This window comes from Suncus etruscus, chromosome 14, assembly GCF_024139225.1.
Source record: "Suncus etruscus isolate mSunEtr1 chromosome 14, mSunEtr1.pri.cur, whole genome shotgun sequence".
In the NCBI taxonomy this organism is placed as follows: Eukaryota; Metazoa; Chordata; class Mammalia; order Eulipotyphla; family Soricidae; genus Suncus; species Suncus etruscus.
In genome coordinates, this window is record NC_064861.1 from 80,316,996 (window position 1) to 80,380,943 (window position 63,948).

The window sequence follows — 63,948 nt, forward strand, 5'->3', positions numbered from 1 at the left end:
TATCCAACCACCACAAGGAGTAATTCCTGAGTATAGAGCCAGGAGTAACCCCTAAGCATTGCCAGGTGTGTGCCTCTCTCCCCCCAAAAAATCCAGAACCAACGCAAGACAGAAAAAAAAGGCATTACAAATAAATACCAGTGTTTTTTTTTTTTTTTTTAACGCCAGAGTGCATAGCCAGGAGTAACCCCTAAGCGTCACCGGGTGTGGCCCAAAATCTAGGGGTTACTCCTGACTATGTGCTCAATAATCCTTCCTGGCTTGGGAGACCGTATGTGATGCCGGGGTATTGAACTGCAGTCCGTCCTAGGAGAGTGCAGGCAAGGCAGATGCCTTACCACTTGAGCCACTGCTCTGGCCCCAAGAATGATTTTTGTTTGTTTGTTTGTTTTTTGGGTCACACCCGGCTGTGGTCAGGGGTGTTACTCCTGGCCCTATGCTCAGAAATCGTTCCTGACAGCCTCGGGGAACCATATGGGATGCTGGGATTCAAACCACTGTCCTTCTGCATGCAAGGCAAATGCTATCTCTCTGGTCCCAACACAGGATGGGTTCGAATCCTGGCATCTCATATTGTCCCCCGAGCCTGCCAGGAGTGACTTCTGAGCTCAGAGCCAGGAGTAAACCCTGAGCAATGCCGGGTGTGGCCCAAAAACCAAAAAAAAAAAAAAAAAAAAAAAAAAGAAGTGGGCCGGAGAGATAGGAAGGAGGGAAGGAGTGTGTTAGCCTGTGTTGTCTGCATGCAAAGCAAACACCTTACCCCCATGCTATCCCTCTAGTCACCACTTCTACTTCTATAATAAATAAATAAATGATATTTTTGGTTTTTTTTTGGGGGGGGGACACACTCAGCAGTGTTCAGGGATTACTCCTGGCAGGCTCAGAGGACGATATGGTATACCGGGGATCGAACCTGGGTCCATCCCGGGTTTGCCGTGTGCAAGGCAAATGCTCTGCCGCTGTTCTATCCCTATGGCCCTGTGCAAGAATTGTTTTTACTGAAACTTATTTTTTTTTTTGGGGCCACACCCGTTTGACGCTCAGGGGTTACTCCTGGCAATGTGCTCAGAAATCACCCCTGGCTTGGGGGGACCATATGGGACGCCGGGGGATCGAACCACAGTCCGTTTCTTGGCTAGCACTTGTAAGGCAGACACCTTACCTCTAGCGCCACCTTCCCGGCCCCTCTAGCGCCACCTTCCCGGCCCCGCAAGAATTGTTTTTACTGAAACTTATTTAGAAAGATGTGAGGAGAGAGAAGGCGACAAGTATGTGTTTAAGAGACAAACATGTGCTTCTCTAGAATGAAAATAGGCAAGCAGAGAAACACAGAGATGAGCAAGATGGGACTGGAGTGAAGCAGAAGGTAGGGTGTTTGCTTAGCATGTGGCTGGTCCAGATTTGATCCCTGGCACCTCCTAAGGATCCATGAGCACTGCAAAGGGTGATTCTTGGATGCAGAGCCAGAGTCAGGAAGTATTCCTGAGCATCACCGAGTGAGGGAACAGAGGAACAGAGGGAGGGAAGGAGGGAGAGAGAGAGAGAGAGAGAGAGAGAGAGAGAGAGAGAGAGAGAGAGAGAGAGAGAGAGAGAGAGAGAGAGAGGCAGGCAGACAAGCAGGCAGGCAGGCAGGCAGAGACAGAGAGAGAGAGAGAGAGGCAGGCAGGCAGACAAGCAGGCAGGCAGAGACAGAGACAGAGAGAGAGACAGACAGACAGACAGACAAGAAGGCAGGCAGGGAGGCAGAGACAGAGAGAGAAAGAGAGAGAAGCAAGAAACAAGATATGTCTGCAAGGAAGAACACAGCTTGCAGAGCAAGTTGGTCCAGGTTTTTGTTTGTTTTTTGGGCCACACCCAATGGTGGTCAGGGCTTACTCCTGGATCTTACATCAGGGATCTCTCCATATGAGGTGCCTGGACCAAACTCAAATTAACTGCATGCAAGGCAAATGCCTTACATGCTGTACTGTCTCTCTGGCCCCTGACCCAGGTCTTTTTTTGGGGGTCAGGGGTTTGGGGTCACACCCAGTGGTGTTCAGGGGTTACTCCTGGCTCTGCACTCAGAAATAACTCCTGGCAGGCTCAGGGGACCATATGGAATGCAGGGAATCAAACTGTGGTCCATCCTGCGTTGGCTGCGTGCAAGGCAAATGCCCTACCGCTGTGCTATGGCACCAGCCCCTGACCCAGGTCTTAATTTAATTTTTATCCCTCCACCTTTTTTTTCCCTTTGCTGCTGCTATTGCTGCAGTTGTACTGACCAGTTGTAGTGTTGGCACTACTGCTGTTGGGTTAATCTGTCCAGACAGTGTGAAAGGATGAGGAAAAGCTTTTAATAGCAGCAAGCCCAAAGGCTGCAAGGTGGCGTCTTCATATCATCGTCTGTCCACAAGGCCAGGGAGCAGTGTTCATAAGGAAAGAACAGGGAAACTCATTTTTGGAAAAGGAGTATTACAGGTTGCTGGGTACCCCAGAGGCACTGGATTGCATCTGCAAATCTAAAAAAAGATCTGATGGAGTCATGCTCACATTATTATTTTTACCCCCATTTCTAGTTACAATGAAGGTACTCAGGGCTTACCCTTGGCTCTGTGCTTAGGGATCATTCCTGTTGGAAGTCTGGGGACCATATGTGGTATGAGGGAGTCAAACCAGGGTTTAGCAAGTGCCTTACCCTCCAGTTCTCTAAGAGTTAGAAATATTTGGTGGTTTTCTCTTGTGTTACTTTTATTCCTTGCTGAAGTGTCTTGTCTCTTGAGGAGGTCTAGTCTGAGTTGATGTTAGTTATTATGTTATCTGGTTGGGGCCAGAGCTATAGCACAGCGGTAAGGCGTTTGCCTTGCATATGGTTGACCAGGTACAGACCCGGGTTTGATCCCTGACATCCCATATGGTCCCCCAAGCCTGCGAGGAGCGATTTCTTTCTTTCTTTTTTTCTTTTTTTTTTTTTTGCTTTTGGGGCCACACCCGGCGATGCTCTGGGGTTACTCCTGGATGTCTGCTCAGAAATAGCTCCTGGCAGGCACGGGGGGGGGGGGGGCCATATGGGACACCGGGATTCGAACCAACCACCTTTGGTCCTGGATCAGCTGCTTGCAAGGCAAACGCCGCTGTGCTATCTCTCCAGGCCCCCGAGGAGCGATTTCTGAGTGCAGAACCATGAGTAACCCCTGATTGCCACTGGGTGTGGCCCCAAAACAAACAAACAATAAGAAGAATGTTATTTGATCTCATTTCTACATCTCAGTGGGTCTTTGGCTCTCACAATTTTGGGCTTCTTTTGGGTTGGAGATATTTCTTTAATATACATGCTGATTTCTGATTTTGTTACTTCCGAAAAACTCATTGCATGCTCCTCACCCCCCTGTACCTGCCTGCAATATTAAGAAATTTCACTCACTCACATGTAATTGAGTCTTTTCTTTTTTTTTTTTTTTTTTTTTTGTGATTTTTGGGTCACACCCGGCAGTGCTCAGGGGTTATTCCTGGCTCCAGGCTCAGAAATTGCTCCTGGCAGGCACGGGGGACCATATGGGACGCCGGGATTCGAACCGATGACCTCCTGCATGAAAGGCAAACGCTTTACCTCCATGCTATCTCTCCGGCCCCTAATTGAGTCTTTTCTAAACCTCTTTCTTTTGTCATACCCTGAGCTGCTCAGGGGGTTACATTGCTTGTTCCAGAATAACTGCTGGTACTCAAAGGACTAAGCAATTCTGGGATTGAAATCTTGTCCCCCTGCATATCAAGAATGTGTTCTAGGGCCCGGAGAGATAGCACAGCGGCGTTTGCCTTGCAAGCGATCCAGGACCAAAGGTGGTTGGTTCAAATCCCAGTGTCCCATATGGTCCCCCGTGCCTGCCAGGAGCTATTTCTGAGCAGACAGCCAGGAGAAACCTCTGAGCACCGCCGGGTGTGGCCCAAAAACCAAAAACCAAAAAAAAAAAAAAAAAGAATGTGCTCTAACCCACTGAATTATTTCTCTGGCTCCCTTTAGATTTGCTGTGTTTTGTTTTGTTTTGGGGCCAGGCCTTTTCTGGCATCAGTAATTACTTTCAGATCTGTACTCAGGAGACTATATGTGGTGCTGGAAATTTAACCCAAGTCTGAGTGGCTTTTTTGGGGGGGAGGGTGGCCACACCTGGTGAAAATCAGGGGTCATACCTGGCTATGCATTCAGAAACGCTCCTGGCTTGGGGGATCATCTGGGACGCCAGGGGATCGAACCTTGGTCCATCCTGGGTCAGCTGCGTGCAAGGCAAACGCCCTACCGTTGCATCAATGCTCTGTTCCCCCAAGTCTGTGAGTGCTTTACTTATTGTACTATTTCTTTTGTCCTGCTTTGGGATTTTTAAATAATATTAACAAAATATCCCATAGAAAAAACATTAGAATGCTTAACTTCAGTGTATAGGAGTGAGTGCTTTACAACAATGTTAATAAATTTTATTTTTGCTAGTTTAAAGAGCTGGATGAATAGAACAGCAGGTAGAGTGTTTGCCTTGCATGTGGCTGACCCAAGTTCAGTCCCCGGCATCCCATATTGACCTGGAGCTTGCCAGGAGTGATTTCTCAGCACAGAGCCTGAGTAAACCCTGAGCGCTTGCTGGGTGTGGCCCCACAAAAAACTAAAAAAACCAAAAATAAAATAAATAAATAAAGAGGGATAACTAATATACAAAAGTGTTTTTGATTGGGTTTGTTGGATTTAGTTACAAAATTAATTATTTTTCTTTTGGGCCACACCTGGGGATGCTCAGGAATCATCCCTAGTGAAGTTGAGGTACCATACATGCTGCCAAAGGCAAGTGCCTTATCTGCTGTATTTTTTTCTTTTGCCCTTTTGGTTTTTGTTCGGTTTTTGTTTTGAGGCCACACTTGGTGGCAATCAGGGGTTACATCTGGCTCTACACGCAGGAATCACTCCTAGCAGGCTCAGTGTACCATATAGGATGCCAGGGATAGAATCCATGTAGGCCAAGAGCAAGGCAAATGCCCTACCAGCTGTGCTATCACTCCAGCTCCTGTCGGGCTTTAACATGCATGTTATTGCTGTCCATATTTTTTGATGTGTCTGCTCACTGTATTTATCTTTTAGCCACCCCCAAACAAAAAAATTATCTTTTTATTTTCTGCCTTTTTTTTTTTTTTTTGGTTTTTGGGCCACACCCGGCGGTGCTCAGGGGTTACTCCTGACTGTCTGCTCAGAAATAGCTCCTGGCAGGCACGGGGGACCATATGGGACACCGGGATTCGAAATTTTCTGCCTTTTTTTAAAATTGCATTTGCCTTACTATCAGGCTCCCTAGATAATAACTTGTTTTGTTCTGAATTAGGACAAGCCCAGCGCAGGAGGGCCATCTGATTTCCAACTTAACTTGCAAGGCATTCTCAGATGAAATTGAAAGGCCAGGCTTCTATTATTTATATATTTATTATTATTTTTGTTTGTTTGTTTGTTTGTTTGTTTGTTTGTTTTTGGGTGACACCTGCCAGCACTCAGGGGCTACGCCTGGCTCTATGCTCAGAAATGGCTCCTGGCAGGCTCGGGGGACCATATGGGATGGTGGGAATTGAACCAATGACCTTCTGCATGCAAGGCAAGCGCTCTACCTCCATGCTATCTTTCCTTATTCATTCATTCATTCATTCGTTTGTTTGTTTGTTTTTGTTCTGGGGGCCACTTTCGGCAGATCTCAGGGGGTTCCTCCAGGCTCTGTGCTCAGAAATCACTTCTGGCAGACTCGGGGATGGGGGTTGGGGTTGGAGCCCTAAGGGCTGCCGGGGGAATCGAACCGGCGTCCCTCCCTGGTTGCCAGGCCAACGCCCTCCCACAGTGCTATAGCCCCGCTCCTCCCCTCTCCAGCCCCTCCCCTCTTCTCCCCCTAAGGCCTCCTTCTAAAAAGGGCGCGAGGATGCGCGCGGAGGTACCGGAAGCACCATCCTCGCTCCAGGAGCCCCGCCCTCCTGGGCCCGTGGCCCCGCCCACTCGGCGCCGCGCGCAGGACCGGAAGCCGCGCCGCCCTTCCCTTCCCTTCCCCTCCCCTCCCCCACCGCTTCCGGTCGCGCGCGCAGTTCTCCCGCCTCCGCCGCCGCGGCTCGACTCGTGGCCATGGCGCTGTCGCGGGGGCTGCCCCGGGAGCTGGCGGAGGCCGTGGCCGGAGGCCGGGTGCTGGTGGTGGGCGCGGGCGGCATCGGCTGCGAGCTGCTCAAGAACCTCGTCCTCACCGGCTTCTCCCACATCGACCTGGTGAGGGCGAGGCCCGGCGGGGCGGGGGCGGGGGCGGGCGCGCGCGGGCTGAATGGCGGCGGGCCGGGGTGCCGGGGGCGCGGGGAGAGAGAGCACCCCGGAAGTCTCGGGGACGAAACCCTCCGGGCCTCCTCGCCGCGGGGCCTTCCCGCACGCTTCCCAGGCCGCCAGCCCGGGTCTTCCGGCTTTGGCTTCTTTTGGGGGGCCCCCGGTGGGGGTGTGGGTGTGGTGGGGACCCCCCTAAGGAGCCAGATCTCGAATAACATCTGGATCAGTGGGGGAGGGCGGTATAAAGCACAGGAGACTTTCTTGGGGTGCACTCGATCCCCCCCATTGCAGCGTTGCAAGCAGCCAGGCCTGTTTGGCTCCACTTTTTTTGGGAGGGGTTTGGTTTTTGGGGCACACCCCGTGACGCTTTGGGGATATGCATTCAGAAATCATTGCTTCTGGTTTGGGGGACCCCTATGGCACGCCCTGGGATGGAGCCCAGGCGAGCGCGCGTCTTAAGGCAGACAGACGCCTTGCCCCTTGCAAGCCCCTGCTCCGGCCCTTTGGCTCCACTTTTTCTTTTTTAATTCGAACCCAGAAACCGGGAGCTTGAAGCTTGGGGGTTCAGTCACTTCGGAGGCCCCCAACACTGCTCGGGGGAGCGGTTATCAGCTGGAGTGCCGGTTACAGAGCGACGTGATAGTCATTGGAACCGTCGTTTTTTTGCATTGGAACTTAGCTGGGTTTTGATTTTCCCTTGGTGCACAATGGTGGGAAGTGGCTGTGATGGATTGATTTAAATATATTTATTTTTATTTTAAATTAGGAATCGCAGGTAATCTGGAATTTGGGTGTGAGTTTTTAAGGCAGCTTGGTTTAGTGGAAATGTGTGAGGAAGTTAGAAGTTGAGGGAGAGAGAGCCTTGACTCTTGGGGTTTTTTGGGAAGGGTAGGCCTTCCCATCACAATTCAGATATTAGTGTGAGTTTAGCTCAGAACTATTCAGATTGTTTAAAAGACCCATCTTTTTGTGTGAGTGTGTGTGTCTGGAGAGAGAGTTGCAGCCGTTAGTTATTGTACATTGCCTACCCGGCTTCAATCCCATATGCATCCCATATGGTTCCCAGACCTTTCCAGGAGTGATTCCAGAGCATCTGGTGTGTAATCCAACCCCTCACCCCCGCAAATAACCCAAAAAACAATCCCCCAAAAAAACGATTTTGGTAAAACCAAGCTGTGAATTTGCAGTACATTTCGTAAATGCAAATAAAAGGGATTCAGTAATTATAACCCAACAGGATGTTTGGATGTTTCACAATTAGAACCTTTTATTACTCTTCATAGGACTATTGAAATGGATTGGACATGGCTTTTATCACTTTTTGTCTTGTTTTTTTGGGGGCCATACTTGGATTACTCCTGGCTCTGCACGCAGAAATCAATTGCTCCTGGCAGACTCGAGGGACCATATGGGATGCTTATATTTATTTGTGTGAGTGTGAGTGTGTGTGTGTGTGTGTGTGTGTGTGTGTGTGTGTGTGTGGTTTTTGGGTCACACCTGGCAGTGCTCAGGGATACTCCTGGCTCCATGCTCAGAAATTGCTCCTGGCAGGCACAGGGGACCATATGGGACGTAGGGATTCGAACCGATGACCTGCATGAAAGGCAAACGCCTTACCTCCATGCTATTTCTCCAGCCCCCTTATATTTACTTTTAAGAAGCATTTAGACAACAAAGCTTATAATTATGTAGCAGTTTCTCTTCACAGCCCTTACATAATAGAAAATTATATGAAGACTTTTTTTTTTTTTTTTTTTTTTTTTTGTGGTTTTTGGGTCACACCCGGCAGTGCTCAGGGTTACTCCTGGCTCCATGCTCAGAAATTGCTCCTGGCAGGCACGGGGGACCATATGGGACGCTGGGATTCGAACCGATGACCTCTTGCATGAAAGGCAAACGCCTTACCTCCATGCTATCTCTCCAGCCCCAGAAGACCTTTTTTAATTTTTATTTATTTTTGGGTCACACTTGGCATTGCTCAGGGCTTATTCCTAACTGCACTCAAGAATTACTCTGGGAACCTTATAGGATGCCTAGCATTGAACACAGCATCTCCAAGTTCACTCACTGTACTGTTCTAGATTAGGCCTGAAGACTTTATTTTTTTTTGGTTTTCAGCTACACCTGACTGGTGTTACTCAGGGTCTTTACTCCTGGCTCTGTGCAGAAAATAGCTCTTGGCAGGCTCTAGGACCACATGGGATGGTGGTGGGTCGGCCACATGCAAGGTTAAAGGCCTACCTGCAGTGCTACTGACCTGAAGACCTTACATTTGATTTTGTTTGTTTGTTTTTTTGGGTCACACCCGGTAATGCTCAGGGGTTACTCCTGGCTATGCGCTCAGAAGTTGCTCCTGGCTTGGGGGACCATATGGGACGCCAGGGGATCTAACCACGGTCAGTCCAAGGCTAGCGCAGGCAAGGCAGGCACCTTACCTCTAGCGCCACCGCCCGGCCCCAAGACCTTACATTTGAAAAGAGCAACACAGATTCAATCTGTCTGAAAGAGTAGGCACAGTTGAGTATATATTTAATTTTTAAAATAATTAGATTGAAAATTCTATAAGAAGTTTTCAGTAAATATGCATCATTTATGCTACTTAAGGAATTTTTATTTTTTTCTTTTTGGTTTTTGGGCCACACCTGGCAGTGCTGAGAGGTTACTCCTGGCTCTGCACACAGAAGTCACTTCTTTTTTTTTTTTGGGTTTTTGGGTCATACCCAGTAGCGCTTAGCCTTCACTGGCTTTATGCTAGAAATCACTCCTGGCAAGCTCGGGGGACCTTATGGGATGCCGGGATTCGAACCACAGGCCTTCTGCATGCAAGGCAAACGCCCTACCTCCATGTTATCTCTCTTGCCCTCAAAAGTCACTCTTGGCAGGCTCCGGGGACCATATGGGATGGTGAAAATCAAACCCGGGGCCATCCCTGGTCGGTCGCATGCAAGGCAAATGCCCTATCTCTGTGCAATCATTCTAGCCACTACTTAAGGATTTTATTTTTTCTTTTTCCTTTTTTGTTTTTTTTTGTTTTTGGGCCACACACGGTGATGCTCAAGGATTACAAGGCTTACTCCTGGCTCTGTGCTCATAAATCACTCCTGGCTTTTGGGACCATATGGGACGCTGGGAGATCAAACCGTTGTCCATGCTATGTTAGCCGAGTGCAAAGCAAACACCCTACTGCTTGAGCCACCGCTCTAGCTCCACTTAAGGAATCTTTAATATTTGAGTCAACAATATTGTCTAAAAATTTTTTTGTCGGGGCCGGCGAGGTGGCGCTAGAGGTAAGGTGTCTGCCTTGCAAGCTAGCCAAGGAAGGACCACGGAGTGATTTCTGAGCACATAGCCAGGAGGAACCCCTGAGCGTCATCTGGTGTGGCCCCCCCCCCAAAAAATACTTTTCAAAACATTCATGCCCAAACTGCTAATTATCTAAAAAAAAAAACAAAACCTAAACAAGAGTCTTAAGGACTGAGAGCTAGCACAGAGACTGAGGCACTTGCCTTGCACATAGCCAAGTTGACTCAGCACTGTACGTGATCCAAAGCAGCACAAGCATGGTCCATACCAGGAGGCTTAAAACCTCAGGTTTTATTCCCTCAAAAATATTTTAGACGGGGCTGGAGTGATAGTACAGTGGCAGAGTGTGGTTCGAATTCTGGCATGACACGTGGTCCCCCGAGCCTGCCGGGGGCAATTTCTGAGCATAGAGCCAGGAGTAGCCCCTCAGCAATGCTGGTTGTGACCCAAAACCCAACAACAAAAATGTTTTCTTATTTTTTTTTTTTTTTATTTTTTTTTCCGGGCCACACCCGTTTGATGCTCAGGGGTTGTTCCTGGCTAAGCACTCAGAAATTGCCCCTGGCTTGGGAGGACCATATGGGATGGGGGGGGGGGGATCAAACCGCTTTTCTTCCTTGGCTAACGCTTGCAAGGCAGACACCTTACGTCTAGCCCCACCTTGCCGGCCCCAACAAAAAAAATTTTTAGACAGTATTGTTGAGTTAAATATTAAAGATTCCTTAAGTGGGGCTGGATGCTGGGATATCGAACCGTGATACCTCCTAGGTTAGCCTAGGCAAGGCAGACAACTTATGCCTAGCGCCACCACTCTGGCCCCTTGTTTTGTTTTGATTTTGGGCCACACCTGCCAGTGCTCAGGGTTTACTTCTGGCAGACTCGGGGTACCATATAGGATGCTGGGGAATAATCGCAGTTTGACTGTGTGCAAGGCAAATGCCCTACCCGTTGTGCTATTGCTCTGGCCTCTGAAAAGTTTTCTTCTTCAAGCGAAGAAAATATTAAAAAATTTTGGGTTTGAATACAGAGGATAGAGCTGTTACATGTGCCAGAAAGAATTGTAATTTATCTGGGCTTTATGCATTTATAGATTGATTTGGATACTATTGACGTCAGCAACCTGAACAGACAGTTTTTGTTTCAAAAGAAACATGTTGGAAGATCAAAGGCTCAGGTAACTTTCTCATACCATTTTTTATTAATTCATTTATATTTTTCCTTTGATGAATCTTCTATTTATGGCATCAGATGATCTCATTCTAAAGTAGGAGGGAGTATGGGGTGGAGCCGTCTCTTTTTAGCAAAGGAATTGTGAAGAATAAAAATAGGTCTTGAGTAAAGGACTATAGACATGTTGACTCCCTTTTTTTGGTCTGAAAAGTACTCAACCCAAATCATTAAATGGTGTTCCTTAGTATTTTCAATTCTCTGTATTTTCTTAGGACGAACCCTGTGCTCCTGCATTCTCAAAGCGGTGGCTGTTTCTATATCTGGGACATAAGAATTCAGTCTATTTTATTTCCTTTAGAACTCACTATCCCCTGAGGGTCTAGTGCCTTTCTTTAGCTCCTTAAAATTTCCCTATTGAATTGATGGAATGTTCTTCTTGGCCCTTTGGCAAACTTCTACTCTTTGCTCCTTGAAACTTTTCCATTATTGACTTTTATTTGCTGGAAATGCTTTTTATAATGAACGGGGACTTTTGGGGGACACACCTGCAGTGCTCAGGACCATGGATGCATTGCTGGGAATCATTTTATTTATGCAAACGTTTGCCTTACCTCCATGCTATCTATCCGACCTCAGTTTTTAACTTCTTTACTTAGGTAGAGACCACTTATAAAGTGTCTCATAACAATGTATTGTCGGGCCTGGAGAGATAGCACAGCGGCGGTGTTTGCCTTGCAAGCAGCCGATCCAGGGCCAAAGGTGGTTGGTTCGAATCCTAGTGTCCCATATGGTCCCCCGTGCCTGCCAGGAGCTGTTTCTGAGCAGACAGCCAGGAATAACCCCTGAGCAACGCCAGGTGTGGCCCAAAAACCAAAAAAACAAAACCAAAAAAAACATGTATTGTCATGAGAAATCTCAAAATATTTTTATTTTTATTTAATTTTTTTGCTTTTTTGGGCCACACCTGGTAAAGCTCAGGGGTTACTTCTGGTTATACGCTCAGAAATTGCTCCTGGCTTGGGGGACCAGATGGGATGCGGGGGATTGAACCATGATCAGCCCTAGGTTAGCCACATGCAAGGCAAATGTCCTACCACTTGCATCACCGGTCTGGCCCCTTAAAATATATTTTTTTTTGTTTGTTTTTGGGCCATACCCGGCGGTGCTCAGGGGTTACTCCTGGCTGTCTGCTCAGAAATAGCTCCTGGCAGGCACGGGAGACCATATGGGACACCGGGATTCGAACCAACCACCTTTGGTCCTGGATCGGCTGCTTGCAAGGCAAATGCCGCTGTGCTATCTCTCCGGCCCCCCCTTAAAATATTTTTAATGTTAGAACCAGAGAGATAGCATGGAGATGGGGCGTTTGCCTTGCATGCAGAAGGACGGTGGTTCGAATCCCGGCATCCCATATGGTCCCTCGAGCCTGCAAGGAGCGATTTCTGAGCGTAGAGCCAGGAGTAACCCCTGAGCACTGCTGCGTGTGACCCAAAAACAAACAAAAGATTTATACCTATTTCATATATACCCATGTCACATAAAAATTTGTGGGTTGGAAAGGAATGCAGATAGAAACCATTTAAGGGAGATAGCTTTAGATCAGCTATTTCTTTTTTTATTTGTTTGTTTTTTTGGCCAGCAGAGCTTGGATTGCTCCTGGCAGGCTCGGGAGACCATATGGGATGCCTAGGATTGAATCCAGGTCCATCCAGAGTCGGCCCCATGCAAATGTAAATGTAAATGCCCTACTGTTGTGCTATAGCTCCAGCCCCTAAATCAGAAATTTCTATTTTTTTGTTTGTTTTTTTGGGGGGGGGGTCACACCTGCCTGTGCTCAGGGTTACTCCTGGCTCTGTTCTCAGAAATTGCTTCTGCCAGGTTCGGGATCATATGGGATGCCTGAAATCGAATGGTGGTCCTTCCCAGGTCGGCATGCAAGGCAAACGCCCTACTGCTGGGCTATCTTTCTGGCTCTGAGATTTCTAAATTTTTTTTTTCTTGTTTTTTTGCGTCACACCTGGCAGTGCTCAGGGGTTACTCCTGACTCCACGCTCAGAGATTGCTCCTGGCAGGCTCAGGGACCATACGGGAATCCGGGATTCGAACCACTGTCCTTCTGCATGAAAGGCAAACGCCTTACCTCCATGCTATCTCTCCGGCCCAGAGATTTCTAAATTTAATTGAGCTTTTGCTCCCTTCTTAGAAAATTAATTACTCATTTCTTTGTCCCATTTCCCTAAAATCTACTTTGGGGGACATTGAGTCACATTTGGTGCTGCTCTGGAGTCTCCTGGTGGTGCTGGCAGGGTCTAACAGGTTATTTCATTTGCAAGACAAACTTCTTAACCCTTTACTGTCTCTGCATTTAATCTTTTTTTTTTTTTTTGGTTTTTGGTTTTTGGGTCACACCTGGCAGCGCTCGAGTTACTCCTGGCTCTACGCTCAGGAATCGCTCCTGGTATGCTTGGGGGACCATATGGGGTGCTGGAATTCGAACCACCGACCTTCTGCATGCAAGGCAAACACCTTACCTTCATGCTATCTCTCCGGCCCCCTCTGCATTTAATCTTTTAAGTGTGCAGGAAAGCAACCTCCTGTTATATCTGCAGCTGAGAACAACCCCAGAATTGTTCCAGTTCCCCTGGGGATATTGCCCACTGTGGAAAAGACTGATCTAGTTATCTGATTAATATCACTTATTCACCCAGTGCCTCATCCAAATCTTGGTATGGTCGTGTAAGTATTTGTTAAAGGAATGGGACTTGGCAATTCTTGGTGATGTTTACCAAGTTCATTGTTCAAGAATATTTTATTAACTTGCTTAAAGCTTAATACATTAAAAATTTTATTTTGGTTTTAGTTTCTAAAGTGTAAGGTGAAGCAACAGTGCTGTCTGCTTTACCTTACATAAATAGGTGCCAAATACAGAGGAACAATAATAGTAATTTAGTGTTGTTTGTCCTTCTAGGTTGCCAAAGAAAGTGTACTTCAGTTTTACCCGAAAGCTAATATCGTAGCTTACCATGACAGCATCATGAAGTATGAAATTATTATTCTTTCGCAAAATTATGCTCATGAAAATTGGGGGTGGAAGGGTGGGCCATGCCCAGTGGTCTTGGAGACTGTTCCTAACTCTGTGCTTGGGGTCCGACCAGAGTGGGTAGGTTGCATGCAAGGGAAGTACCATAGACCCTGTATTTTACCCCTCTAAGTTGGGTGGGGGAGCCAGAGGAGGCGCAGACCTTATGATACTCAGGGTTTTTGTTTTGTTTTTGTTTTTGGGCCACACCTGATGGTGCTTGGGTTACTCCTGACTGACTCAGGTCATTCCTGGTGGAGCTTGGGGACCATGTGGGATGCTGGGGATTGAACCTGGATTAATTGCATGCAAGGCAAACGCCTACCCACTGTGCTATCTTTTTGGCCCCTATAATCTAGGACCAGGGATCTGGATCAGTAGTAGAGCTTGTGCTTTGCATGTCTGAGAGCCTGAGTTTGATTTTTTTTTTTTTTTTTTTTTTTTTTTTTTTGGTTTTTGGGCCACACCCATTGACGCTCAGGGGTTACTCCTGGCTATGCGCTCAGAAGTTGCTCCTGGCTTGGGGGACCATATGGGACACCGGGGGATCGAACCGCGGTCCGTCCAAGGCTAGCGCAGGCAAGGCAGGCACCTTACCTCTTGCGCCACCGCCCGGCCCCTGAGTTTGATTTTAAGTACTATGAACTATGAAAAATTCTCATGTAAAAATCCATACTCTTCCTAAGTGCCCTTGACTTCCGATTGGTTTCAGCTATATTAAGCTAAATATCTCCTTCCCAGAATAGTTCACATTACAGACCTATGTAATACAACACTGGGAAATTGCACTGGGACCGTACATAAATATGTTCTGCTCTTAGTAATGACAACATTTTGGAGTTGTGGGGCCTATAATGAGGCTCAGTGATAGTGCATTTGACTTATGTGTGTGAGCCCCATGTTTCTTTTCTGTTAGTTTTTTTAAAAAAATAGATGACATGCACTTTGGACCTAAATTACTTTTTCTAGGATTTGGGGCCCACCTTGTACTCAGGAATCACTTTAGCAGTGCTTGGGCCACCATATGGGGTACTGGGATCAAACCCAGATCAGTGTGCAAAGCAAACACTTTACCCACTGTACTCTCCAGCCACTAACCTTAAAATTACTTTGGGGAGGAGGTTGGGCAAAAGTCAGTTATGCTGAGAGGTTACTCTTGGCTTTGCATTTAGGAATCACTGCTGTGATGCTGAGGCTCAAAACCCAGGCTAGCCATGTGCAAGGCAAGGGTCCTTCCTGTTGTGCTATTGCCCCTGCCCTGTAAATTAATAGTTGTTGCTTACTTACAAGCAAATGATTCTAAAAAGGAAGTTGTTTGAGGACAGGAATGAGAGCATCGTTTACTTTCTCAGGAAATTTTGATCTCTTAGCTTTTTTCTTTTCTGGATATTTGCTGTACAGGCCAGTCCTTAGCCTTATCTCCCCCTCCACCCCCCAAGTCCCGTAACCTCCCTGTTGTGTTGCTTTCCCAGTGCTTCTAAAAGTAGGCACTCTAGGGGACTGAACTCTGCCTATTCCTAACCATGTGAGGTGGAGTCAGAGGCCAGGCAGATCCTGGGAATGTATGCTTTGTATGTTCCCAGCACTTGTTGCCCATTGCGGGCCTGGTGGGGATTAGTCAAGTTATGCCATCTCTGCCAGTTTGAAGTCCTACTCTTAAGCAGCTATAACTGGCCAAAATGGACTGTAGCAGCCCTAGGAAATAACTTAAAAGTTGCATGTGGGTCTGGAAAAACTCCCTCTCCCTACCTCCCTTTCTCCTTCCTCTCTCTCTTTTCCCTCTCTTCCTCTCCCTCTTTCTCTCCCTCTCTCTCCCCCTCCCTCTCCCCCTCCCTATCCTTCTCTTCCTCTCTCTTTCTCCCTCCGTCCCTCTCTCCCCTTCTCCCTCTCTTCCTCTCCCTGTCATTCCTTTCTCTCTCTCTCTCCCTCTTTCTCCCTCCCTGTCCCTCTCCTCCTCCTCTCTCTCTCCTTCCCTTTCTCTCAAAAAAAAAAAGTTGCATGTGGTTGGGAAAAGTCAAAGCTATGTTTATGATAACATTCCTTATGTTAGTAATTCTTAATTTTTAGGCTTTTTTTTTTTGTTTTTTACTTAAGTATGCTTTTTAGGGTCCTCTATTATACATTGAAGAACATTTACAAGTCAAGTTTCTGTTGTGACTTTTGTATTTGTTTTGTTTTGTAGCCCTGACTATAATGTGGAATTTTTCCGACAGTTTATATTGGTTATGAATGCTTTAGATAACAGAGGTGAGATTATTTTAATCCTTTTATTTCTATATTTTATTTTCCCCATGTGTTAAAAAAAGCTTGTTTACTTAGTTTTAAATATTTCTTAGGCTAGGGATATAAAATATTACATACACAAAGTTTTTTTTTGTTTTTTTTTTTTTTTTGGTTTTTGGGCCACACCCAGTAACGCTCAGGGGTTACTCCTGGCTATGTGCTCAGAAGTTGCTCCTGGCTTGGGGGACCATATGGGACACCGGGGGATCGAACCGCGGTCCGTCCAAGGTTAGCGCAGGCAAGGCAGGCACCTTACCTTTAGCGCCACCGCCCGGCCCCACATACACAAAGTTTTGAGTTTAATCCACAGCACTAATAAAAAACCAAAAATGTTTACTTCTGGGGCCAGAGAGATAGCATAGCGGTAGGGTGTTTGCTGGTTCAAATCCCTGCATCCCATATAGTCCCCCGGGCCTGCCAGGAGCAATTTCTGAGTTAGATTTGAGCTTTTTTAAGGTTTTATGTTTGCTTTTGGGCCATACCCAGCTCAGGATTTCACTCCTGGCTTTCTGCTCAGAGGTCACTCTTAGTAGTCCTGAGGACTAAATAATGCTAGGGAATGAACCCACACCAGCTGCCCACAAGACAAGCACCTTCCCCACTACTACTCTGTTTCCTAGATTCATAAATCCTGCCAATAGTCTATAATTTTAATGAGAGCATGTTCCACAAAGGAATTTACTTTTCATATGCTCTGCTGTTTTAAAAGATAGAAAATGGAGGGTCAGAGAGAGAGAGCACAGTGGCAGGGCGTTTGCCTTGCATACAGCTGATTCAAACAGAGTTGGTTTGAATTCCGGCATCCCATATGGTTCCCTGGGCCTGCCAGGAGTAACCCCTCAGCCCCGCCAGGTATAACCCCCCCCAAAAAAAAGATAGAAAATGGGGGCCAGACAGCATGGAGGTAAGGCATTTGCCTTTCATGCAGAAGGTCATTGGTTCGAATCCCGGCATCTCATATGCCAGGAGCGATTTCTGAGCATGCAGCCAGGAGTAAAGTAAACAACCCCTGAGTGCTGCCAGATGTGACCAAAAAAAAACAAAAAAAAACAAAAAAAAAAGAAAATGGGAGGAAATGAAGTTGCTAAAAAGTTTATTACATTGGATTTGTTTCATGTGCTTACTTCAGATTATCCCTGCACTCATACAAACCTACAGGTTAAATAAAACATTAAAAAATGTTAATGTTGGGGCCAGAGAGATAGCACAGCGGTGTTTGCCTTGCAAGCAGCCGATCCAGGACCTAAGGTGGTTGGTTCGAATCCCGGTTTCCCATATGGTCCACGTGCCTGCCAAGAGCTATTTCTGAGCAGATAGCCAGGAGTAACCCCTGAGCACCGCTGGGTGTGGCCTAAAAACAAAAAAAAAAATGAAAACAAAGACGTTAATGTCTAGATTTCTTTAAGAAAAATTAAATTGGGGGCCCGAAAGATAGCATGGAGGTAGGGTATCTGCCTTGCAAGCAGTAGGATGTTGATTCCAGTCCCAGCATCCCATTTGGCCCCCGTGCCTGCCAGGAGCAATTTCTGAGCTTAGAGCCAGGAGTAACCCCTGAGCACTGCTGGTGGTGACCCAAAAACCAAAGAAAAGAGAAATTAGAGTGGGAGTAATTGTACAGCAGTTAGAGCGCTTGCCTTGCACAGGAACGAACTGGGTTCTTTCCCTGGCATTCCATATAGTCCCCTATGCACTGCCAGGAATTAGCCTGCCTGCAGAGCAAGGTGTAACAACTGAGCACTGCTGTTTTTGGGTGTGGCCCAAAAAGCAAAGAAAAACTAAAGCATAAGCAAGAGAAGAGTAAGATGACACTGGAATTTTTTTTTTTTTTTTTTTTTTTTTTTTTTGTGGTTTTTGGGTCACACCCGGCAGTGCTCAGGGGTTATTCCTGGCTCCAGGCTCAGAAATTGCTCCTGGCAGGCACGGGAGGACCATATATGGGACGCCGGGATTCGAACCGATGACCTCCTGCATGAGAGGCAAACGCCTTACCTCCATGCTATCTCTCCGGCCCGACACTGGAATTTTTAAATGCAGGTGGTTGTGGGGCTAGAGCAAAGGACTGCGCTTTGCATGAAGAAAATGGCTTTGATCTCTCAATGCGTAGTCCCCTTGCATATTGCTGAGAGTGACCCCTTTGTACAACTATAATGGAGTAGCTATCATATCCTTCTGGATATTGCCAGATCCCAGGTTTTTTGTGTGTGTGTGTGTGTGGTTTTTGGGTCACACCCGGCAGTGCTCAGGGGTTATTCCTGGCTCCAGGCTCAGAAATTGCTCCTGGCAGGCACGGGGGACCATATGGGGCGCCGGGATTCAAACCGATGACCTCCTGCATGAAAGGCAAACGCCTTACCTCCATGCTATCTCTCCGGCCCCCAGATCCCAGGTTTTTAATAAGATTTTTGCGAGGATGGAGTTTGGGCCACACCTGCCTATGCTCAGGACTTACGTTCAGGGGATATATGGGTTGCCATCGTTCGAACTTCCTGGGTTGGTTGCATGCAAGTCAGGTGTCCTACCCTGTGCTATTATATTACTCTGGTCCCGAGACTTTTTTTTTTTTTTTTTGGTTTTTGGGTCATACTGGGCAGCGCTCGGGTTACTCCCAGTTCTACGCTCAGAAATTGCTCCTGGGAAGCTTGGGGGACCGGGATTTGAACCACTGTCCTTCTGCATGAAAGGCAAACGCCCCTTACCTCCATGCTATCTCTCCAGTCCCCCGAGACTTTTTCTTAAGTATGTTTGTGCTATGTATTTATCTTGGACTGTAAAGATTTTTTTTTGTTTTGTTTGGGGGCCACAGTTGGTTGTTATCTGGGCTTACTCCTGACTGCTAAGATAGCACTCCTGGTGGGTTTGAGACCTTACGAGGTATTGGAGATGGGGCCCAGGACAAAATACAAGGCAAGCTACCTGCTGTACTCTCCAGTGTTTCTCCCCCCCCATTTTATTTTAAGTATTTGTATTTTACTTGTGAATTATAATGGTGTATTACTCCACTCTTACCTATAAGAAAATTACCAGTATCTTAAAAACAGTATATGTAGTTGGGTAAATGTCATCCTAATGTAATTGATTTTTTTTTGTGGTGGTGGTGTTTTCCTTCACGCTCTGGCTAACAAGTAGTTTTCTTTCAGCTGCTCGAAACCATGTTAATAGAATGTGCCTGGCAGCTGATGTTCCTCTAATTGAGAGTGGAACTGCTGGTTATCTTGGGCAAGTAACAACTATCAAAAAGGTAAAGTTTTTTTCCTTCCCACATATGTGTGGTCTTTTTAATTAAATTCTTTAGGTATGTGTAAGAAACTTGCTTTAAAAATCTTTTAGAGGGCCAGTCTGGGAGAAAATTCATGCTCAGAAATCGCTCCTGGCAGGCTCGGGGGACCATATATTATGCCGGGATTCGAACCTCTATCCTTCTGCATGCAAGGCAAATGCCCTACCTCCATGCTATCTCTTTGGCCCCAAAGCAAGGTAGTTTTTATTGAATGAAACTTCACCCTGGCTCTGCATTCAGGAATTAACTGCTGGTAGTGCTGGGGGGGGGGAGGGAGAGAACATATTTAGGTTTTTGGGCCATACCTATCGGTGCTCAGGGGTCACTTCCTGGCTCTGCACTCAGGAATCACTTCTGGCAGGCTCTGGACAATATGGGATGTTGGGAATTGAACCTAGGTCTGCCACGTAGAAGGCAAACAACCTACCTGTTGTGCTATCACTTCGCTTTTTAAATCTTTACTGAACTTTCTGACTATTAAAATATTTATTGTTTTTCAGCCATACCCGTTTGATGCTCAGGGGTTACTCCTGGCTAAGCGCTCAGAAATTGCCCCTGGCTTGGGGGGACCATATGGGACGCTGGGGGATCGAACAGAGGTCCTTCCTTGGCTAGCGCTTGCAAGGCAGACACCTTACCTCTAGCGCCACCTCGCCGGCACCTTAAATACTTAATTTAAATACTTTATGGAGCTGGAGAGATAGCATAGAGGTAAAGTGTTTGCCTTGCATGCAGAAGGTCAGAATGCAGTGGTTCGAGTCCCGGCATCCCATATGGTCCCCTGAGCCTGCCAGGAGCAGCTTCTGAGCTTAGAGCCAGGAATAACCCCTGAACATGCCCAGGTGTGACCCAAAAACCAAAAACCACAAAAAAATAGATACTTTAAGGAGCTGGAGAGATAGCATGGAGGTAGGGCATTTGCCTTGCATGCAGAAGGACGGTGATTCGAATCTCAGCATCCCATGTGGTCCCCCAAGCCTGCCAGGAGCAATTTCTGAGCATAGAGCCAGGAGTAACCTTGAGTGCAGCTGGGTGTGACCCAAAAATTCCCCCCTCGAAAAAAAGATAGTTTAAAAATACTATCTTGGGGGCTGGGAGCGATAGCGCAGGGGTATATCATTTTCTTGGCACACAGCTGATCCAGGATGGATCTTGATTCCATCCCCAGCATCCTATATGGTTCCCCCGAGCCAGGAGTAACCCTTGAGCTCATAGAGTGTGGCCCAAAAATAAAAACAAAACAGAACAAAATACTATCTTGGGAACTTAAACCCTGTGTCATTTTGCAAATTTTGAAGTCAAGTGAGTTAAATTTTGTTGAATCTTCAGTATCTTGAAAAGTCTAGCGCAGTAGCTTTCCTTTTTCCACTGATATGAGGGATCAGTGCTTGTCATTTGGTGCCCCTGCAGAAAACATTGACACTAGAAATGAGATTATGGAGAAGAGTGACTTTATAACAATACTTTCAAATTTAAGTTTTGTAACCATTATTTGAAAGACATTGCTTTGTTTTTGGGACATGTCTTCCAATACTTGGAGCTTTTTTCTGACTCTGAACTTTGCAGTGAGCAGTGAGTGGAACATATGTGGTGTGGGGGATCGAACCTGGACCAGCTGCATACAAAGCAAATGACCTATCCAGTATACTATGCTATACCCTTTTGCCTCTTTTTGTTTTGTTTGTTTGTGTTTTGTGTTCTGGGTCAGATCCAGCAGCGCTCAGGTGTTACTCCTGGCTCTGTGCTCAGAAGTCGATTCTGGCAGGCTCGGGGACCATAAGAGATGCTGGAATCGAACCAGAGTTGGCCTCCTGAAAGGCAAACGCCCTACCTCTGTGCTATTGCTCTGGCCTGCCCTTTTGCCTTTAAAAAAAATTTTTTTTTTTTTTTTTTGGCTTTTTTGACGAGACCCAGCAGCAATCAGGTTACTTGTGGCTTTGCTGTTAGAAATTACTCCTGGCAGGCTTGAGGACCATATGAGATGCTGAGGATCGAACCAGGGTTGGCCACCTGCTAGGCAAATGCCCTGTTTGCAGTACTACTGCTCTGGTCTTCTTCATTGCTTTTTGCTTGTTTGTTTTTGGGCTATACCTGGTGCCATTCAGGGGTTACTTCTGGCTATGTGCTCAGGAATTATTTCCTGTGGTGTTTAGGGGGCCATGTGGGATGCCAGGGATTGAACCTGGTGTGGGGGGGGGGTCATACCCGGCAGTGCTCACAGGATTCGAACTACTGTCCTTCTGCATGAGAGGCAAACACCTTACCTCCATGCTAACTCTCTGGCCCCTGGGATGCCTGGATTTAAACCACCATGGCCCATGGCCATCAACTTTTAATGCACAACTACCTGATATGTGTAATGTATGTGTACTACCTTAAGATGTTTAAAAACTTTTATCATAGAATAATTGTTTTCTTACACTTCCTGCAGGGTGTGACTGAGTGCTATGAATGTCAACCCAAACCAACCCAGAGAACATTTCCCGGCTGTACAATTCGCAACACACCTTCAGAACCTATCCACTGCATTGTTTGGGCAAAGTATTTGTTTAAGTAAGAACATACATATTTCCTCCTCATATTTTCGCTAGTCATGATAAAGTTGGAGATTTTGTTTTTCTTTTGGTGGTTCCTGGGATCAAAACCCAGCTCCCTAACATACAGGTCAAGTACTTTACCATTGAGCTATATTCCTTGTCCCTAAAATCCTTTTGTTTCAGAGCACCTCCCAAGTGGTCAAAGGAACACGTGTAACCACTCAGAGATACTTGTCCCAGTAGGCCAGGGATTCATTATGAGTTACTGAGGATTTGGTTCTGCTAGATCCTTATGGTGCTGGGGAACACCTGGACCAATCTTGTGCTGCTTGGGCCGCCAAGGCTGCACACAGTGATTCTCAGGGGACCGTGTGGTGGTGGTGATTGAACCTGGGTGATTGCACAGAAATGTGAGCATTCATGACTCACAAGAAAAATAAGACTTTTTGTGCTTATGGATTCGATGAAAAAAAATTTTTTTTCTTTGCTTGTTTTGGGCCACACCTGGCAGCATTCAGAATTACTCCTGGTTCTGCTCAAGAATCACTTCTGGGGGTCCGGGCGGTGGCGCTGGAGGTAAGGTGCCTGCCCTGCCTGCGCTAGCCTAGGACGGACCGCGGTTCGATCCCCCGGCGTCCCATATGGTCCCCCAAGAAGCCAGGAGCAACTTCTGAGCGCATAGCCAGGAGTAACCCCTGAGCGTCACAGGGTGTGGCCCAAAAACCAAAAAAAAAAAAAAAAGAAAAAAAAATCACTTCTGGTGGGGTTCAGAAGATGATATGGGATGCTGGGGATCAAATCTGGATGTGTGCTGTACTATCTCCATCCTCCTAAATTGAAAATTCAGTGTGAAATATTTTACTATGGATCAGGAATTTTAAGAAACAAAAATGTTACCATGATTGGATTGTATTTATTCCAGGATTTTACTTTAAATACTTTAAAAACAAAGTCTACAAATGTCTGTGTGTCATTGAAAATATGAAATAGAAAGTTATAATCATATGGAAGAAGCATTTTATAAAATTCACTAACACCCTTTCATGACAAATTCTTTGTAAGACTGACAGGAGAGAGAATACAGAGGGTAAAGTACTTGGTTTGCATGCGACCTGACTTGGGTGCAATCTCTGGCACCTCATATAGCCCCCTGTGCCCCATCTCCATACTTGCTAGTGTCAGCTACAGAGAGAACCTGGGTGTCTTGCAGGCACAGATTACGCATAAACCCTTCAACCATCTCTCCTGATCTACTTAACTTTATTTATTTATTTTTTGGGCCACACCCTTTGATGCTCAGGGGTTACTCCTGGCTAAGCGCTCAGAAATTGCCCCTGGCTTGGTGGGACCATATGGGACGCTGGGGGATCGAACCACGGTCCTTCCTTGGTCCTTCCTTGGCTAGCGCTTGCAAGGCAGACACCTTACCTCTAGCAAGCCACCTTGCTATCGTGACCTCGATTGCTGTTTTGGCCCCAAGATGTGGTTCACTGGGTATAGCAGTTTTGCTTGCCTTGCAGTTACGATACAATTCACCTAAACTGATTGCTCTGCCATTTATTTGGATGAATTTCAGTTAGGACACCTCAGTTAGTCGTTGGTCAGGACACTGGGAAGGAAGGGATGTGTTGGTTGAGACTTATTACATGTGACTATTGGCTACCATTACAGCCAGCTGTTTGGGGAAGAAGATGCTGACCAAGAAGTGTCTCCTGACAGAGCTGACCCAGAGGCTTCCTGTGAGTAAATTCCTATTTGAAATAGATTATCCTGTGTGTACGCTACGTCTTTTCTGCCAGCTCAATATTGGCCATGTAAGAGAAAATGCTTTTTTATTCGCTAAATATTTCAGGATCTAAATATGCATCACTTCATACTAAAACAATGGGGCTCTTTTGTATGTGTGTTTTGGGGCTGCATCTCACAGTTCTCCGAAGTTACTCCCAGCTCTGCTCTCAGAAATATCATTCCTGCTGCTCGCTTGGGCAGCACATACACTAAAATTGGAATGATACAGAGAAGATTAGCATGGCAAGGATCACATGCAAATTCGTGAAGTGTTCCATATATATGGAATATATATATTATATATATTTTAGCATTCCATATTAAAAAAAAATACCACTCCTGGCAGGCTCGGGGGATCAAACCCAGGTTAGCCTTATGCAAGGCAAGACAAAAACACCCTACCCACTTGGCATCTCTCCGGCTCCAACAATGGGTCTTTCATGGTTAAAAACTTGTTGGTTGGGCCCGGAGAGATAGCACAGCGGTGTTTGCCTTGCAAGCAGCCGATCCAGGACCAAAGGTGGTTGGTTCAAATCCCGGTGTCCCATATGGTCCCCCGTGCCTGCCAGGAGCTATTTCTGAGCAGACAGCCAGGAGTAACCCCTGAGCACCACTGGGTGTGACCCAAAAAGCTTAAAAAAAAAAAAAAAAAAAAAAAAAAACTTGTTGGTTGGGAGGCAGGTAGTGTACATCATGGGGTGCTCATGAACTGCTCTTGGCTATGCCCTGGAGTGACCCCCAGCAGACCCTATGCATGGTACCTGGGATTCAACCTGGGGTTGTCCCAGGCAAAACAAACATGAGCACACAACTAAACCCTTTAAACAATGTATTTTATTTTTTGGTTTTTGGACCACCCCCAGTGACACTCGGGTTACTCCTGGCAGGCTCTAGGAACCATATGGGATACCGGGGATTGAACCTGGGTTCATCCCATGTCTGCAGCATGCAGGGCAAATAAATGCCCTAGCACTGTGCTGTCTCTTTAGCCCCAAACAGTGTATTTTTAAATGGGTAGTTTTATTTACTGATAAAATCAAAATGGGAGGGAAATTTTAAAAATCTGATAAAGCTTTTTTTTTTTTGGTTTTTGGGCCACAGCCGTTTGACGCTCAGGGGTTACTACTGGCTATGCGCTCAGAAATAGCCCCTGGCTTGGGGGGACCATATGGGACACTGGGGGATCCGTCCTATGCTAGCGCTTGCAAGGCAGACACCTTACCTCTAGCACCACCTTCCTGGCCCCTGTTTTTTTTTTTTTTTTATCTTTATTAAGGCTGTGCAATTCTCTACATGTAGCCTTCAGAAGCTGGGGTAGAAAAGATGTGTAATTAAAATATTCTCTTATCTCGGGGCTAAGAATGTGACACATGTATTCGTTTGTGACAATTTTCCCTCAGATATGAATGAAAAGCTTTAGTTTGGAATGACCAGAGTTGAAATAAAAAAGGTGTGTGTTTTGTAGGGGAACCTACGGAAGCTGAAGCCAGAGCTAGAGCATCTAATGAAGATGGTGAAATTAAACGTGTCTCCACAAAAGAATGGGCCAAATCAACTGGATACGACCCAGTTAAACTTTTTACAAAGGTTGAGTTTACTTTATAATATTGGATAGACTTACTACTGTTCATATTGAATTATGTGCCTTCCCTGCTCTACTGTCTCCAGCCCCAAGACTTTTGCGGAGTTTAGGAAATTAGATTACAGTAGGGCACACAAAACAGTTTCACAAACACACCATTGTGTTTTGTTTCACATGTTTTTTTTTTTGTTTGTTTGTTTGTTTTTTTTTTGTTTTGTTTTTTTTTTGTGGTTTTTGGGTCACACCCGGCAGTGCTCAGGGGTTATTCCTGGCTTCACGCTCAGAAATTGCTCCTGGCAGGCACGGGGGACCATATGGGACGCCGGGATTCGACCTGATGACCTCCTGCATGAAAGGCAAACACCTTACCTCCATGCTATCTCTCCGGCCCCTGTTTCACACGTTTTACACCATTTTATTTTTATGTTTTTGGTTTTTTGCCACACCTGGTGATGCTCAGGATAACTCCTAGTTCTGCACTGAGGAATTATTCCTGACGATGCTCAAGAAACCATGTGGGGGGCCAGAGATGATATAGCATGGAGGTAGGGCATTTGCCTTGCATGCAGAGGGATGGTGGTTCAAATCCTGGCATCCCATATGGTCCTGAGCCTGCCAGGAGCGATTTTGGGGGGGGGGGGTGTCACACCCGGCAGTGCTCAGAGGTTACTCCTGGCTTTGTGCTCAGAAATCGCTCCTGACAGGCTCGGGGGACCATATGGGATGTCAGGATTCGAACCACCGACCTTCTGCATGCAAGGTAAACAAACACCTTACCTCCATGCTATTTCTCCGGCCCCAGGAGTGATTTCTGAGCGTAGAGCCAGGAGTACTGAACGCTGCCAGGTGTGACTCAAAAACCAAAAAGGAAAAAAAGAAAAGAGTGGGGCTGGAGAGATAGCATGGAAGGTAAGGCATTTGCCTTTCTTGCAGAAGGTCAGTGGTTCGAATCCCGGCATGGTCCCCTGAGCCTGCCAGGAGCGATTTCTGAGCATAGAGTCAGGAGTAACTGAGTGCTGCCAGGTGTGACCCAAAAACAAACAAACAAACAAAATCCTGCAATGTCAGAATGCCAGTTTGGACTTCAAAGGCTCCATTGGGGCCAGAGAGATAGCACAGCAACGTTTGCCTTGCAAGCAGCCGATCCAGGACCAAAGGTGGTTGGTTCGAATCCCAGTGTCCCATATGGTCCCCCGTGCCTGCCAGGAGCTATTTCTGAGCAGATAGCCAGGATTAACCCCTGAGCACCTCTGGGTGTGGCCCAAAAACCAAAAAAAAAGGGAAAAAAAGAAAAGAAATCATATGGGTACACGGTATTGTACCTGGGTCTGCTGTGTGCAGAACAAACGCCCTACCATCACTCTGGACCACTAGGCCTTTTTGGGGGGTGTGGATTTTGAGGCACACCTGATGGCACTTAGGTTACTTCTGGCTCTTTGCTCAGGCTCCGGGGATTATATGGGATATTGGGGATCAAACCTGGGTCGGCAGTAAGCAAGGCAAATGCTCTACTTGCTGTGCTATTACTCTGCCTCATGTGGTAACAATTTTTATTTTAGAAATAATAAGTTGGGGCCGGAGAGATAGCATGGAGGTAAGGCGTTTGCCTTTCATGCAGGAGGTTATTGGTTCCCCGCGTGTCTGCCAGGAGCAATTTCTGAGCCTGGAGCCAGGAATAACCACTGAACACTGCCGGGTGTGACCCAAAAAACACACACACACACACACAAAGTTTTTTTTACATGTATGAGGCTTTTTAAACTTAGGGGAGACTCGGCTATTTTGGTGAAAAATCCTGTTGGTTGCTTTTTTTCCTGCTTTTTTTGTTTGTTTGTTTTTGGGGTTTTTTTTTTGGTCACACCCAGCAGCGCTCCGGTTACTCCTGGCTCTACGCTCAGAAATCGCTCCTGGCAGGCTCAGAGGACCATATGGGATGCCGGGATTCGAACCACTGACGCCTGCATGAGAGGCAAATGCCTTACCTCTATGTTATCTCTCCAGCCCCTTTGTTTTGTTTTTTTTTTTGGGGGGGTGGGCTCCTGGTAACTCTCATGGGCTACTCCTGGCTATGCGCTCAGAAATCACTCCTGGCTCAGGAGACCATATGGGACGCTGGGGATCAAACCACAGTTCGTCCTCATCAGCCGCATGCAAGGCAAATTCCTTACTGTTGTGCCACCGCTCCGCACCTTTTTATCTTTAACGTGATGTCTAGAGTCAGTGATTTTGGGATGCAGAAGCCATTCCTGGCAATACAATGCCTTGCTACACAGTATTGATAGCTGGGGCTCTGGCCCATTTCTGCTGGGTTCCACCAGAGCCACATGTAGCAGCACCCAGGATGAATCTGTGCTCTACCCTTTTGAGCTAGCTCCAGCCTCTACCTTTCTTGAGATCGGAAGCTTTGGTTGGTTTGGGGTCAAGTCTTGTGATCCTCAGTGGTTAGTCATGGCTTAGCAAGCAGGAATCATTTCTGACAATGATTGGGATGCTGGGAATCAATTTGAAGTCCTCTGAAAAGTAAATTTATTTAGATTTTTGGTGTTTGGGTTATATCCAGCTCTGCCTAGGGTTTATTCCTGGGCTTTATATTCAGGGATCACTTTAAGCAGGGCTGTTGGTACTATATGGTGTGTCTAGAATGGAACATGTTGACTGCATGTAAGACAAGTGTCTTACTTGCTGTACTATAGCTGGCCTCTATAGATTATTACATATGATCAGTGGAATTTATTACATGTATGCTTAATGCGGTTTGTCTTTTTCTTTTAAGCTTTTCAAAGATGATATACGGTATCTACTAACAATGGATAAATTGTGGCGGAAAAGGAAACCTCCAGTTCCATTGGATTGGGCGGAAGTACAGAGCCAAGGTAAAAAATATTTATCCTGGGGCTGGAGAGATAGCACAGCGGCGTTTGCCTTGCAAGCAGCAGATCCAGGACCCAAGATGGTTGGTTTGAATCCTGGCGTCCCATATGGTCCCCCATGCCTGCCAGGAGCTATTTCTGAGCAGATAGCTAGGAGTAACCCCTGAGCACCGCTGGGTGTGGCCCAAAAACCAAAAAAAAGAAAAAAAAAGAAAAAAAGTATTTATCCTTGGGGCAACTAAGTTGGAAAATCCCTAGATTAATTCAATAATCCTATACTTTGATACAGTTCAAACAGTTGGGGCCAGAGTGATAGCACAGTGGTGTGGGGTTTTTGCCTTGGAAGCGGCTGACCCAGGACAGACCTGGGTTCAATCTCCAGTGTCTCATATGGTCCCCCAAGCCAGGAGCAATATCTGAGTGCATAGCCAGAAGTAACCCCTGAGTGACACTGGGTGTGGCCCAAACAAACAAAAAGAGACCCAGCTATACGACTCCTGTAAATATACCAGAGTTGCCTAAAATCACAGTGCAGAAAAGGCAACATAGTCATTGCAATACTACTCACAATAGACAGAAACTGGAAACAACTTAGGTGCCCGAGAACAAATGAATGGATAAAGAAACTGATGTATCTACACAGTGGAATACTACACAGCTATTAAGAAAATGAAGTAATGAAATTTGTATGTGGGTGGATATAGAGAGTTATTATATATGCTGAGCAAAATGAGTCAGGGAGAGGATAGACTTTCTTAGAAAAATTGCACTCATTTGTGGGATTTAAAAAAAAAAGATGGTGGGGACGAAGTGGTGGCGCAAGCTGTAAGGCGTATGTATGCCTTGTGCACTAGCCAGTTGTGACTGCGGTTTGATCCCCCGGCGTCCCATAGGGTCCCCCAAGCCAGCAGTGATTTCTGAGCACATAGCCAGGAGTAACCCCTGAGTGTCACTGGCTGTGGCCCAAAAAGAGAAAATAAAAGATACAGTAATTATTCCCAAAGATAAGAGATGAGGTCTACAAGGATCCTCCTGTAGGAAGCTTTTCACAAAGAGCAGGGTAGTGCAGTTAGTACAAAGAAGGAACTACTATGACAATGATAGTTGGAAATGATCACTCTGCGCAAGAAAAGTCTGCCATAGGTGGGGAGAAGAGGGGGACATAGGTGGCTGGTGAAGAGATTGGTGTTGTACATTGTATGAATAAAACTCAGTCATGAACAACATAATATTAAACTGAGAAAAATCAGTCATTGAAAATCTTCTCTGGAAAAATAGCCGATTTTGGAGTGTCTCAATAGTGTTAACTATGCACATGATATATGCTATTGTGTATAGGACTTACATTGTTTTGGGTATTTTTAGTTGGCATTTTATCTGTCAGCATGTAGTTCCCATATTTTCCTTAAAATAGTGATATGGTGGATCCGGAGAGATAGCACAGCGGCGTTTGCCTTGCAAGCAGCCGATCCAGGACCTACGGTGGTTGGTTTGAATCCGTGTCCCGTATGGTCCCCCGTGCCTGCCAGGAGCATTTCTGAGCAGACAGCCAGAGTAACCCCTGAGCACCGCCGGGTGTGGCCCAAAAACCAAAAAACCAATATGTTCTTGTATCTTTGTATGTTTTTCTAAGATACAGTTTAGTGTGTGTATACATAGAAGGGAAGTGGGCACACCTGGCAAAATTCAGAGGTTAATCCTAGCTCTGCACTTAGGAATTACTCCTAGTGATGCTTGGGGGGCATAAAGGATGTTGAGGGATCACACTTGGGTCAGCTGTGATTAAGGCAAATACCCTACCTGCAGTGCTAGTGCTTTGGGACATGGAGTTTGTTTGCATTGGCAATAGGCACTTGAGTTATTCCTGGCTTTGAGCTCAGAAATTACTCCTGTCAGCTTCTGGGCCATATGGGACTCTGGGAATTGAATCTGAGTTGACCACATGCTGTGCCCCTCATGGAGGTTTATTTATTTATTTTTGTTTTGTTTTTTTGGTGGCAACACCTGTTTGACGCTCGGGTTATTCCTGGCTATGTGCTCAGAAATCATCCCTGGCTTGGGGGGACCATATGGGACACCATGGGATCGAACCTCAGTACATCCTAGGCTAGCACTTGCAAGGCAGACGCCTTACCTCTAGTGCTACCTCTCCAGTCCCAAGGTTTTTTTTAATTTATTTTTTATTTATTTTATTTTATTTTATTTTTGGGTTATACCTGGCAGTGTTCAGGGGTTATTCCTGGCTCTGTTCTCAGAAATCACCCCTGGTAGTTTCAGGGAATCATGCTAGGAATCTAACCAAGGTCCATTGGAGTTGGCTGAGTACAAGGCAAATGCCCCACCGCTGTACTATCACTCCAGCCCCTCATGAAGTTTTTTTTTGGTTTTTGGGTCACGTCCAGTGGTGCTTGGTTACTCCTGGCTCTACACCCAGACCATGTGGGTTGTCAGGAATCGAAGCGAGGTCTGTCAGGGTTGGCTGAGTGCAATACAAACTGGCTTTCTGCTGTGCTATTGCTCTGCCCCCCTCATGGAGGTTTTTAGAATGTGATTTGCTCTTGAATAATGAACTCAGATTTGAGAAGTATTTAATGGTGAAATTTCTGTTATTTTTCCTTTAGGAGAAGATATGAGTACATCTGATCAACAAAGTGAACAACCCCAGTTAGGTCTGAAAGACCAACAGGTTCTAGATGTAAAAAGCTATGCGAGTCTGTTCTCAAAGAGCATTGAGACTTTGCGAGTTCATTTAGCTGAGAAGGGGGATGGAGCTGAGCTCATATGGGACAAGGTTTGTTTTCAAAATACAGCCAAAACATCAATTGTATGCTTTAGTTCTTTTTTTTTTTTTTTTTTTTTTATTCTTTTACCTATGCTTTAGTTTGATGCTCAGGAGTTAATCCTGCCTAAGCTTTAAAAAATTGCCCCTGGCTTGGGAGAACCTAGCGCTTGTAAGGCAGACACCTTACCTCTAGCGCCACCTCGCCGGCCCCTGCTTTAGTTCTTTAACTGAAACAGAAGCTGTTTTATGTTGGGTAGGTTACACGTGGTGCTATTCATGGATTATTCCATGTGGTACTGGGGATTAGACCCAGCTTTCTGCATGCAAAGCATGTGTACTAAGCATCTGCACCTAAAGAATGTGTACCAACTTTCTTCCTGGCTCCAGTAACTCAGAAATGGTTTATTGTATCATATTTTAAGGATTTTTTTTCTTTTTTTTTTTCTTTTTCTTTTTTTTTTGGTTTTTGGGCCACACCCAGTAACGCTCAGGGGTTACTCCTGGCTATGTGCTCAGAAGTTGCTCCTGGCTTGGGGGACCATATGGGACACCGGGGGATCGAACCGCGGTCCGTCCAAGGCTAGCGCAGGCAAGGCAGGCACCTTACCTTTAGCGCCACCGCCCGGCCCAAGGATTTTTTTTTTTTCCGGGCCACACCTGTTTGATGCTCAGGGGTTACTCCTGGCTAAGCGCTCAGAAATTGCTCCTGGCTTGGGAGGACCATACGGGATATGGGGGGATCGAACCTCGGTCGCGATCTTTTCTTGGCTAGCGCCACCTCGCTGGCCCCAAGAATTTGTTTTGTTACTGTATTTTTATATCATAATACAAAATTTAACTAAATTTTTATACACTAAATCACTAAAATATCTTAGATTCTAGGAGTTATGTTCATGATATTGTGTTGCCAGGGGCCAGAGAGATAGTACAATGGGTGAGGCACTTCTGCTTCCTTGCACACGGCCAACCTGGATTCAGTCCCTAATGCCCCATGTAGTCCCCTGAGCACAACTAGATATGGCCGAAACCAAAAAAGATTTTTAAAAAATGTCTTGGAGGGGCCGGAGAGATAGCATGGAGGTGTAAAGCGTTTGCCTTTCATGCAGAAGGTTATTGGCTCGAATCCTGGCATCCCATATGGTCCCCCAAGCCTGCCAGGAGCGATTTCTGAGTGTGGAGCCAGGAGTAACCCCTGAATGCAGCCGGGTGTGACCCAAAAACCAAAAAAAAAAAAATGCCTTGGGGCTGGAGAGATAGCTCAGTGGTAGGGCATATGCCTTGCTTGTGGCCAACCCAGGAAGGACCTGGGTTCGATCCCACTGTCCCATATGTTCCCCCAAAGCCAGGGGTGATTTTTTTTTTCACACCCAGCAGCGCTTAGGGGTTCCTCCTGGGTCTAGGCTCAGAAATCGCTCCTGGCAGGCTCGGGGGGTGGGGGGGGTGGGGGGGGACCATATGGGATGCTGGGATTTGAGCCACCGTCCCTCCACATGCAAGGCAAATCTTACTTCATGCTATCTCTCCGGCCCCTCAGATCCTTAAAAAAATATTTTAGAGGTCTCAGATATCTTGATATTAACAAAAATGAATTATTTTAATTACGGATTTTGATCCACATTTAACTGTGCTCAGGGATTACTCCTGGCTCTGAGCTCACTTCTGGTGGAGCTCTGTGGTCAAATGTGCTGTTAGGGATTGAATCCGGGTTGGCTGCCTGCAAGGCAAGCTACTAACCCATTATTCGTATTATCACTCCAGCCCCTGTTGGGTACTTTTATTTATTCATCTTTATTTTGTGCCACACCCGATGAATACTCACAGGTTACGTCTGCACTAATCAGAGATTACTCTTGTTGGTGCACCAGGGGCCATCTAGATTGAACCTGGGTAGGCCATTTGCAAGGCTAGGAAGGTTCATTTTTATGCGGGTATGCAGCTAGCTGATAGGGAAAGATTCACATGTTTTCATTTTTTATTTTGGTGATCTGAGTTAAGATAGTATCTTCATTGTTTAGAGCCAGAAACTTGTTGAAATTTAATTAAAGAGACTAGGTGATGTCTTTTAAATGAAAAACTGGGGGCTGGATATATAGCACAGCGCTAGGGCATTTGCCTTACATTCAGGTGACCCAGGAGGGACCCGGCTTGATTCCCAGCATCCCATGTGGTCCCTCAGCTTGCCAGGGCCAAGTTTTGACTGCAGAGCCAGGAGTAACCCCTGAGCACCGTGGGGTATGGCCCAAAAATCAATAAAGTTTAAATAAAATAAAGGATGGGGCTGGAGTGATAGTACAGTGGTAGGGCTTTTGCCTTGCACGCAGCTGATCCAGGACGGATGGTGGCTGGCATCCCATGTGGTCCCCTGTACCTGCCAGGAGCAGTTTCTGAGCACAGAGCCAGGAGTAACTCCTGAGCTCTGACTGGTGTGACCCAAAAACCATTAAAAAAAAAAAAGGAAAAAACTGATTGTATTACCATATGTAAAGGGAACAACAAATATAGAAAGGGGCTAGTGGGTAACAAAGTGGTAGGGCGTTTGCCTTGCACACCTGGATTCAGTCCCTGGCATCCCATATGGTCTGAGCCTGCCAGGAGTAATTTCTAAGTACAGAGACATGAATAACCCCTGAATGTGGTGGTGAATAACCTCAAAACCAAAAACAAAAAGTTATATAGCCTAGATGTTTCTGAGAACTGCCTGAAACGTCTTTCTCACAATGGAGTTTTTCTTTTTGAATTCTGTGCTTGTCAGATAATTCCTCAATAGTAAATTATGGACTCAAAGGATTGTCAGTAATAAACGTGGTGTCTGTCCTCTACAGCAGGAATGAGTTCCTCAAAGCCTAGGAGTGACTCTTGCCACTTTATTGGACTTTGCCTCTTGGGTGAGAAAAGCCCCCACCCATCCCTTGCTTCCAGGGGATTATTGGAGGACTCTTAGCTTCTTCTTAGTTGTGTCTTGATCTAATTAATACTGGTTGTGTTAGTGAATTTGTGGGCAGGCTTGTTAAATTGTTTGTATAATTGGCAGGATGATCAGTCTGCAATGGATTTTGTCACCTCTGCTGCAAACCTCAGAATGCATATTTTCAGTATGAATATGAAGAGCAGATTTGACATAAAATGTAAGTACATCAAAGACAATTTCAGATTATTTTTTTATTTCCTTTTTTTTTCTTTTTTTGTTTTTGGCTTTTGGGCCACACCCGGCTGTGCTTAGTGGTTACTCCTGGCTATCTACTCAGAAATTGCCCCTGGCTTGGGGGGACCATATGGGACGCCGGGGGATCGAACCTAGGTTCTTCTATTTTTTTATTTCTTTTTTTGGTTTTTGGGCCACACCCGGCGGTGCTCAGGGGTTACTCCTGGCTGTCTGCTCAGAAATAGCTCCTGGCAGGCACGGGGGACCATACGGGACACCGGGATTCGAACCAACCACCTTTGGTCCTGGATCGGCTGCTTGCAAGGCAAACGCCGCTGTGCTATCTCTCTGGGCCCTATTTTTTTATTTCTTAAAAAATAAAGATATGTGGGTTCTAGGTGGGCTCTATTAGGGGTCCCCAGGCTCCCCCCTCCCTACTGTTGGGGCCGGGCAGATAGCTGGCTTCTGGTGCCTTGATCCTGGAGGCCAGCTCTTCCCAGGTATGGGGTTAGGGGACACCCCATTTCAGAGGCTTACTCCCTAGCTTGGGGATTGCTGGGAGGGTTGGCAGGCCCCAGCCGTTCCCCTATTTCTCCCCTACTCCAGGCCTTCCCTGGTTGCTGGCCCAGGTGGACTCTCTAGTGGTCCTCAGGCTTTCCCCCTTTCTCTCCCTACACTAAGTGGGGGGACACATGGGATGGATGGCGGTCCGATGCAGCACTGGTGTATGTCGGGACATTATGTTGTGACATTCACTGGTATTTTTTTTCTCATTGGTCTCTTAAAAACCGCGCAGGGGCGTACCATATATATTTAAAATAAAAATGGGAGGATGGAGCCCGGAGAGATAGCACAGCGGCGTTTGCCTTGCAAGCAGCCGATTCCAGACCAAAGGTGGTTGGTTCGAATCCTGGTGTCCCATAGGGTCCCCCATCCCTGCCGGGAGCTATTTCTGAGCAGTCAGCCAGGAGTAACCCCTGAGCAACGCCGGGTGTGGCCAAATAAAAAAAAAAATGGGAGGATGGACTCTCAGTTTGGGAAGAGACCAGTTCGGATGGGGTTACCATATATTTTCAAAATAAAAATGAGAGGATGGACTCTCAGGCTGGGGAGAGGCCAGTACTCTTTATCTATTTGTTTACTCTCAGTGGCCTCTTGGCCTCTTCCTTCTTTCATTGTGTAACTGTGGTTGCTACCATACTAGGTTTCTGATTAGTTCCCATAAATGGTGACAATTGAGTCCACTGTCTTAAGTTAGATTGTTTATTTTCCCCTCTTTTTATCTTTTTTTTTTTTTTTTTTTTTTTTTTTTTTTTTTTTTGGTTTTTGGGCCACACCCGGTACGCTCAGGGGTTACTCCTGGCTATGCGCTCAGAAGTCACTCCTGGCTTGGGGGACCATATGGGACACCGGGGATCGAACCGCAGTCCATCCAAGGCTAGTGCAGGCAAGGCAGGCACCTTACCTCTAGCGCCACCGCCCGGCCCCCCCCTCTTTTTATCTTTTCTCCTCTTTGTGAACTGTTCAATAAGGTATTTTGGTGAAAAAGTCCCAAAGGGAAAAAGATTCAGATAAAGTAAAAACTAAATTTTTTTTTTCCCCCAGCCATGGCAGGGAATATTATTCCTGCTATTGCTACCACAAATGCAGTGATTGCTGGGCTGATCGTGTTGGAAGGATTGAAGATTTTATCAGGAAAAATAGACCAATGCAGAACTGTGAGTACTTCTGTTCTTTATTCAATGTCAGCTTTTTATTCTGAGGGTTTTCTGTTTTTGAGTCTTACATAGTGTTGTTCAGGGATCTCTCCTAGCTCTACATTCAGAAATCATTCCTGGAGGCCTTGGCCAATGGGATGCGGGGGATCAAACCGTATGCGATGGTGGAAGTTGAGCCTAGTGTTGTTTTGTGCAAAGCAGATGATATCTTCTCACTGTTTTATCTCTCTGTCCCCAACATTTTAGTGGGGGGACACACTCCCTGATGATTAGGGGTTACTCCTGGCTATGAGCTCAGAAATCACTCCTGGTTTGGGGTACTATATGGGACCCCTGGGGATTGAACCACGGTTCATCCTAGGCTAGCGTGTGTAAGGCAGTGCCTTACACTGGCACCGAGTCATTTTTGGTTTGTTTCTTTTGGTATCAAACTGACTTCTGGCTCTGTAGATCAGTCCTGGTGGGCTTGGGAAACAACATGAGTGCCAGGTATTGAATCTGGGCTGTCGACATACAAGATAGGTACTGTACTGTCTACTGCATTTTTTCTGGGCCTGCATTTTTTTTTTCTTTTTTAATGACAAATACTTGGTTCTTTTGTTTTTTTGGGCCACACCCAGCAATGCTCAGGAGTTATTCCTGGAGGGTTGGGAGATATGGGATATGTGATGCTAGGGATCAAGCTCAGGTTAGCAGCTGCCTAAAAGGCAAGTGCCCTATTTGCTGTGCTATTGCTCTGGCCCCCTCTTAACTTTTTTAAAGCAGGTGGGTTTTGTTTGATTTTTTTAAAGCACTTTTGTGGAATTATACAGGATTATACAAGATTATACAGGAATGCTTGTCTTGGATGCGGCCCAGTAAGGTGTTTGATCCTTAACCTGAGCACTCTGTACTGTTGCTCTGGACTAGATGATGTGGGAGCTATGTTAAGTGCTTTGCAGGGGCCCGGAGCGGTAGTGTAGGGTGCAAGGCACCTGCCCTGTGCACGCTAGCCTAAGATGGACCACTTTTCTTTTCTTTTTTTTTGGGGGGGGGTTTTGGGCCACACCGGCGGTGCTCAGGGGTTACTCCTGGCTGTCTGCTCAGAAATAGCTCCTGGCAGGTACGGGGGACCATATGGGACACTAGGATTCGAACCAACCACCTTTGGTCCTGGATCGGCTGCTTACAAGGCAAACGCCGCTGTGCTATCTCTCCGGGCCCAAGACGGACCACATTTTGATCCCTGGCGTCCCATATGGTCCCCCAAGCCAAGGGCGATTTCTGAGAGCATAGCCAGGAGTAAACCCCTGAGTGTAATGGAGTGTGGCTCAAACCCCCCACCCCCAAAAAAGATGTGCTTTGCATATATTAGGAATTTTAATCCTCAGCAGCCCCCACAAAAAGGGGATTAGAGTTGGGTGGGTTGATGGGGAGATTGCTACAAAAGCTGGATTGCTTATATAGGGCAAGGTTTTTGGTCTTTGGCAATGCATGATTCCTTTTCTCCCCTCCTCTCTGGACAGCCTTGCTCTGAGCACTGAGCCCTGAGCGCACTGAGTTGGGTATGACCAAAACATTTTAAAATTAAAAATGAATTGGACAAAGACTAGAGATAGTGTGCCTAGATGTGTGGAGTCCAAAGTTTACTTCTTGGTAACATGGCTCTCTTGTTCCTGCAGTATTGATCTCAGGCAGCATCATTCTATAGCTTTCAACTGTCAGGCTTAACACTTCCTAGCTAAACAGAGCTGAATGTGGACTTTTTGTAAATTAGATGCAGGGGATTTGGGTTGAGTTCAAACTTTGCACACACAGCTCAGATTCTGTTCCTGGTGACACATGGTATCATGGTCATTGAGTAGAGTGGAGTAATGGCTCCCTCATTCAATTCCCCTTCCCCTCAAATAGAAGCTTGTTTAAAGCTGTGGACACATTCTTGTTAGAGTTGTCTTGATGCCTATTTATATAACCTTTTTGCAGATTACATACATCCAGAGGACAGTTTGTTAAAGTTTTGTTTTGTTTTGTTTTTTGTTGTTTTTGGTATTTGGGTCACACCTGGCAGAGCTCAGGGGTTACTCCTGTCTCTATGCTCAGAAATCCCTCCTGGCAGGCTCGGGGACCATATGGGTCACCGGGATTCGAACCAACCACCTTTGGTCCTGGATCAGCTGCTTGCAAGGCAAACGCTGCTGTGCTGTCTCTCCGGGCCCTCTTAATTTTTTTTTTTTGTTTAACTTTCTTTTTTTTTTGGTTTTTCGGGCCACATCCGTTTGATGCTCAGGGGTTACTCCTGGCTAAGCGCTCAGAAATTGCCCCTGGCTTAGGGGGACCATATGGGACGCCGGGGGATCGAACCGGGGTTGCGATCTTTCCTTCTTTCCTTGGCTAGCGCTTGTAAGGCGCTTACCTCTAGCGCCACCTCGCCGGCCCCTGATGTTTAACTTTCTTATCCTTGATAATGGTCTGAAATATTTTTTGTTTTTGTTTTTGGGCCACACCCAGCGATGCTCAGGGGTTACTCCTGGCTCTCTGCTCAGAAATCACTCCTGGCAAGTACGGGGGACCATATGGGATGCCGGGATTTGAACCACCATTGGTCCTGGGTCAGCGCTTGGGAGGCAAATGCGCTACCGCTGTGCTATCTCTGGCCCCTGGTCTGAAATCTTAATATTGTCATTTCTGATAGTTATCTCAGTGTTTGTGTGCTGTATGTTGTGTTCTTGGCTTTGCTTTTATTGTTTTTTTTTTTAAATTAATGAGCCATGCCCAGTGATGCTAGGGGTTATTCCTGGCTCTGGGCTCAAGAATTACTCCTGGCAGGCTCAGGGGAACCCTATGGGATTCCAGTTCAGCCACATGTCAGGCAAAAACCCTACTTATTGTACTGTTGATCCAGCCCTCTAGAGTGAATGAGAGAGAGGGAGGGAGGGAGGGAGGGAGAGAGAGAGAGAGAGAGAGAGGGAGGGAGGGAGGGAGGGAGGGAGGGAGGGGGAGGGAGGGAGAGAGGGGAGGGAGGGGGAGGGGGAGGGGGGAGGGGAGGGGACTGTTGAAACATAGATAGATAGATCTGGCTTGGGGAAACCATATGGGACGCCTGGGGATCGAACTGTGTTCCTTCCTTGGCTAGTGCTTGCAAGGCAGACACCTTACCTCTAGCGCCACCTCACCAGCCCCTCTGGTTTTGTTTTTAAATCACAAGTATAATTAGACATGACCTGCTTGAGCCCTCTGTTGTTTTGGACAACACCTGCCTGTGCTCAGGGCTTGGCTTACTCCTAGTTCTGAGTTCAGATCACTACACTCCTGGTGGGCTCAGGGATTGAACCCAGGTTGTCTGCGTACAAGGCAAATGTCCTGCCTGCTGTACTACTGCTCCAGGATCCCTCTTTTTTTTGGGGGGGATTTAGGCTATACTCTATTTTTTGTTTGTTTGTTTTTTGAGGGGGTTTTGAGTCACACCTGGCAGCACTCGGGTTACTCCTGGCTCTATGTTCAGAAATTGCTCCTGGCAAGCTTAGGGAACTATATGGGATGCCGGGATTCAAACCACCATGCAAGGCAAACAACTTACCTTCATACTATCTCTCTGGCCCCGGGCTAAACTCTTTTAACACTTAGGATTTCTAGAAGTCTTTTTTTTTTTTTTTTTTTTTTTTGGTTTTTGGGCCACACCTGGCGGTGCTCAGGGGTTACTCCTGGCTGTCTGCTCAGAAATAGCTCCTGGCAGGCACGGGGACCATATGGGACAACCACCTTTGGTCCTGGATTGGCTGATTGCAAGGCAAACACCGCTGTGCTATCTCTCCGGGCCCAGGATTTCTAGAAGTCTTAATGCAAACCGTGTACTCTAGCCTTATCTCTCAGATCCATCTTTTTTTAATCATTATTTATTTATTTATTTATTTTTGTTTTTTCAGGCCACACCCGTTTGATGCTCAGGGGTTACTCCTGGCTAAGCGCTCAGAAATTGCCCCTGGCTTGGGGGGACCATATGGGACATCGGGGAATTAAACAGCAATCGCTATCTTTCCTTGGCTAGCCCTATCAAGGCAGACACCTTACCTCTAGTGCCACCTTGCCGGCCCCTCAGATCCATCTTTATAGGATTCTGTTTTTTTTTTGGGCCACACCCGTTTAACGCTCAGGGGTTACTCCTGGCTATGCTCTCAGAAATCTCCCCTGGCTTGGGGGGACCATATGGGACATCGGGGGATTGAACCATGGTCCGGTCAGTCCTATGCTAGCGCTTGCAAGGCAGACCTCTAGCGCCACCTTCCCAGCCCCAGGATTCTTTGTTTTTTGTAGCAACTCCAAAGAGTGTGGACTCTTGGAGCAATGGTGTGAAAGTGTTGTTGAGGGTGTACTCTATTTTGTTTCGGAGCCACACCGGATCCCTGGCACCATATATTGTTCTCTGGCACTGTTGGATGGGACTCAGAAAACCAAAATAAATAAAAATAAAAACTATTGGGCCCGGAGAGATAGCACAGCGTTGTTTGCCTTGCAAGCAGCTGATCCAGGACCAAAGGTGGTTGGTTCGAATCCCGGTGTCCCATATGGTCCCCCGTGCCTGCCAGGAGCTATTTTTGAGCAGACAGCCAGGAGTAACCCCTGAGCACCGCCGGGTCTGACCCAAAAAACCAAAAAAAAAAAAAAAAAAACAACAACAAAACTATTTTGTCTTAGTTTTTTTTTCTTGGAATTACTGGAAATATATAGGTAACCTATTGTGCTAGAATGTTTTTTCCTGTTATATAATTTAAAATAATTTTTGAAATAATATTTGAAAAAAGGAAGTAAATTGATACCATAGATTTATGGGAGTATTACATCATTAATTGAAGAAATTAGTCTTTTCTCTTTGATCATTCGACTTATAAAATTGACACCCAAAATCTGATTCCATGATGAAGGCCCTTCCTCTTCAGTTAGTTTTGCAAAATACTAATTCCCTTCAGTTAAGGGAAATTTCTTGTTTATAAGTTCAACTTCTAATGATTGCTTGTTTGAAATTGGGGAAATCTGGGTTTTTATGTACCATATTTTCCGGCGTATAAGACGACCCCCTAATTTTACAGTGAAAACATAGGTTTAGTCCTATATTCGCTGTATAAGACAAAACGTTCCTGTGCTGCAGCTGTATGTACTACAGTAAGCCAATCACAGCAAGCAAAGGTTCAAAGGTTATACTGTAATAGACTTCTCTGACTCTGGCCAATCTGAGCAGGCTTTTTTAAACAGTGTAGATTCGGGTCCAGAACATTGTCTAATTTGCATGCATAAAAAACCTGCTTGGATTGGCTGTTAGAGAGGCGGTCCGAGCAGCCTTGCAGTGATTGGTGCAGGATCGAGTTGGAAAATTCGTTTTGTGGCAATATCCAGACGATTTTCGTTTAGTGGCATATCAAATCATTTTTCAGGATATACTCGGCATATAAGACGACCCCCAATTTTCGGTTGATTTTTTTGTTTCAAAAGTCGTCTTATATGCTGGAAAATACAGTAATTTTTTATATCTTTTTATTGTCTTAAAGGACATTTAAGTCACTGTTTGAGTGTAAAATAGACCATAGTTAACATTTTAAGATTCTGGGGCCAGAGCGATAGCACAGTAGGGCTTTTGCCTTGCACAAGGCCAACCCAGGACGGACCCTGGTTCAATTTCCAGCATCACATATGGCTTCCCGAGCCTGCCAGTAGGGATTTCTGAGTGCAGAGCGAGGAGTAACCCTTGAGTGTCACCGGGTGTGACCCAAAAACAACAAAATGAAAAGATTCTCTGATATAGAAAGTTGTGATTCAAGTTTCTGATTTCTGCTTATATTGGTTCTTCCTCCCACAGATATTTTTGAATAAAAAACCAAACCCAAAAAAGAAACTCCTTGTGCCTTGTACTCTGGACCCACCCAATGCGAATTGTTATGTATGTGCCAGCAAGCCAGAGGTGACTGTGAGGCTGAATGTTCATCAGGTGACTGTTCTGACATTGCAAGATAAGGTAAGTATTGGAACACTTGGAAACAACAAGGTTGTTTCTTTTAAAAAGTTCTTATTTAATTGAACTGTCTTACTGATAGTTGTTTTTAGGTATATAGTATTTTTTTTTTTTGTTTGTGGTTTTTGGGTCACACCTGGCAGTGCTCAGGGGTTTTTCCTGACTTCGTGCTCAGAAATTGCTCCTGGCATGCACAGGGGACCATATGGGACGCCGGGATTCGAACTGATGACCTTCTGCATGAAAAGTAAACGCCTTACCTCCATGCTATCTCTCCGGCCCCAAGGTATATAGTATTTCAACACCAATCCCACCACCAGTATCAACTCCTATCACTTGCAATTTTCTTTTTTTTTTTTCTCACCCCCCCACCCCCTTCACTTGCTATTTTCATTTCAAAAAGTTTTGATTTGGGGCCCGGGGAGATAGCACAGCGGTGTTTGCCTTGCAAGCAGCCGATCCAGGACCAAAGGTGGTTGGTTCGAATCCCGGTGTCCCATATGGTCCCCCGTGCCTGCCAGGAGCTATTTCTGAGCAGACAGCCAGGAGTAACCCCTGAGCACCGCCGGGTGTGGCCCAAAAACCAAAAAAAAAAAAGTTTTGATTTAACTTTTCTAAGCAAAAGGTCTGGTCATTGAACAACTCACTTTCCTGCCTCGGTTCCAGTTGGCTATTTTGTTACTCTTTGTTTTCCCATATAGTGCATGAATTTTGTCTTCTCTGGCACACAAGAAATGGTTATAATGATCCTGTGACAGCTGATGTATTTGCTGAGGTGGCAGAGCTCTGTAGTGAGAGAAATGGAGATTTGGGATATGGTTTGTCTTTTGGTTTTGTCTATTGTGATTATTCCTAACTTGGATAGAGTAGGTTTTTATTTATTAAGGAAGATGACAAAAATAGCCCATATTGGTGCTACTCACCACTTGGGAACGGTTATCTATTGTTCCTCTAAATATGTTCGTCATGGTATTAATGTCATGAAACAAACCTCATGATCCTAAAGGGTACTTAAGGGACTTGGGGCCAAAGCTCGAATGGTAGAGCACATGCCTCTGGTACTGTGTGGCCCTCTGAGCCCTCCCCCATGAAACTGGTAGCCTCTAACATTGCCAGGTATGACCTCTGTTTTTCAAACCCTGAGTGATCAGGCTGCGAAAGGGTCAGGATGCTTGCCTTGCATGTGCCCCAATTCCGGGCACCATGGAACACCTACATCTGGCAAGAATCACCCTGGAGACCCTCAAACACTTACACGTGTGACCTAGATGTTCCTCATACTGCAGAACTGACCCCCAGTCTGGCCATTTGACTAAACTGACCTGACCTGAGTGGCTGAGAATCACCACAATAGCCTTTCAGGTCCTAAAACACAACTTGGGAGCATTCCCAAAGTGAAGGGCTTTTCTTCAAACCATTTGCACAGAACACATTTGAACTTAAGCTTCAGGTGGGAGGTAGGTAGCAAGATGTGACATAATTGAGGATGGAGCAGGCCTGAGTTCAGTCCCTGACACTGCTGGAGATAGCCCCTGAGTACCACCAAGTATGGCCAAAAAAGTAAAAAGATAATTCTGTTGTGGAGGAAGGATTCTGGCCACATCTGGCAGTGCTTCAGGGACTAATCCTGACTCAAGATAAATCATTTGAGCTCAAGAGTGACTCCTAGAGGTGCTCATGGGATCATACGTCGTGCCGGCCCCTTTATCTAATTCTTTTTTTTTGTTTTGTTTTTGTTTTTGTTTTGTTTTGTTTTTGGGTCACACCCGGTGACGCTCAGGGGTTACTCCTGCCTATGTGCTCAGAAGTCGCTCCTGGCTTGGGGGACCATATGGGACACCGGGGGATCGAACCGAGGTCTATCCAAGACTAGCGCAGGCAAGGCAGGCACCTTACCTCTAGCGCCACCGCCCGGCCCCTCCTTTATCTAATTCTTTTTAAATGGTCAGACTTGGGTAGATTTTTACAGTTTTGCTCCTTGGCCTAACGAATCTTAAAGAGTAACTTGGCCTTTTCCAATGGAAAGGACAAGCTTTCTAGGTTTTGTGTTCTGGGTTGATTTGTGTGTGTATGAGTGGGCATAGAACCCCGGAGTATTCAGGGTTTATTTCTGGTTCTGCACGCAGGGATCATTCTTGACAATTTGAAGGAATGTACATGTTGTTAGCCATTGTATCCAGATTGACTATATGCAAGGCAACCCTTTAACCTCTGTCATATCTCTTCAGCTTTAATATTTGGGTTTTTATCTAAATGGTCTTAATATTACTGATGTTACTTATTTATCTTGCAGATTGTGAAAGAAAAGTTTGCAATGGTAGCACCAGATGTCCAAATTGAAGATGGGAAAGGAACAATCCTAATCTCTTCAGAAGAAGGAGAGACAGAAGGTAATAAACATTGTATTCATTCCCATCATTTTTATGGGAACTGCCTAAATTGAAGAATTTCTGTATCAGCATGTTTGTTCATACATTAACTCTGTATGTTACCCAGGTTCCCATGGCAGTTACTGACTCATTACTCTTGCCCATTTGCAAGGAATTCCCTTGTTTATATCACAGGTCCCAGGAGTTAAATCAGTAATGAGAGGGAACTGGAGTAATAGTACAGCCAGTAAGGCGATGCTTTGCCCTTGGCTGACCCTGGTTTGATGATCAATACCCCATATAGTGCCCCTAATCCTCCAGGTGTGACCCTTAAAACATTAACAAAAATTAGTAATGAAAGAGATTGAGATGCTTCCCTCAGTTGATCTCTAGCTTTGTATTTGGTTTCCTAAAACCTCTAAGGATTACCCCAGAGCACTGTTGGGTGGGGCCCCAACACCACCCTTTTTTTATCTTTCAAAAAAGTAATAGAAGGTGCTCTTATGGTAATGCAAAGCTTTTGGTGGTTTGTCCAAGAGCCTTGATAGCCTGCTTTCTTCTGGATGCTGGGGTATGTTTGTCAAATGACTCAGTTATACAAGGCATACTGTGTTTGATGGTAATGCAAAGCTTTTGATGGTTTGTCCAAGAGCCTTGATAGCCTGCTTTCTTCTGGATGCTGGGGTATGTTTGTCAAATGACTCAGTTATACAAGGCATACTGTGTTTGATTCCACTTCTGCTTGCTTGCTTGCTTGCTTGCTCGCTCCCACCCTCCCTCCCTCCCTTTCTTTTCTTTCTTTTTTTTTTTTTTTTTGGTTTTTGGGTCACACCTGGCAGTGCTCAGGGGTTATTTCTGGCTCCAGGCTCAGAAATTGCTCCTGGCAGGCACAGGGGACCATATGGGGTCCCGGGATTTGAACCGATGACCTCCTGCATGAAAGGCAAACGCCTTACCTCCATGCTATCTCTCCAGCCCCGTTTTTCTTTTCTTTTCTTTCTTTCTTTCTTTCTTTCTTTCTTTCTTTCTTTCTTTCTTTCTTTCTTTCTTTCTTTCTTTCTTTCTTTCTTTCTTTCTTTCTTTCTTTCTTTCTTTCTTTCTTTCTTTCTTTCTTTCTTTCTTTCTTTCTTTCTTTCTTTCTTTCTTTCTTTCTTTCTTTCTTTCGTTTTTGGGGTCACACCGGCAGTGTTCAGGGGTTATTACTCCTGGCACCACGCTCAGGCTTGGGGATGCCAAGATTCGAACCACCGACCTTCTGCATGCAAGGCAAATGCCTTACCTCCGTGCTATCTCTCCGGCCCCCACTTCTGCTTTCTTTTTCTTTTTTTTTTTTTTTTTTTTTTTTTGGTTTTTGGGCCACACCCAGCGTTGCTCAGGGGTTACTCCTGGCTGTCTGCTCAGAAATAGCTCCTGGCAGGCACGGGGGACCATATGGGACACCGGGATTCAAACCAACCACCTTAGGTCCTGGATCGGCTGCTTGCAAGGCAAACGCCACTGTGCTATCTCTCCAGGCCCACTTCTGCTTTTATTTTTTTTGGTTTTTGGGCCACACCCGTTTGATGCTCAGGGTTACTCCTGGCTATGCGCTCAGAAGTCGCTCCTGGCTTGGGGGACCATATGGGACACCGGGGGATCGAACCGCGGTCCGTCCTAGGCTAGTGCTGGCAAGGCAGACACCTTACCTTTAGCGCCACCGCCCAGCCCCACCACTTCTGCTTCCTTTTTTTTTTTTTTTTTTTTTTTTTTTTTTTTTTTTTGGTTTTTGGGCCACACCCGGTGACGCTTAGGGGTTACTCCTGGCTATGCGCTCAGAAGTCGCTCCTGGCTTGGGGGACCATATGGGACGCCGGGGGATCGAACCTCGGTCCGTCTCCTAGGCTAGCGCAGGTAAGGCAGGCACCTTACCTCCAGCGCCACCGCCCGGCCCCCACTTCTGCTTTCTTAATTGAAAAACTGCATTATTCTCAGACTGATTAGTCTAGTTGAACGTAGAAGTTTCTGCACTCCTCAGGCATTTTTTTTTTTAAATAAAAAAATATTTTTTATTTTTTTGGGTTTTCGGCCACACCATTTGATGCTCAGGGGTTACTCCTGGCTAAGTGCTCAGAAATTGCCCCTGGCTTGGGTGGACCATATGGGATCGAACCGAGGTTCTTCCTTGGCTAGTGCTTGCAAGGCAGACACCTTACCTCTAGCGCCACCTCACAGGTCCCTTAAAATAAATCTTTAGGCACCAGGATTACAAGCATGTTTGTAGTTGGTTTTCAGTCATAAACAGAATACCTCAGGCATATTGGTAGGTGTGTGTGTCTGTGTGTGTGTGTAGGGAGAGAGGAGAGAGGTAGATGTAGGGTCACATCCAGCAAGGCTCTGCATTCAGGAGTTCATTTTACTCCTGGAGGTGCTTGTGGCCTCATATGGGATGCTGAGGATTGAATCTGGGTTGGGCATGCAAGGCAAGTGTCTACCCACTGTAGTATCTTATCACTCCAACCCAGTACCTTCATTTCTTGGGTTAGAATTTTAGTTGATTTCTTTATTCCAGATTTTGCCTGTGTACCTTTACTTCCAAATCATTGGCCTCGCTTATTTATTCAACCATTTGTTCGGCAGTTGTTTAAATATGCATTGCCAAGTCTCATGGAGATTCTGATGTCAACCTTTTAAGACATTCGGGATTCTTCACTGTAGTTCTGTTAAATTGTTTGAGATACTAGGTCATGAGTAATTGGAGATCATGTTTTGACTGGGTAGTAATCTATTTTAAGAGTCTGTTTCTACATTTAATTCTCTCTCTCTCAGGCCAGCTAGCTGTCTTTCACACACACAGGAAATTTGTTAACTGCACTTTTCCCTGATTTCTTGCCCTCTAGAATTTAAATGGGCCTTTCTTCATTAAATAAATGCTGCTGGCTTATTTTGCGGTGATGGGAAAGCCTTTTATTTTATTGTTTTTTTGGTCACGATTAGTGGTGCGTGCTCAAGAGACAATAATGTGATAGGAATCAAACCCAGGCTTCTTAAATGCAAAGTGAAATGGAAGGCCTGGGTTTGTTTGATTCCTGGTACTGCACAATATAAGATCATTTGAACACTACCAGGAGCAACCTATGAGCACTGCTGAGTGTAGTAGGAAAAAAAAGTTTTTTTAACCACATGCTATTGAAGGGGAGAGCATTTATCTAAGTATGTGTGGTATCCTTAAGTATTATGGAAAAGATCAGAAGTGTTCATAATTCAAAGATGGATAAAACTATAATAACTACTTTGAAGCATTTTCTAGCCAGGAAAAAGGAGAGGACACCAGTATAATTAGTGTAGTCTGGTGTCATAAAAAGGATGTACCTGGTATAAATTGAAGCTTTGTGAAGGACTGGAGAATTCTTGGGTCTACTGTTGAAGGAAATACTGGACAAATAAGCAATGTCTACAAGGGCCTGAATTTGTTAAACAGCTTGATAGCCGATCATTATTACTGGATGATTCATTGTGTTTGGTAGTAATGGTGAAGATGACATTTTTGTTAAACATACAGTTCTGGGGCTGGAGAAGATAGCATCGCTGTAGGTTGTTTGCCTAGCACATGGCTGACCTGGGACAAACCCGGGCTCGATTCCCAGCATCCCATATGGTTCTCAGAGCTTGCCGGTATCGATTTCTGAGTGCAGAGCCAGGAGTAATCTCTGAGCATAGAGACAAGTAGGTCTTGAGTGTCACTGGGTTGGTTCAAACTCCCCACCCTTCTAAAAATTACCTGCAAGTGACTAACTGATTTGATCTCTGGTACTCTATGTGGTTCCCTGAAAATAAGCTAGCAATAATCCTTGAGCTTCACTGGTGTTACCCCAGAACACATGAGTGCTCCCTCTACCCCCCAAAAAAGTGATTTGAATATATTTAATATATTTTTAATAACCCTAGAAGTTAGCTCTGGTGTTTTAGGTTTGAATGGGACAAGGGTCTCAATTTTGTTCTAGCACACTTGAAGTGGCTTTTGGTACTTGAGTGTTCAGAGTTGAATTCCCTAGTGTCATACATTTGGTTGGTTAGATTGCAAGGGTTTTTGTACCAAAATATAAGCAACAGTTCTGTAACTATTTTTTTTTCTCATCATCTTTGGAAATTAGAAGTGCCCAGCCCTGAAGGTTAGTTAGAGTTCATAGATTGTTTTTTGAGGTTTCTTTGCTGGAGAGGTTTTCAGCATAACGAGTGATGGGGTGACTGAATGTTCAGTTTATTATTGCAAGGGTTTTAACTATTTTAGAACTAAACTGGCTGTTCAAGTACATGCAATTGGTATTGAAATTTTCCTTCAAATTTTCTAGCTAACAATCACAAGAAGCTGTCAGATTTTGGAATTAGAAATGGGAGCCGACTTCAAGCAGATGATTTTCTTCAGGACTACACTTTATTGATTAATATTCTTCATAGGTAAGAAGTACTAATATTTAAGTATTAGGAGATATTTGCATATTTAAATTTCTGTATAAAAAGTGAAAAGGAAAAATATTTTTTAACTCATACCTACTGCTATTGTTTTGAAATTGCTTAGTTTATTTTCTTTTCCCTTTTTTTTGTTTTTGTTTTTTTGTTTTTTGGGTCACACCCAGCAGCGCTCAGGGGTTACTCCTGGCTCCACTCTCAGAAATCGCTCCTGGCAGGCCCTGGGATATCTGGATTTCGGGATTTGAACCAATGACCTTCTTCATGAAAGGCAAATACCTTACCTCCATGATATCTCTCTGGCCCCCTGCTTAGTTTATTTTCTTAAATTGGCTAATTAGCTCCCTAAGAAAAAATCTGGGAGTTTAGGAATATAAAAAAAGTGCCTGGGAAGTAGTTCAAATACCTTGTCAGTGTTTTTCAAGCTTTCACAGCTGTGGGCTCGAGCCAGTTCCCATACTCTAGTTAGAGAGCTAGATTCGAGTATATACCTTGTGTGTGCACGGCCCAACTTCAGATGGCTCTTTGAGGTCGCTGAGCGTTGCTGGGAGAATCCTGCAAAAAAGAAAAAAAAATTAAAAATGGCTTATGCTTAATTTTTATCAGGGCTCACTTATTACAAATGGAATGGTGGAAATTCAAGCACTTGAAATTTAATCAGAAATGAGTTTATTCAATAAAAAGACTGGAGTTCATGCCTTGAACTGAATTCAGTTGCCAATTCAGTTGAATTCAGTTACTTTAGACACCACAGCTTGGCTGAATGTTGATGGGCATGGCCACAAACTCACTGAACACTGCCCCTCAAAACAAAACTCTTTTTTGGGGGGGCTAAAGAGATAGTACAGTTGGAAGAGTGCTTAACACTCCGGCCCCTTTATTTTATTTTTATCTTATCTGCTTTATCAAATACTTTCAACTGCATTTCAGAGTATTTCCATATATGTGGCATAATTAAAATGCAGAGTAGTTGACTACTTTGGTAAATCTGTTAAACAGGATGATGTGGGGGAGGGGAGTTGTACCACGTCTACCTGATCTTGAGCTACTCCTTTAGAACTTAAGTGGGGAGCCTTGCAGTACTCATGCTGGTTTCCACTGCACACATCCCCGGTCCAACATGATTTTTTTTTGGGGGGGGGGGCACACCCGGCGGTGCTCAGGGGTTACTCCTGGCTGTCTGCTCAGAAATAGCTCCTGGCAGGCACGGGGGACCCTATGGGACACCGGGATTCGAACCAACCACCTTTGGTTCTGGATCGGCTGCTTGCAAGACAAACGCCGCTGTGCTATCTCTCCGGGCCCCCAACATGATTTTTTGTTTTGGTTCTTATTTTTGGGCCACGCACAGCAATGCACAGGGCTTACTCCTGACTCTGTGCTCTACGGTCACTTGTGGTGTATATTGTGCTAGGTTAGCTGTGTTCAAGGCAAGGATCATCCTGCCCACTGGACTATGTTTCAGCCCTCAAGGTGACTTGTCTATGATCATTGATAGCTCCCTAAACTGAAGTATATACCTAGGACTTTAGAGAACTGTCACATCCATCCATTTGTTTGCCAGTAATGTTATTGCCATACAAATATAGTTGCTTTAAAAGCTATATTTTTTTGTTTGGTTTTGGGGTTCTGCTGGCAGTGCTTTGGGGACCATGTAATCAGGACTTCAGCATTCAAAGCATGTGCTAGATCCTTGAGTTGTTCTAGCCCAAGAGCATTGCATTTTACATTTAGCTTGAGATAAAGCATGAAATGGTAAGAAATACTGAATATAGATTGGTAATAAATATTTTCACAAAATTACACAATTGTGTCAAAGGTATAATTTCTTTTTTTTCTTTTACTTGGTTTTTGGGCTACACTTACTGATGCTCTGGGGTTACTCCTTGCTATGCACTCAGAAATTGCTCCTGGCTTGGGGGACCATATGGGATGTTGGGGATTGAACCAAGGTCCATCCTGGGTCAGCCGTGTGCAAGGCAAATGCTCTACCACTGCGCTATCATTTGTTTTTTTGGTCATATCTGGCAATGCTCATGACTTACTCCTGGCTCAGCACTCAGGATTTATTCCTGGTGGAGCTAAGGATGCAGGGGATGAGATGAGATGCTGGGGTCAAAACCAGATCAGCCGTGTGCCAGGCAAGCACCTAATGCTATCTGTACTATCCCTTCAGCCCCAAAGGTAAAATCTCTTTTAACAGTGCTCTAGCTTCAAAGTGACTTCTATTGAATTGAATTTATTTTTTTTTTTGAATTGTCAGTTCTAACCTTGTGTTCAATATTGACAGAAAAAGATAAATGGAAATAGTGTCTAAAAGAGGAGTCTTAATTAAGTTTTTGGGCCACACCTGGTGGCATTCAGGGCTTTACTCTTGGCTTTGCATTCAGAAGTAGCCTCGGTAGGCTCAGGTAACATATAGGATGCCAGGAATCGAACCCAGGTCAGCTGTGTGCAAGGCAAACACCCTTCCTACTGTGCTGTTGTTCTGGCCCTTTGTTTTTGTTTTTGTTGTTTTTGGGCCACACACAGTGGCGCTCGGGTTGCTTCTGGCGACTCGGTACCATATGGGATGCCTGGAATCGAACCTGGGTCTGTCCCAGGTTGGCAGTGTGCAAGGCAACCAGCCTACTGCTATGCCACCGCCACTCCACCGTATGGTCCCCCCCCAAGCCAGGGGCGATTTCGTGGTGGCCTGGAGGTGTCTGTCTTGCCAGCACTAGCCTAGGATGGAACGCAGTTCGATCCCCCAGTGTCCCATATGGTCCCCCCAAGCCAGGGGCGATTTCGTGGTGTCCTGGAGGTGTCTGTCTTGCCAGCACTAGCCTAGGACAGAACGCAGTTCGATCCCCCAGTGTCCCATATGGTCCCCCAAGCTAGGAGCGACTTCTGAGCGCATAGCCAGGAGTAAAGCCAGAAGTAACCCCAAAAAACCATTAAAAAAAAAAGCCATATATTTGGTGTGTACATTTATGCTTTGAGGAAATTTTTCTCTGGTCAATCTTTGCATTTGTAATGGTGGTAGTCGTTGTCTAGTTTTTTTTTTTTTGTTTGTTTTTGGTTTTTTTTTTTTTTGTGGTTTCTGGGTCACACCTGGCAGTGCTCAGGGGTTATTCCTGGCTCCAGGCTCAGAAATTGCTCCTGGCAGGCACGGGGGACCATATGGGACACCAGGATTCGAACTGATGACCTCCTGCATGAAAGGCAAGCGCCCTACCTCCATGCTATCTCTCCGGCCCCTGTTGTCTAGTTTTATAGTGTGTGGTTCTCTTACAGTGAAGACCTGGGAAAGGATGTTGAATTCGAAGTTGTTGGTGATGCCCCGGAAAAAGTGGGGCCCAAACAAGCAGAAGATACTTCCAAAAGCATAACCAATGGCAGCGACGATGGAGCTCAGCCTTCTACATCCACAGGTGAGTCATTGTCCCAGTTAGCAAATTTGCAGTTCTCACTAAGCCAGACTCCATGGACATTCACCATAAACTAGTTCACCCATAGAACCAGGAGAGGTGTGGTGATTTGGTAGTCATCCTGGTGGAGTTTTGAATGTGTGAGCCATTAAGACATTTTTATATTGGAGGGATTCTTGTGGAAAGTAGAAATAGCTAATTTTTGTTGGTGGGATTTTGTAGTGAGTTACATTAGCACATCAAGGGCCTGGAGAGATAGCACAGCGGTGTTTGCCTTGCAAGCAGCCGATCCAGGACCTAAGGTGGTTGGTTTGAATCCCGGTGTCCCATATGGTCCCCCGTACCTGCCAGGAGCTATTTCTGAGCAGACAGCCAGGAGTAACCCCTGAGCAACGCTGGGTGTGGCCCAAAAAGCAAAAACCAAAAAAAAAAAAAAAAAAAAGAATAGCACATCAAGACCACCTGAAATTCAGATTTTGTGTGCCTCTGTTACTTAGGAGCAACAAACCACTGCATCTATATTTGGTTAAGAGATGCTCGGCAAGGAATGAGTTTTAGCTTTTCAGTTTTCTCTGAACTGGGAAGGCAGAGACTGTTTTTTCTCGAGCTTGTGTGCTGGTCCTTATTACCTAGCTGAGCTCTGATCTATTTTTGCTCCACCCACCTCCAGCCCAGTCCCTTTCAGTATTGAAAGTTTTTTTGTTTTGTTTTGTTTTTTGGGCCACACTCCTTTGATGCTCAGGGGTTACTCCTGGCTATGTGTTTAGAAATCACCCCTGGCTTGGGGGACCATACGGGACTCCGGGGGATCGAAACGCGGTCTGTGCTACGCTAGTGCTTGCAAGGCAGACACCTTACCTCTAGCACCACCTTCCCGGCCCCTCAGTATTGAAAGTTACCTGAGTATTTACTTTTCTGTTTCTTTTTTAAATTTTTTGTATGTTGGGGCTGGAGATATAGCACAGTGGTAGGGCATTTGCCGTGCATGCGTTCGACCCGGGAGGGACGTCGTTCAATTCCCGGCATCCCATATGGTTCACAAGCCTGCCAGGAGTGATTTCTGAGTGCAGAGCTAGGAATAACCCCTGAGCACTGCTGGATGTGGTCTAAAATCTAATAATAAATAAGTAAATAAACAAATTTTATAAACTTTTTTCTTGTGTGCTTTATTCTTTGAGCTGCACCTGCTGTGTTCAGGCCTTCTGGCTCTGTGCTCTGGGACCGCACTGGCAGGGTGCAGAAGACCCAGGTGGATTGCTGGGGATTGAACCCAGGTTGGGTGCATGATGAGATTAGATTGTGTCCCAGCTGTGAATTAGGTTTATGAATAAAGGCAGGTCCTATTGTCTTGAAGGAAGAATTGATCTGTTGGAGTGTCCATTCATGGACCACCTGTTTTGTACCAGTAGCAATGAGGACTTTAGAGCAAATCTGCCTTTGATGAGGGGTGGGTCTTATCTAGTGGACATAAGAAACAGCCATTAGTGTCAGATTAAGAGCATGCACTGTAGAGCCCTTCTGCTTGGACTAAATCCTAGACTCATCCATCCTCTGCTTCTCTGGCTTGGGCAAGTCCGTTGCTTGACCTCAGTTTCCTTTGTTTGGAAAACAGATAATAATATTGTCTTCTTTATAGGGTTTGTGTGATGATTAAATGAGTTGTTATATGCAAAGTGCTCAGAACAGTTCCTGGCACATTGTAAGTGCTATGATATGTTTTTGTTGTTACTTAATAATACAGTATTGTGGGCCCGGAGAAATAGCACAGCGGTGTTTGCCTTGCAAGCAGCCGATCCAGGACCTAAGATGGTTGGTTTGAATCCCGGTGTCCCATATGGTCCCCCGTGCCTGCCAGGAGCTATTTCTGAGCAGACAGCCAGGAGTTACCCCTGAGCACCGCCGGGTGTGGCCCAAAAACCAAAAAAAAAAAAAAAAAGTATTGTCTTTACTTCCAATTTTAGAATGCATACTTTTCCTATTGGGGAAATAGTCACAAAGAAGAATTATTAGTAATTCTCTTGAGTATGTCTAATTGTGTTTTGATTTGCTTAGACAAGAAGTAGAGTGAAAGTACAGGGAGTAAGGCACTTGACCTTGTGTGTAGCTGATTTCAGTTTGATCCTCAGCAGCACCTGAGGTCCCAGAGGATTCTTAAGAGTGACCCTGTTTGTTCAGTTTGGTTTGGGGAGCATGCCTGATAATGCTTGGATTACTCCTTGCTCTGCACTCCAGAGTCACTCCTGGCTGTGCTCAGGATACCATATGGATGCTGGGGATTGAATCTGAGTTGGCCACGTACAAGTCAAACACCCTACTTGCTGTACTCCTCCAGGAGTGACCCCTTAAAACCTCTGGGTATGGCACAAAAACCAATGAAATGAAAAGTTATGTTAAATAAACTGCTGGTGAGCCATTAGTAACTCACTTTGTTTTAAACCAGTTTTTCCTCTCTTTTTCTGAAATAAGCACAAGAGCAAGATGATGTGCTCCTGGTTACTTCAGATGAAGAAGAGCCTTCCAATAATGCTGACATCAGTGAAGAAGACAGAAGTCGCAAGAGAAAATTGGAAGAGAAAGAGAATGTCAGTGCAAAGAGGGCCCGTACTGAGCAGCCGGAAGACCTTGATGTTATCGCATTGGATTAAAGAGCAGTGAGCTTCGCCTCACAACCGCTGTTACTGCACTCAGCCGTTGGGGCAGGGCCAGGATATTTGTTTGATCCCAGTGACTTGAAGACGTTTCTGCTCCCTTTGAAAGCATTCATTTTGTTAGACCCGTTAGAAACATTGCAGTATGTTTGCAAGTAGGATAGTTTTAAGCCCTTGAGCAAGTGTGCATAACCAATCATGAAATGAAGCAATGCAGTGCATGTTGCCTTTCATGTAAATACCTTCGGTATCATTTAATAGTTTTACACCATTGTGGTTTAGTAAAGTTGATACCTGGTTATAAATATTATGCCTTTATTTTTGGTTAGAAAAAGAATTATTTTTAGCCTAGATCTAACCATTTTCATACTTTTAACTGACAGACAGATGAAAAGTATCAAGTGCTATGCATTGAGACTTGTTTTTAAGAATGTTATCTAGCACTATGTATATTAATGTAAAACAATGTTAATTTACTCAAGTTTTTTCAGCTTGTACTGCCTGGTATGTCTATGTAAGAAGCCAATTTTTGTGTATTGTTAAAGTTTCAGGTTATTTATATTCCATGTTTTGTAAGACTCAGATACAGCTATACTAAGGACCAAATAAATGGTATCTGCATACTTTGTTACATATGGCTGCATCGTTTATGTTTCTCCAGCTTTCTTGGATTTATAATCTAATGTAGTGTCATTGTAGCTGGTGCTAAGCGCTCAGGTTACTCCTGGCTCTATGCTCAGAAATCACAGGCACGGGGGACCATATGGGATGCCGGGATTCAAACCACCATCCTTCTGCATGAAAGGCAAATGTCTTACCTCTATGCTATCTCTCCACCCTCATCTCATTTCAAAAAATAGATGAGTGTGGGGGCCAGAGTGATACCACAACGGTAATACGTTTGCCTTGTACGTAGCCAACCTGGGACACACCCTGGTTTGGTTCTCGCCATCCCATATGATCGTCCCCCAAGCCTGCCAGGAGTAACCCCTGAGTGCTGCTGGGTATGCTGCCCTTCCCCTCCCCCCCCCAAAAAAAAAGAGGATCCTATGTGTAGCTAAATTCTTTCTGAATATCTGGTCTCTGAAACATCCTCAGGATTACTCAGCCAGGACTGAATACTGCTGTGTGTGGACCTAGCCCTCCCCAATGTAAATGCACATTCAAATATCTTAAAATGAATGGGTATGGCCCTAAAAAGATCTTTCTGGTAGAGCCCAAGAGATCAGGAATGAGCCCCCTTGTGGTCCCTGATAAAGTGTGTGGTCCCTGAGCCATCTAGGAATAACCATATAGGATGCTGAGAATCAAACCCAGGTCAGCCACATGTAAGGCAAATGCCCTAACTGCTGTATTATTGCTCAGATGCCTCAAAGAATTAGTGGTTTTGTTTTGTTTTGCCCTATGTGGCTGTGCTCAGAGCTCACTTCTTGTAGTGGTTTTTTGGTTTTTTTTTCCCTGCAGAGTTCTTGCTCTAGCCTGAGTTCTACAGGTCCTGGAAAAATAGTTATCATTTCCCACACTGGGCAGAACAAGTATGACAGGTACAGCTGAACATCTGTGTGGAGCTGGTGAAATGGAAGGTCTGTATCATAAGGTGCTCAATGCGACTTCCATCAGTCCTAAACTTGCCCCAAGAGACAGGTGGGTGGAGAGGAAGGTGACAAGATACCCCAGATTCACCACCTCCTTTCTGCACATTTCACCTGCATACCCTTTGTGTTAGACCCCAGACAACAGAATTTCAAGTTGATGACTCATGGGGCCAGAGAGATATAGCAAGCACAGCAATAGGACATTTGCCTTGCACACAGCTGACCCAAGACGGACCTGGGTTTGGGTTTGATTCTCGACATCCCATATGGTCCCTCGATCCTGCCAGGAGTGATTTCTGAGCGCAGAGCCAGGAGTAACCCAAGTACCACCAGGTGTGGCCTCCTCCCCCCAAAAAAACCCAAGTTCATACCCCCTCCATAACTTGTATTCTTTTTTTTTGTTTTGTTTTTGGGCCACACCCGCTTGACGCTCAGGGGTTACTCCTGGCTATGTGCTCAGAAATCGCCCCTGGCTTGGGGGGACCATATGGGACGCCGGGGGATCGAACCGCGGTCCTTCCTTGGCCTGCGCTTGCAAGGCAGACACCTTACCTCCAGCGCCACCTACCCGGCCCCCATAACTTGTATTCTATCTTGTGTGATTTAGAGGTTTTTCCTGGCTCTGCTCAGAAATGACCCTAATACTGCAGAGGGGACCCAATGTGGGTCAAGTTTTGGGAGGGAGCTATGTACAAGGCAAGTGCTTTACATTCTGAACCATCTATCTGATCCCTGTTGCCTGCCTTTAACTTCTGCTTTTGTGTCCTTTCTGAATGAATCGGGTTATCAAAACCTTCAGAAAAAGGTAGGAAAAGACTCTCAGGAGCTTAGTGCTTGATGTTTCCTGGATGGCCACCTAACCTGGGTCCGGAACTCCCAACGCCTTGATTCTCAGAGGTTCAATCTTACCTTTGGAATTTTATTGTTTCGTTTTGGGGCCACACCCAGCGGTGTTCAGTTCTTACTCCTGGCTTGGTATTAAAGGATCACTCCTGGTGGGCTCTGGGGAGGACCATAGGAGGTGCTGGGGATCGAACCCAGGTTGGCTATGAGCAACCCACAGTACTATTCTGACTGGCCTCCTTTAGGAATTTTAGGTGTTTTCATTTTCCTCTGGGAGAAATATTCATGCTTACAGAACTATGTAACAGACCAAAATTAAATACTCCTCCCTCCTCACCACTGGGTGTGCCCCCTAAAAATAAGTAAACCAGAAATATCTTGGTGACTGGTCTGGAGATGCGGCTCAGTGATGGAACATTTGCCTTGTTCATATAAGGCCCAGAGTTCAGTTCCTGGCATTACACACGATTTTGGATTATCATAGAAATAAATGGTTTAGTTTGGGCCGGAGAGATAACATGGAGGTAGGGCTTTTGCCTTGCATGCATAAGGACAATGGTTTGAATCCCGGCATCCCATATGGTCCCCCGAGCCTGCCAGGAGTGATTTCTGAGCATAGAGCTAGGAGTAACACCTTAGCGCTGCCAGGTGTGACCCAAAAACCAAAAACAAAAACAAAAACAAAAAAAAAGGTTTAGTTTGCTGTTCGCTGATGATTGTTTTAAATTTTTAGTTCAAAAAAATCACCTATGGAACTGGAGCCATAGCCTTAGAGTGGGTAAGGCACTTGCTTGCCTGTCATGCAGCCAACCTGGATTTCATCTCCAGCATCCCATATGGTAGTCTGAGCCCTCTAGGAGTGACCATGACTCAGAGTACAGAGCCAGAAGTAAACCCCAAGCATTTTTGGGTGTTCTCCTTCCCCTACCTCCAGAAAATTGAATTTAAAACCCGTGGCTGGGCGGTGTTTGCCTTGCAAGCAGCCGATCCAGGACCAAAGGTGGTTGGTTCGAATCCCGGTGTCCCATATGGTCCCCCGTGCCTGCCAGGAGCTATTTCTGAGCAGACAGCCAGGAGTAACCCCTGAGCAACGCCGGGTGTGGCCCAAAAACCAAAAACCAAAACAAAAACCATGGGCTGGAGAGATTGCATAGTGTTAGGGTGTTTGCCCTGTACGCAGCCGATCCAGGACGCACCTGAGTTTCATATGGTCCCTTGATCCAGCCAGGAGTGATTTCTTTTTTGTTTTATTTTGTTTTGTTTTTTGAGCTACACTGTGACACTCGGGTTACACCTGGCTATGCGCTCATAAATCGCTCCTGGCTTGGGGGACCATATGGGACCCCAGGGGATTGAACCATGGTCTGTCCTAGGTCAGCCACATGCAAAGCAAGCTCCCTACCATTGTACCACTGCAGGAGTGATTTCTGGCACAGAGCCAGGAGTAGCTCGAGTGTGGTTGGATGTGGCCTAAACCCCCCCCCCCCCCCGCTCTAAAAAAAAGACAGGGACCAGAGCGATAGCACTGCAGTAAGGTGTTTGCCTTGCCTTGCATGCAACCAACAAAGGATGGACCCCAGTTGGAATGTGGCATCCCATATGGTCTCCTGAGCCTGCCAGAAGCAACTTCTGAGTGTAGAGCCAGGAGTAACCTCTGAGCACCGCCGGGTATGACTCCCCAAAAAAATCATGTTGAGGGGATAAGTGTAGTGTCACTCACATCAATGTTGGGGAGTAGGGGGAAGAAGGTTCAAGATTGAACTTGAAGGGGCTGCAGAAATAGCATGGAGGTGGGATGTTTGCCTTGCATGCAGAAGGATGGTGGTTCGAATCCCAGCATCCCATATGGTCCCCCGAGCCTTCCAGGAGTGATTTCTGAGCGTAGAGCCAGGAGTAATCCCTGAGCGCTGCTGGGTGTGACCCAAAAACAAACAAACAAAAAAAGATTGAACTTGGAATATAGTATATGCTCCAGCCTTTTGAGTCATCTTTCAGGTGTAGAATTAAAAAAAAAATATTGGGGGACTGACCTAATCTGGCAGTGCGCAGGGCTTATTCCTGGCTTTGCACCCAGGGATCACTTTTTTTTGGTGGTGGTGGTGGTGGTCACACACCTTACCTACATGCTATCTCTTCAGCCCCTCAGGTATAATTCTTGGTTGAACTCTGTGCTGGAGATTTAACCTGGGTTAACCACATACAAGGCAAGTGACTATCTCCAGCCTCAGAAGTTAGAATTCTTGAAATTCCATTTCTTAAAACCCCGCCCTGCCTTTTAGACAATTGCCAACAATGTATTTCTGGAATTTTGTCTTTGTTTTTCTTCACATTTGAATGTACAGCAGGAGCCTATTTGATCTACAGATGTATGTCCTGTTTGTGCTCTCTCTCTCTTTACTTTGAGGAGAAAGGGGGTGCACCCCTAGCAGTGCTGAAGGCTTATTCCCACTTCTGTGCTCAGGGATCACTCTTGGCAGTGCTGGGAGACCATATGCAGTGCTGATAGGATCAAATCAGGATTGGCTAAGAGGACAGCAAGCACTTTTGTTGTTGTTGTTGTTTTTTGGTTTTTGGGTCACACAGGCAGCACTCGGGTTCCTCCTAGCTCTACACTCAGAAATCACTCCTGGCAGACTTGGGGGACCATATGGGATGCCAGGATTCGAACCACTGTCCTTCTGCATGGAAGGCAAACACCCTACCTCCATGTTATCTCTCCGGCCCCAACAGTAAGCACTTTAACCTCTTTACTATCTTCTCTCTGGCCTTCAGTATTTGATATGTATCAGGAGTTATTTTCTGAAATTAGAACCCAAAGACCCAGAGTTATGTCTTAGTGACTTAGAAAGCCCTGCAAGTCTGCAACCAAGAATACAGTCCCTGCACTGCTGTGTGTGCTGAGTGCGATTATGTCACAAGAGTAAGCCCTGAGCACAGCCAGGGTGTGGCCCAAAAAATAGAAAGAAGAAAGAGAGATGGGGCTGAAGTGATAGCACAGCGGTTCAGCATTTACTTTGTGCGCAGCAGACCTGGGACAGACCTGGATTCTATCTCCGGCATCCCATATGGTCCCCAGAGCCTTCCTTCCAGGAGCCATTTCTGAGCGCAGAACTTCTTCGTTCAGGGATCACTCGTGGCCAGATTGTGGAAGGGGTGGGGGGGTGATAAATGATGTCAGGATCAAATTTGGGTTGGCTTCAGTAAGGTAAGTGCTCTACCTGCTCTACTAATCTGCCCGGAAGAATAATTTTTTTTTTCACATCATTTAAGTGTTGCTATATAAGTAATTTGCAAAAAAGTTAATTTTGACCACAGACAAGCCTGACTGACTATGGCAGTCAAATAATTAGATCAAGCATAGCTAGTGCCCAGGGAGATAACTTAAAGGGACAGGGTGATTAGCATGTGGGAAGCCTGGGTTTGATCCTTGTTACTACTGGTCCTCCTATCACTGCATGGCCCCCTGAACATCACTTAGGCTGTGAACCTGGGCACTGCATGACAAGTAGTCCCTGAATACTGCTAGGTTTTAGGTTTGGCTCAAAGTAAACAAGTAGAACAGTTAATGAAACAATCTCATAGGTGGTAGTACATGGGCTGAGCACATGCCTTGTATGCAACTGACCCCAGTTTGCTCTCCTGAACCATATGGTTTCCTGGGCATCATCAAGTACAGCCCTGCACCAACCAAATAGCCATGAATTGCTGAGAGTGGCCCTGGATCCCCTGAGCACTGCTTGGCAGACTCCCAAGCAAAAAGTGCAGACTGATGTGTAAATATATTTATATTGGGGACAGAGCGATAGCACAGCAGGTAGGGTATTTGCTGTGCATGCACCTGACCCTGAACATAACAGGGTTCAATCACCAGGCATCCCATATGGCCCCCGAGCCTGCCAGGAGCGATTTTTGAGCACAGAGCCAGGAGTAAACCCGAGCACCATGGGAGTGGTCCAAAAACCAAAACCCAAAATATTTATATTTTCCTTTGTTCCTATAGGACTTTTTTCTGGGGCAGGTGGCATTGGTTCACATCCAGGGATGCTCAGTGCTTACTCCTGGATCTGTGCTCAGGGCTCACTTAGGGTGGGCTCCTGAACACTGGAATGCCAAAGATTGAATCTGATTTTCTGTTGCATGCAAAGTAAACACCCTATCCCTAAAGAAGTCGTTTTTTTTTTTTTTTTTTTTCCGGTTTTTGGTTTTGGTTTTTGGGTCACACCCAGAAGTCGCTCCTGGCAGGCTCAGGGGACCATATGGGATGCCGGGATTCGAATCACCGTTCTTCTTCATGAAAGGCAAATGCCCTACCTCCATGCTATCTCTCCAGCCCTGAGAAGTATTTTTTATAAACACTTTCATACTGGAAAATACATTTTTTTTTTACCTTCTAACACACAGGAACTTTCCTCTGAACCGAATTAAAAGCTTTTTTTTTTTTTTTTTTGGTGTTTGGGTCACACCTAGTGGTACTCAGGGATTACTCCTGGCTCTGTGTTTAGAAGTTGCTTCTGGCAGGCATGGGAAACTATATGGGATGCTGGGATTTGAACCACTGTCCATCCTAGATTGACTGTGTGTAAGGCAAATGCCCTACTGCTGTGCTCTCTCTGGCCCCCTCCTTTTTTGTTTTTTGTTGTTTTTTTTGTCTTTTTTTTGTTTGTTTGTTTGTTTTTGGGCCACACCCGGCGGTGCTCAGGGGTTACTCCTGGCTATCTGCTCAAAAATAGCTCCTGGCAGGCACAGGGGACCATATGGGACGCTGGGATTCGAACCAATCATCTTAGGTCCTGGATCGGCTGCTTGCAAGGCAAACACCACTGTGCTATCTCTCTGCCTACCCTAGAAAAGGTTTGTCAGAAGTGGGATCCTTTTTTTTTTTAAGTAAAAGCAGGCTTTATTGAAAGGTACTGAGGAAAGGGAAGGAGAGGTTAAGAAAGGGAGAGAGACTAACATGCTCATGAGAGAACATGAGCTTCTACAAAGACAGAGAGATCCCCGGTACACAGCCCAGTACGAATATTGGAGAGTTCACATCTCAAGAGGGCAGATGTGGGTGACATGTGCATGTGGGCACCATGTGTGTGGGTTGGCAGCCCACATGCACAGCACCAACTCATGGGTCCAGGGAGCACATGTACACCTAAAAGCTTCTTTAAGGAATTTGGGGGGCTGGAGAGATGATACAAAGAGAAAGACTTTGAGCAAAAACTTTACTAACAATGTCTACATACTGCAAAAAGATCTTCAACTGTACTTTCACTTTGTTTCTTTCCTTTTTTATTTGTACATTCACTTTATAAATCTTCAGTGACTCATTTGAATACTCATGTTAATCTTAGGAAATTTAGGGGCTGGAGTGAAAATTAAGACTGAGCTTATGCTTTTTTGGGGGGTGGGCGGGGAAGAAATTTTGGGCCATGCCTGGTGATGCTTAGGGCTGACTCCTGGCTCTGCACTCAGGAATTACTCCTGATAGGGCTTAGGGAACCATATGGGATGCTAGGGATCTCGAACCTGGGTCAACAGTGTGCAAGGCAAGGCAAGTGCTATACCCTGTGCTATCATGCTTTGTATATGAAGTCCAGTTTTGATCCCTAGCACCACAGCACCCTGTGGTATGCTTTCCCTACCCAAAACAGAAAATAAATTTTTTTTTTTTTTTTTTGGTTTTTGGGTCACACATGGCAGCGCACAGGTGTTCTGCAAGCAGAACTCGAATAGGTGGTGGGATCAGAGTCTGAGCACCCATGCTCTGTGCACTCCAAGCTTCCCAGCTAAGTCCCAGGGGCAGCTTCCTGCTGCAATTATAATTGTGAATGCCACCATCATGCTCAGAAATGTGATTATAAAAAGCTGAAGGAATCTGTGCTACAAATATGAAGCTACAAATAGCTCCTCCCCATGGAGTTGAGTCTTTGGCTGCCTGGGGTCTTTGCTATGTTCGAAGTTTGGGCTTAGATCCCGTTCCTGAGCGCAGCGTGAGGTTTCAAGACCAGAAGGCAAAGGTCTCAGATGGTCCCTGATGAAGGAAAAAAGCACCGTTAGATCCTGATTCTTTTTTTTTTTTGGGGGGGGGGGCTCACAACCGGCAGCGCTCAGGGGTGACTCCTGGCTCTATGCTCAGAAATCACTCCTGGCGGGCCCGGAGAGATAGCACAGCGGTGTTTGCCTTGCAAACAGCCGATCCAGGACCAAAGGTGGTTGGTTCGAATCCCAGTGTCCCATATGGTCCCCCGTGCCTGCCAGGAGCTATTTCTGAGCAGACAGCCAGGAGTAACCCCTGAGCAAAGTCGAGTGTGGCCCAAAAACCAAAAAAAAAAAAAAAAAAAAAGAAATCACTCCTGGCAGGCTCAGGGGACCATACGGGATGCCGGGATTTGAACCACCATCCTTCTGCATGCAAGGCAAATGCCCTACCTCCATGCTATCTCTCCGGCCCTGGATCCTGATTCTTAGACTGGAACCCCCTACCCAGGACTGCAAATATTAGTGCCACCAAGGGTGCTCAGGAAGATCCCAGGATCAAAGAAGTTGGTTAATCTGGTTGATATAACTGGATCTCAGAGCAGAAAGGGAGAAGTGTAGGTGCTTATGGCTCAGTACTAGCAGCCCTTACATGTGGGAGGTCCTGGATTGGATTCACTGGAGGGAGCAGCTTCTTGGGGTATCAGTTAGAACACAGCTGGGCTGAGGTGCTTGGCAGGGGATGGGAAGCTATGCAGGAGCCGTGGGAGAGAGTTGCTATGGCCATAGTCCATCCAGCCAGGGAAAATTATGAGGGGGGAAAACCACCACAGACTGAGCAAAAGGAAGGGTGGATTCGAG

The 63,948-nt window shown here is 45.7% G+C and overlaps 1 protein-coding gene and 1 pseudogene across 1 annotated transcript; both read left to right on the forward strand.

The window, feature by feature from the left end:
- Nucleotides 1-6,085: 6,085 nt before the first annotated feature.
- UBA2 (ubiquitin like modifier activating enzyme 2) lies at nt 6,086-55,313 on the forward strand. Its single transcript, XM_049786586.1, has 17 exons — nt 6,086-6,250; nt 10,692-10,775; nt 13,740-13,810; nt 16,033-16,097; nt 19,271-19,371; nt 21,842-21,963; nt 23,619-23,686; nt 25,201-25,322; nt 28,091-28,190; nt 30,809-30,978; nt 34,001-34,094; nt 35,717-35,829; nt 41,657-41,812; nt 44,103-44,199; nt 48,507-48,612; nt 51,901-52,037; nt 54,501-55,313. Exons 1-17 carry the CDS (start codon nt 6,113-6,115, stop codon nt 54,677-54,679), a joined length of 1,923 nt encoding a protein of 640 aa, XP_049642543.1. The 5' UTR covers nt 6,086-6,112; the 3' UTR covers nt 54,680-55,313.
- Nucleotides 23,921-24,019, forward strand: LOC126029245 (uncharacterized; annotated as a pseudogene).
- Nucleotides 55,314-63,948: the final 8,635 nt, after the last annotated feature.

Excerpts from the sequence above, each read along its gene's own strand:
- UBA2 (XM_049786586.1), top strand. The coding sequence starts at position 6,113 with ATGGCGCTGTCGCGGGGGCTGCCCCGGGAGCTGGCGGAGGCCGTGGCC. Across the intron at positions 21,964-23,618 it reads TGGGCAAAGTATTTGTTTAA|CCAGCTGTTTGGGGAAGAAG; the intron begins GTAAGAACATAC and ends CTACCATTACAG. Across the intron at positions 30,979-34,000 it reads CTGAGCTCATATGGGACAAG|GATGATCAGTCTGCAATGGA; the intron begins GTTTGTTTTCAA and ends TATAATTGGCAG.